The sequence below is a fragment of the Trachinotus anak genome, unplaced genomic scaffold (assembly GCF_046630095.1).
Source record: "Trachinotus anak isolate AG129_WGS33_773 ecotype Australia unplaced genomic scaffold, CSIRO_AGI_Tana_v1 ptg000011l, whole genome shotgun sequence".
Classification (NCBI taxonomy): Eukaryota; Metazoa; Chordata; class Actinopteri; order Carangiformes; family Carangidae; genus Trachinotus; species Trachinotus anak.
In genome coordinates, this window is record NW_027273862.1 from 23,376,291 (window position 1) to 23,446,885 (window position 70,595).

Sequence of the window (70,595 nt, forward strand, 5' to 3'; positions counted from 1 at the left end):
AAACCACAGGGATGATACGGATGTACTGGGCCACGATTGGAGGGTCAAAAAGGTTGGTCTTTGTGCTGTCGTTATCTATGTTGCCAACAAAAACCTGCAGCACACAGAAACAGGACATGAGGCTGAAGAAAAAGAGGCTTTCCGCTGTTACGGTGAAGATTAAACACATGGTAAGTAACCTATATTTAGTACAAGGTAAGGTCTAACCTTGTCCCTCCGTTGGCCGTCCGCTTTATAAGTGGTATAAGTGCTTCCATCAAAGCTGCCTGCCACCTTAAAGGCCTTGATGTACTCAGCCGCGCCCATGCGACTGGCACCCTGAGTGATGATGCCCGTCAGACGCATCGTCTTCTGCATATTAATCTGGTGTCAACAACAAGTGGTCGAGCATTAGTGAACGTCATAGCTCTCACTGCTCGGTTTATATGACCTCAAGGTTTTAATTAAAGTGTTCGGTCCATCACCTCGATCCAGGGGTTCCTGTCGTGGGCAGCTGACGTCCAGGCGTTGACGATGCCTTGGTTGTTGAGCCGAGCCAATTCCGGGCCCCAGCGCTGGAGACCCAGAATGCCGTAGTGCACAGAGGAGGCAGAAATCTGGGACTCCACGATTCCACCTCCCTCCATCCCCAGTAGAGAAATGCACCCTGGGATACATCAATTAGAATTTCACTAAAGGAGTACACATTTTTTCCATTGTTAAATAGTTATGTAATTTAGCTTTAATTTGGTCATATATGTTTATTATGTATTTCCCAATTTTACAAATGTCTTACTAATCTTTTTAAATCAATTGTAAGAAATCAAATTAAATACAGTGATGTTATCTTTACTTAAGATTACCTCAGTAACATTTAATTTATTCTGTAACATAGCTTATACATCATGATTTTTACCTATGCTTGAGTAAACTAACAGTAAAGTACTTAATCAGGAAATAGTGCCACTCCTTGCATGAGTGATTATATACTCTCATATATTATGAGATGATAGTAGATAGTAGAAGTTCATATAGGAGGAGATATGTCTGTCAAAATTGGCCACTTGTACAATGAAAACAGTACATTAAAAGAAAAGTGAATGAACATACGTAGGTGGCACTGCTTTCCAACATATGGTGAGGGGCACTGGCAGGTGTAGTCTCCATCAAGATCTCTGCATACCCCTCCATTCTTACAAGGCTGACTGGCACAGTCATTCACATCTGAAAAACAGAACAACTTATTATTTTCAACTCCTTAAACTTTAGATTAACTGAGAATAAACAATTTCAAAAAAGTTGATGGTCACAGATGTGGTGCACACCTGCTCACTAACACTCAGAGAGAGATCAGGGGTGGGGTTGAGACAGGTGGATGACCACAATAGCCTCACTGTGTCTCCAACATACAGTTGGTGACAAGTAGTTTCTCTTAAATCTAACACGATGACAGAAATGCCCCCGGGACGGGACGGGACACTCTTGGCAACCAGATTAAAGGGCATGGCAGGTTAGGGGTCAAAGGTCATGGTAGATAATTGTGTCACGACTTAATGAATGTGAACAGGCACGGGAGATTTTATGAGTTTCTATCCATGTTTGTCTGACTCCCAGACCATCAGCACTGGCAAGGCTGCGTTCTTTCTCCTCTGCTCTTCTCCCTGTACACCAACACCTGCACCTCCAGCCATCAGTCTGTCAAGCTCCTGAAGTTTGCAGACGACACCACTCTCATTGGACTCATCTCTGATGGCGATGAGTCTGCCTACAGGTGGGAGACTGAGCGTCTGGTGACCTGGTGCAGGCAGAACAACCTAGAGCTAAACGCTCTGAAGACTGTGGAAATGATAGTGGACTTCAGGAAGAGCCCAGCCCCACCCACCCCCATCACCCTGTGTGACTCCCCCGTGGCTACCGTGGAGCATTTTCGCTTCTTGGGAACCACCATCACACAGGATCTCAAATGGGAGCTAAACATCAGCTCCCTCATCAAAAAAGCTCAGCAGAGGATGTATTTCCTGAGGCAATTGAAGAAGTTCAACCTGCCAAGGACTATGATGGTGAACTTCTACACCTCCATCATTGAGTCCATCCTCACCTCCTCCATCACCATCTGGTACGCTGCTGCCACGGAGAGGGACAATAACAGACTGCAGCGTATCATCCACTCTGCTGAGAGGGTGATTGGCTGCAATCTTCCGTCCCTCCAGGACCTGTACGCCTCAAGGACTCTGAGGCGTGCAGGGAAGATTGTAGCTGACTCCTCCCACCCTGGACACAAACTCTTTGAGACACTCCCCTCTGGCAGGAGGCTGCGGTCCTTCAGGACCAAAACCTCTCGCCACAAAAATAGCTTCTTCCCATCTGCTATTAGCCTTATCAACAAGGCTAGAGAGCCCCACTGTTGCTGATCAATTGCACCAATCACCAGAAAAAATTCCTTGTATGTGAAAACATACTTGGCAATAAAACTGATTCTGATTCTGATTCTGATTCTGATTCTGATGTTGTGTCAGCATCAGTCAGCCCACAAACTAACTGTGTGTATTGTGGCAGCTGGATATTGACTTGTTCCAGCAAAGGCCATGAAGCCAGCATTATTTATTTCATTCATTTCAATTGTTATACACTTAATATACTATCAAACAAATGGGGCCTGAAGAGTGCATTTTGGTTTGATTAATAATTCTGACAGACAGCTGAGATATTCCTGGTTGATCAGATGGCAAACTGATTTTTTCTGGAGTCAAAGTAGTGCAGCGTTGTGCAAACCATCATCTCCAGTGTTACTGTTTTATTATTATTTTTTATTATTATTTTTTGATACCAAGCAGCAAATGGCCTTGGGACAGACTTGAATTTAGACCACTGCGTTACATAATCTACCAGGAGAGCCACCAGTGTGCCCAAAGTGATATTGCTTAAACTTGTTGGTGAACTTTCATCAAAATATTCTTTTACAACATTTAATTTATCATTATATTATTCAAAACAGTGGCGCATCAAGGTGCATTATCTGCATCGGCTGACTGATTGTGAGCAGAAAGAATCTTTTCTTACTTTTCGCACTAAAAGGCTTTGTGAATTTCTCTTAGATAAAAATGAAGAGTTGAATGAGTTTTGTGAATACGGCCCCTGATATCCACAAATGTACACATTTTAGAATACATTTTGTATTTCAGTTGATAGTGAGATTAGTCAGTAATGTTGGATGTGAGGTTTTCCTTTTTTTCCCCTTTGACTAAAGAGCCACACTTCTAACACAGCCCATGTAACACTCTCTACGCTCCACAAGGTGGAACACTTGCACTGCATGTTTATCTAGAGCCGAGCGATAAGTACACAACTTTAACTCCACAGCAGCACATTTTGCACTTTTCACTCATCTTCAAAAAGGAGCTAAATGTTTTCACAGAGAAATTCCGAACCAAGTGGTGACAACAACAATAATTCAAACACTATTCAGATGTTAAACCAAACGATATACCATCCAAACAACATAACAGACTCTCTGTCAGTCAGTACCATTTTCTATGTGCAGCTGGGTTCTTGAGGTTTTGAGGGATGCCAGGTGACCGCAGGTGACTAGCTGCTGACACAGAAAACTGCAGGATCTGTATTAAGATCCCTTGGTAATGATAGTCTTTGCGTATATACATTGTAATCTGGTCTATAACAGTGGTCCTTTCAGGAAATTATTGGTTTTAACTGAATGTTAATGTGTGTTTATGTTTCCCTGACCCAAAACATATGCATTGACATAGTCCTCACTGAAGATTTTTAGATTTTTAATATCTGTTATATGTTTGTATCTATTTATATATCTATATGATGGTATAGCTTATGTATGGAAAGTAATATAAAACGCTGAAGTACTTGATGGTGTTAATGTCAATACAAGAGATTCTGAAAAATTATAAATGAAATTTAGTTTTTATCCAGCCTTATTTAACCTTGTCTTACTAACCCTAAGAAACCAGACTTCAGAACTAAAGCATATGACAGGTTGACGTAATGCCACATGGGTCTGTTTAATTCTTATTCCCATTAACACTAAGAGGATTGCTCACAACTCAAAAACACATGCCTGTATGGCAGTGACAACGCTGGCACTGCACAGCTAATAACACCGAAAAACAAGTGATCCTACCAAGGGACAGACTGTGAAATAGCCTTACTGATTTGCTCTTTAAATCCAGTCTGCAATGTACTGGCTCTAACAATTCATTTTTTCAACTGGGACTATTTTTCACATGTTTTGGTAAAAATGCTTACATGACATTCATTGAAAGTAGGCGTTAAAGAAATGTGGCATCCGGAATTTGACAGTGCCAGTCTAAATTGCAAATTTTTCCATTGTTTCTACTGTTGCTTGCAGATGAAACTGCTGCTATAACCTTATTATATTCTGAAATACTATATACCCACTATCATTAGTTTTAACTATGAATATAAGTCTAATGTCTATAATATAAGGCAAGGTTCAACCCCATCCCCGTATCTCCATACCAGTCCAGCCTATGACGTCTGACTGAATCAAAGTTAGAAAATGTCTGGGAGTGGCCGACCACACTACACAAACACTACAATTGGAGCTCAGGCTGTGGGCTTTGAGAGGGTGAGCTGTTAATTCACAAAAGAGGAATGAAAGTTATGTTTTTAGACTGTAAATCTTTTCCTCAGTATGTGTTCTGCTCTCAGCAGTCATACACACAAAGCTTGTGGTGGTTTCAGCTTCCAATAATAGGTGTCAGTCACACATTTTTTTTTATTCCAGAGGATTTTGATGATAACATTCACACTTGTAGAATATAATCCTGTATTTCCGTACTTTTCTCTTTCTTTTAAGTCGCCCTTCTACTAATAACCCAAAACCTCTGCAATAATTCCGAGCCAATTCAGCAATTTATTATATTAAGAGGATATGATGGAGTTCACTATTATCAAATTCTTCATCTGATTTGGTCAAGCCTAAGCACAAACAGACTCAGTGTTGAACCTGTGTGGGAGGCGTCTGCATGCTAAGAGACTTGGAGTGGTCTTTCACTAATTAGCCAAACAGAGTGACCACAGAGGCCCCTGAATGAGAGCCTTTCATGAGACTGCTGAGCTGACTGCACATCTCCTTCCCCACTGATGTGGTGACAGCATGGAAAAACCTCATGTGTTCACACGAACAGAGAAATCTGCTGAGAGTGAAGCCCAGTACCATTTGTAATGCTTTTTCCCAAACTTTGTCTTCTATTAGAATCTATTAGTATTATTATTCATTTTTGTATCTTAATGATTTGCTTTTTATTTAGCCCATAAAATCTTCCCTTCATTATAAATCCTTCATGTCAACACTTATCATCTCTGACAGAAACTGGCAAGTATAAACGTGTGCACTCAACTGAGATATTTATGGGGAGTGTAAATGTGTATAGATGCAGAAAGGGCAGCTCAAGGTTATGAATCACAGCCAGAAGTAACTTACTGATCTGGCAGTGCACTCCCTCAAAGCTGGGCTGGCACTTGCAAATGTACTCGTTGAAAACATCTCCACGTCTGGTCGGAGTGATGACCTCGCACAACCCATCGTTCCTACAGGGGTTAGGACTGCAGGGTCCTGAGACGAGGACGGAGGATGTGTTTTAGTCCATGATTAATTATGCATTTTTTTAATCCAAAAAAAAAAAAAACCTTTTCTCCCTACCTGTCTCTGTCAGGTTGCAGGTGTCTCCGCCAAAACCATCTGCACAGATACAGATGAAGGGATCCTCTCCTACACCCGTCACACATGTTCCTCCATTGTGGCAAAGGTTCACCTCACAGTAGTCACCTGAGTAGATGAAACACAGAAAAACAGGGGGTGTGAGGTATGAAGTCACTTCAACAAATATACAGCTGTACACCTCACATTTGATGTTTCCTGAATATGGAAACTCTTGGTCTCATGTTATTGTTGTGTTACTGATGCTGCTCTCTCCACCTACAAGTTATGAACAGAGCAAGCTCCCGCTCAGTATGTTAAGAAAAAGGAAATTAGGCAAGATGGGGTGAAACAAGGAGCTAGGGTTACAGTGACTCATCATAAAATTATTCCTGCCTTTAAAATGCTCCATAACTTAAGAGGTTGGTTAAGAGTAGATTGATTGGCTATGTAGATAATATTAATAATAATAATAATAGATTAGCTGAAGCAGTATAATCAAGAATGGAGTAATTTTAGTCTATTATTTTCTTTGACTTTTTTACTCTTGGTTGATACTTCAGAGCATTCTCAAGGGTAAGTTTGGTAAATACAAGCCCTGAAAAACATTGGGATAGTTAGAGATACATGTGTGGCACTGTAAGAGCTCTGCTTTGTGCTTATTGAGTTTTAATGCATCAGAATATGTACTGGGAGGGGAAAATGAGGCATCCATTGTGTTGCAGCTTGTTGCTGGAGTGTCTGGCCTGAAGGTGGGTAAAAACAGTGGTGCTGCAGAGCTGAGTCACAGATTCTGGCTGAATCAGGAAAATGATGGCAAAGACCACGAATGGGAGCGGCAGGACACAGATTCATGCGTCACACTAGAGCTGTCATAATTACAAAACCTTTAACTCGGAAATCATAATGTTTCTCTTAACCTGTCTGTTGACTCCCCAGGTGCAACATCAAAGTCATCATTCAAGTACAAACAGGACTTTCATTTTCATTTTTTCGGGCTCTGTGAGGTAAAACCCCAGAGGAAATATATGAATATTGAAGACCTACTCTTTTTGGAAAGTGTGTCACCACATTAATGAGGCATAGGAATGTGAAATTGAGTGTGTGAGCATGATCATTTTGCAGATTTTGTCACCATACTCAAACTGATTTCATGCCACAATACATCTGACAGTTGTTGTCGAACCACTGTCAACTGGGCAGACTGGCTTTGCTGCTGTTTGTTTGATGTTTCAGTAGAGAAGAACAGGTTTTATGTGGATTTAGAAAATTTGTAACAGTGGAGACACTGTGAATAAATGTTCGAATTGAAGTGGTAATAATTTAAAATATTATAAATACTTTTTTTGCTTTTGTCTTTTCAGCTCTATGTTTATGCAATAGTGTGTGAGCATGAAAACATGCTGTGATAACAGTTGTGTGTCCTATTGCATAAATACTGAAAACAGGGCTGCAACTAACAATTACTTTTTATTATCTATTAATCATTTGGTCTATTGAATGTCAGAATATAGAAAAAAAATTACAGTTGCTATTTTTTAAAGTCAACAAATGCCTTGTTTTGTCTGGCCACCAGTCCAAAACTCAAAGATATTTAATGTGCTACCACTTAAAACATCGAAAAGCTGCAAATACTCCGAATTTTGAAACTGGAGCTTTGCATTTATACTTGAAAAATAGTTGTTGATTACTTCTGTATAAATTGACTAATTGATTTATCAGCTTATCATTTCACCTGTAAGCCACTGTAATGGAAAATCTGAAGGTGTAAACAACATTTTAAACAAACAACACTAACAACAGAGCGTGTCTCTGTGCAGGATTAAGAGCTTGCAGGATTAGCCAGGTTGCACAGAAGCGTGCGGCTCTTTCAGGAATGAGCAGTTACACAACATGACAGTGCAGCAGCTCAGGAGTGGCTCAGGACACACAGCACACCTGAATGACAGGTGGGTAATGAGCAAAGCAACAGGCCCTGAACGTAAATAAATATCATGGCAGCAGAAGAACGGCAGCCACATACAGTATAGACAGTCACTCCAAACTTTACTCTGAGCACTTTAGTGCCCTTGGTTGGCAGAACATTTTCCAGGTCAAGTTTAAGTTAGATGAGTGGACAGCTGGTTCATGTTGGCTCCAGACAAGATCGCATATGGTGTTATTTTCCTCTCCATCTGCACCACCTCTCAGTGTGACCAGAAAGGTGTCCACATCGACAACAATACATAACAATAAACCCTAAAAATGCAATTTCAACTAATTGAACAGAATGTGCCCCTTGCAATGCATCGTCTTGTTTTTAAGGCTGTCCAGAAATGTAATTAGGCTAAGTTTGACAAAGCAGTACAGTGGGTGGTGCATGCAAGAAAAGAAAAGAAAAAAAAAACCCTCATAAAACAACAGTTTACTACTGCAAGTAACATTTGTTCCACAAACCTGGTTCTTACTGTATAACCACTGAGTAAAGCAGAACCTTGTAATAACAGAGTAGTTTCTCATTTAATCAGCAATTGTAGCATGACAATAAGCTGGTATGTTGGGATTTAAGACATATAGACATAATGACTGCTCACAGGAAAACACTGCATATGTTCATGACTGAATCCTGAATGTGGAAGTCATTTTTGTTTAATTATTATGTTACAACTGTTTGTAAAATTAAAGACATTTAGCACAGAGCAGTGGCTGATTACTGAGGACAGACGTGTATTTTCGTTTGAATGGCCAACCTGTTGCACGGCTCTCCCTTTGTCATTCATTAAAACCCCTCACCAGGAGTCCTTGACACAGCAGCAATCACAGAACTGGATCTCTGCGAGTCAGTGAAGCAGCAGGCCTATGAACTGGTTTCATTATTTTAGACTGACCTAACCTCGTAAAGGGAAAAGCGTAGGAAAGTGTCATGGAAAAGAGGAGTTGGTGGCATACTTCAGTGCCAAAGTCCCTTTGAGGATTGGATGGAAGAAGTGAATGATGTAGAAACCTTTGAGATACCAGTCGACAACATAAACAAACAGTCCTACATGAATGCGATTAATCTGATCTGATACGTGTCAGTGGTTTAAAAAAAAAAACAGACTTACCTCTGACTGTACAAAGGCAAAGAAGAAGAGTACATGTTGTTAAAAACGATGTTGTTACATTTCCGGGACGTTTCATATTTGTTTACTTTTACTTTGTTTACTCCGCAGATCAGAGCGACGCGTACCGCTGAACTTCCAACCTGTGCTGCCTTAAAGTGCTGTCGGAAATACCGGACTTCGCATCGCAATGTAAAGGAACCTACGACGTGATGAATGAGGGAGCTGGGATTTTTCATAATACCCGAGTTAATGACATGTGACGTTATCTAAGGGGCGGGGCCAAGTCAGATACAGCGAGAGAAACGCCTCCCAGCATATTAAATTGTGGTAGACTTTTGTTGACCTGCATGCAATTCTACCTATTTTTGCTCTTTGATTGATTTATAAGTTTAAAACCCAGTAAAAACCCAGGTTTACTCTATATCATTTGGATCTATTTGATTAACCACTCATTTGTCAGACATTTGCACCACTGAAATACAAAATGACTTGGAGAGGGAACTCTGTGTCAAAACCTAGTTTTAAGACCTTGATTCTTTTAGGATTTGTTATAAAGTTGTGTTTAAGATGGCTTTTTTTCTGTGTGTCAAGTAATTAAAACACGGAAAATAACAGGAAATGTGCTATTGAGAGGCAGGTACCATCATTTTTGCTTAAAAATGATTTAAATGATTAATCACGTATTAAAATTGTTGCCAGTTAATTATATGCAATTGATGAATTTATTCATCAACTGATCATTTCAGATCTACAATACTGACCAGTTTCTGGGTGCATGGAGACATAATGAAGTCTATAGCAGGGGTCCTTAGGGGCCCGCCAATAAATTTTCATCCTGGGGCCCACTAGCAGATTATTCTGTCCACAGGCCTTTATTCTATCTCATCAACATGAACAAACTCCAGTACCTGGTGATCTAAAATTTGTGTTAGTGCAGTCCATTTAACAGTCTGATTAGTTATCATTTCCCAATCATAACATCTTTTGTTAATAAATATCCTGTTGATGATGAGCAAGTGAAGGCACCATTTAACATTTTACACAACTATTGAATTAGATTGACAGACTATTTTATCAAACCCAGGTGAAAATGAAAATATCTGTTGCTCAGAATGACCTTTAATATAAAGATACACATTCCACATTCATTTTCAGGCTTTATTGGTGAGGCCTGGAGCATGGATAAACCCTTTGAGGGGCCCTGGGACAAAAATTTGTTGTTGGGCACCTATTGACCCCCCTGACACAATGTCATTAAACCAACCAGTACTGCAGAACTGAATTTATTAGTAAATTAATCAATTACGTGAATAACAACAATTTTGAAAATGTATTCTCAAAATCATTTTCTCTCTTCTCAAATGTGAATATTTGCAAGTTTTCCATAACAGTAAATTAAGTATCTTTGGATTTTTGACTGTTGGTCAGACAATACAAGCAAACTGTTGGCAATTTGAATGTGAACGTTGTGTTTTTCTTTTCTTTTTTCTGACATTTATACAATAAAAAAAATAATTGCCAAATGTACAGATAATGAAAATGATTATTGTTACATCCTTACAGTTCTTGTATGATGGAATAATACCACCTTAGCTGAAGATTTCTGTCGGCTAATTATATGAAACTTAATGTTATACTAAATAAGCTCAATGTAAATGAAAATAATTCAGCTCTTAAAACTAGATTTTGACAAAGAGGACCCATCATAGTTTATGTTGCACTTAAGTGGTGCGAGCCAAATTTGCAATTGATCAAATTTGTGAGAGATTTGATTAAATGGAGTAAATCCAGGGAGCCCCTGGCTGGTTGCCCGACTTGCCTGGTTGGTAATCCAGCCTTGGTCCAGAATCAGAGAATGATTGTCTCACTTTCAACATCAAACTTGGAGTGATTTAACAATTTACTGCTTTGAATTAATCCCTGTGGGAAAACTCAGTATTTGACCCTTGCCAACTATTTAGGAACACAGTAGCCATAGTGCAGCGCCCAACTAAATCCAGCTCTGAGGCTACTGTTTCATTTGGTCAAGGGCACTGGAAGGACTGTTACAAATACCAAAACATTAGGCTACCATTCATTCACTTTGGATAATTTGCAAAAATTATGATTTGAAAGACAATAAGCAGCCCCAATAAAGATTACACTGTAAAAAAACAGACAGAGGTAGAATTTACCTCAGAGCTCAGAATGGGTGTAAATGGATATATTCTATATTTTGTCTGATGTGGGTAGCCTTTAGGCTCTGAAAAATATGAAAAGTGGTAAAAAATACATTAGAAATCCGTTTTACTAACCAAAGTGTGGGCATTAAAATGTCAAATGAATAGTTTAATTTTGAAATTTCAATTCATTTTCTTTCTTTTTTTTTTTTTTACAGGGAACCTATAATTAAACTTCATTTCTCCATTATATGAATTGTACATCACTGGGGTGAAGAGCCTCATAACACAATCTGTTACACTCTGTCGCCATCAGGTGGATATTATACTGTAACTACAACATGGGCTGTACTCTGTTCCCAGTTGGACTCTACTAACTGCATACTTGAATCAAGGACAGCTCATAACAGGTATGCTGGATTAAAAATCAAACTCACCTCTATCTGTAGTACACAGCTATGAAAAGTTTTTTATTATCATTCAAGGTGGAAAAACTGTAATGGAGTAATGTAATTATATAACATATAGATGAAAGTGGATCAAACATAGCGAATATTTAATGTTGAATAATAACAATCATTTCCCTAAACGTCTCTTTACTTTTTCAGCACTGTACCCTGCAGGTATTTACAAAATACAAATGGCAGGCCTGAAATCTGTTTGTCCTTTATTTAAAACTGTGCAGCTGTAGATGCCTTGTTCCCCACGGTGTTGTTTCTTCCACTGTAGACGACCCACACTGAAGTACAGCAACCGGTGACCATTTTATGATTGCCTTATTCTTTCAATAGCATTAGCCTACTCTGTAAATTGCAGGCTGTGTTAAAAAGTTTTAAGACATGCTGGTACATGCCAGGATACTGTGTGGGGATCCGTGAGGCTGACATGTTATGTAACAGGTTTCAGCTCACGTTTCTCTCGCGTCCTGCAGGGATCCAGTCCAACAGTAGGATATCCGCTGAGGAAATACTATGAAAATATCAATTATTGATTTAGATATTGGCTGCAACTATTTTGTCATAAATGCATGCGACTTGCGGTAAGATAGGCTAGCCTGCTACAAAGAGCACCCGCTGCACTGACTGAACAAGCGAATAGTGAAAAATAATAAATTAAATTAATATGCACAGGGTGTAAATAATGGAAAATAAAAACTAGAATGAACAGATGTGTTCATAAATAAATAAATAAATGCATAAATACATAAACAAACAAACGGACGAACGCACATAAATTGGTCTAAAATGTAGGGGCGCGGAAACTGGCTGACGTAGCGCCGCGTCATAGCCGGTTTTGACCAATGAAAGAGCCGGTATGCAAATATAGGTTCTTGTAGGAAGTGGAATCGGGAGGTTTCAGAGCCGCTGTTGCTAGCGTCGGCGCTGTGAATGAGACGGCGTCCTACACAAAAACAAACAAACTAAAAACAGACAAATGAAATGCCACGAATGTAAATACGGCCTTTTAAGCAGCAAGGAGCTTATTTTTGTTCTCCTAGCTGAGGTAAGTAAGCTGAAGATGCTGTGTGTGTGTGTGTGTGGTTTGGTGTCGGTGCTCTGATGATGCTGCCTCCTAACATCGATAATTAACGGAAGAAATCGGACCGTTAAATGCTCTGCCTCTAAAGATGGGCTGTAAATAAAAAAAACAACAACAACAAAAAAACAATGGTTTAGTAGAATAGAGATGTAACAGGGCTGGGTTTCGTCAGTGTGATGCTTTAATGTGAAAATACTGCGCTAAATATATCAGGGTGGCCAGCAAACTCGTCCGAAAGCCGACATGGTGTTTTATTTTGTGGACCAGCAGGGCGGCTGGCCTTCTCTGACAAGCACTTCATGGATGCACAGGTTAACGTCCTTTCACATTTTTTTGTTTTTCTTCGTCCATAAATCTACCTTTTCACAACCGTTTTCTTTTTCTCGGCCAGCTAACAGTAACTCACCTAAGGACAGCGTGTGCCCTTGTGGTTGTAAACGCCTCTCCTGCTTGTTGTGAGTCGTGACAAAGAAGGAAGAGCTAATAATAACAGCTCATTTTGCATGTTCAGTCGCTAAATGACAGTGTGGCTTTTAATAAACACACCATCTCTTGGCGTCTGTCAGATGTACTCAGTGGATTTGCTTGCAGTGGATGAGACGGGTATTAGCTGTGTACGTGGATGTGGGGCGGGTTATTCAATGAAGCTAATTTTATGCAGCCTGGGGATGTTTCTGAGTTAGAGTTAGTTTGTGACAAGACACTGGAATAACAACTACAGGTACCACAATCAGTTGATTGTCAGAAAAAAGAAAATCGGTAGCAATTTTTAATAATCGAATAATCGTTTGAATTATTTTTAAAGATAAAATTGGAAAAACTGGCTGATTTCCTGCTTTTCTTTGTCACGTGTGTTCAGACAAAACAAGACATCTGCAGGTGTTACCTTGGGCTGTGGGAAATTGCATTATAACGGGCATTTCTCACAGATTTCTGACATTTTCTAGACAAAACAAATAATTGATTAATTGAGAAAATAATCAGCAGGTTGATCGATGATGAAAGTAATCCTTAGTTGCAGCCCTAATAACACTTCGAGAAGGAGTTGGTGTTGAGGCTGCAACACAAATGTTACTATGGTGTAAGGGACATGGAAAGAAGATTACTGCTGAGTTACTATATTTAAGGGGGGTTCGTGGATTTTTTAGTGTCTTATTTTTCTGCTCCTCAGGTTTGACCACATCACTGTGACATATTGTCAGACGTTTGGATCAAGATATTACTGGAGGCGAATTTGAACATAAGATGTAAGTAAAGCCTTTTTTTGAATTAGCATTTTGCTACCTGATCATAATAATACAAAACACTGTCATCTATTTTTGTGAAATCCTGTTCCACAACTTCCCTTTTGTGTTACATACTTTGTCCTTTCTGTACTTTTCACACTTCCTGTTTTTTATGCTGTAATTTCACAGCTGTGAGGACTTTGTTTAATTTTAAAAATATGTGTTAACTTTTCAGTGAAGGCTTGAATGTGTAACTGTATTGGTGCACTGCATTAGAAGCCATGTTACTCACTGTTGAATCACAGTGTGTCAGCAGAGTGTGATGATTTATTTAAAGTAATGGCAGCACCTCTCTTCTATGTAGCAAGGCTTCCTATTGGTACTGTGTAAGCTGGGATGTAATTAAGGTGAGTGTATTAAATAACTGACTGTTTTTTATCTGACTGAGTCGCTCTTTGTATCCCACAGATCTGTTGCTGCAACACCTTTGGCACAGAGAGGAATATTAAGGTCAGTCAGACATCACTGGATATTTATCTTGCCTGTTTTTGTGCTGTATCTTATCTTAAACTTAATCACAGTTAACCATGAACTCAAGAAAATAATTTTGTTACGTATTTCGGTCATATTTAAATACTGAAAGGGATTGCATTTTTGTTTACACAATGCAGTTCTTATTTCATTGGCTGTGTAATTGAGTAAATATATTTGTTTCTGTAATTTGTGTTTCACAAAGGAAAACACTGAAAGAAGTGTGGTGACCTGTTTTTTTTTTTTTTTTTTTCAGAATAATCATCATGAACACCCACGAGTCAGACGTGAACACCATCTCTCCAGAGCTGCCGGCGATGTTCGATGGCATGAAGCTGGCAGCTGTGGCCACAGTGCTCTACATTATTGTCCGCTGCTTGAACCTCAAGAGCCCCACTGCGCCCCCGGACCTCACCTACCAGGACACGGCCCTAAACCGCTTCCTTCTCAAGTCTTGTCCCCAGCTGACCAAAGAGTGAGTTGTATTCTTAGCTCTGTGTCTGTCACTCAAGGCGTTACCATGGACATGGCGCTGCTGCTCAGCCATCTGGGGCTGCAGTGAAGGTAGCAGTTTGTCTGGCGGTATTCCCATCTGTCATCAGTGTTCCTGACTGTGCCACATGTCTCTACCAGAGATGTCTGGCTTTACCCCCAGTTCGAGCATGAATTAAACACCAGGCTGTATTTTTGGGGTTATCCCAAAGGTGGACTGGGTTTATGACACTTGCAATACAAATATAGACTCATTCACTACAGGGCAAGGAGATTTGCATTTATGATGATGCTAGACTCCCCCCCAGAGTAACTCCAATGTCTACTATAATTTGAATATTCCATCTGAGTTTATAATAACTGATGCAAACCATTGGTTCCTGGAATAGGGCAAGTTTTGCCTGTGTAGCATAAACCGAGTTAGCAACAGGGCTCCAACAACCTGTCTTGGGAGGAAAACCTCTCCCTCCCTCCAAACAGTGTAAATTTAATTGTTTTTCTGGACTGAGTATCACTGTCCATGTCCTGTGGACTGCTGTTGATCTAACAACCCAGATGAACTTTCGGCTCTGTAGGGCGACTCTTTCAAAGTCTTCATCACGAGTGTCTGCTTATGTAACCACTTGTTACTGAGCCCTTTGCCTTTCAGCTGCAGTGTCAGTGAATCATAAGGCCACAAAGATGTTTACATTTGTGTCTGGTTTGTTACCATTCCCTCCTGAACGGCCATATTTTGCTCAGAGAAATGTATGTCCCGGTGTGCAGTTTAACTTGAATAACTGGAACCCGTCGACTTTGTTGATGCTGGTGCTGCAGCATCATCTGTGTTATTGAAAAGTCACGTTTGTAATGCATAATGACACCCTGCGGTGTTGCATAACAGAGATCAATTACACAGCAGAAAGCATAGGAGGGGTGTGTGAGGTTAACAGAGTCAACAATGTTCTTGTTTTGGAACATGCACACAGGGGTTTTGGCTAACGTAGAGGACAACATATAACAAAAGATTTTTTTCTCAAAGTGCATCTTGGTATTCTCTTGTCAGTCTGATTTATTTATTTATGTTGTTAAGCAAGTGTTCAACAATGAGATTCTATAACTTGTTTTAATTTTGGCTCTTGATATTAAAGCAGCAGTGATGTTGCAAGTACATATATCAAGGCAGCAGCCAACAGTAAATGATGGTTGAATAGAGTATAGCAATAATATGAGAGAAAGTACTTTTAAAAGTCAAAAGGGAAAGAAAAGATAAATGAGAGTAATAAAGGTCACTACATTGATTTTAGTCAGAATCATGCAGTACTTGTAAGGTGTCCTTAGCCTCAATTTTCTACTTGGTAGAACAAGCCATTTAGACTAAATTCATTGTTACCAGCTTGTTGCTATCAAAAGCCTGTGTGACATCTCTGGACTTTGATCTGGACTTTAGATATTAGCTGCGTCTAACCACACTGATGTCTCAGTTTCCCGTCTCTGTTGCCTAATAGCTATGAAGCACTCATGCACACACTGTATGAGAAGGTGACATTTACTCCTCTAAAATACAGACTCTGTGTTTCAAACTCAAACAAAAGGTTCCCCCCAAAAAATCACCCAAATTCAGAGAGATCAGAACCTGCTCTCCAGGTCTTTTAATACAGAAACTAAGACTTGTTTACAACATGTTTACCTAGAAGTAAAACTCCTCAGTTTCAAAATATGAAATGTGTAATAGGGATTTTTCAAACTATCGATGAGAGGGAAAAATACCAACTGACAAAAAAGGTTTTTTTTCAGGTGTTTTTAAGTTGTCTGTGGCCTCCCATTAATGAACTCAGCTAACCTGGCTATGTGCTTATCCTCCTATCCACATTACACCAATGAGGTCATCCCCTTCCTGTAGTCATCAAGTCATAAGCCTGCAGAGTACCTTCTAGAAAAGTGTGGTTAAGCTTCAGATATCCTTACAGTGCATGCTGGAAGTGATTACATTATCACTAAATGGAAGCAGTCTGCTTTGTGATTGACAATTGTCTTATGTAAGAGTGTATTTTCTAGGTGGAGTAATTGTCGGGGCCACAGTAAGAGATGAGGAAACATAGTTGAAGGGCTTGTGTAACTGTTGTTGATGTAACTGAACCCTTTGGTCTCTGCAGCTACTTACTGTCTCTGTGTTTTGGTCTACGTACTGTATACACGACTAGTGTCAGTCTACAGTTCCTCCAGCATGGCCCATGTTGCATTTCATTCTTAATAAGTCTGACAAGAGCTGAACTGAGACAGAGACGCTTAAATGTTTGCTAATGTGTAATTTTCAAACATTGGGAACAAGTCAGATATGTCCTGTAGGAGCATGTGTTTGCTAATGGAGTTTGTCTTTAACTGAACCTGTAACTAAAATGCTCACAAATTCCCTCGTGCATAGTTTCAAAAACTCTCTATACTGGCAGTGTCACGTGAACTGAACAATCATTTATCACCTATTTATGTCTACAATATACCATACAAAAGCAAACATGTACTTGTTTTGGCTGTTGTACCTATAGTTCTCATTACCAGCCATGATTATAATACTATGACATGGCTTTCTTTTCTATGATATGATCGGCACCCTAATACACAGTATCCAAAACGGGTTTCCTGTCAAGTTATTCACAAGCATTTGGTGTCAGTGTGAAAATAAGATGGTGATTCATGATAATGCACAACACAAGGCATAATATTTCATTATTATTATTTGACTCCTACAGCTAACTCCTACAGAGGTGTCACTGGAACTGGAATTCAAGTACACATGCACAGCATAACTTAGCAAAAGATAGCAACAGACTGGCGTTAAACATTGATGTCTGTTCAGAGCGTGGAGCAATCTTTCAAAAGCTGCATTGTGACTTTGTACGCAAACTATGTGCCAAACTGTTCTTGTCTGTGTCATAAACCAATGCAAACATGTGCTCAGATAATATTGTGTTGATGTTATTTGTGGGAACTAACCTTGTGCTCTTATTGAGGGCATTAGTAGAATAAGCTCATATTTCTACATTAAATTTTATAACAGAGTCCAATTTTGTGTTTTCCAGGTACATTCCTCCCTTACTGTGGGGTAAGAGCGGTCACCTCCAGACGGCCCTGTATGGTAAACTTGGTCGGGTGAGCTCCCCTCACCCCAGTGGAATCAGAAAGTATTTACCCATGCAGGATGGGGCCACTGCGACCTTTGACCTCTTTGAGCCACTGGGGGACCACCGAACAGGAGGTAGTGCATTTGATCAGTATCTCTCGATCAACTTTTTGTACTATTGGTTGCTTCTGTCTGGATAGTACCACACAGAAGCATATACATATATAACACAGAAACCTCATGTACAGTATTTTGTAGTTTGTAGTTGTATTTTGTTTCTTTATATTGTAATTCTACTACTGCTACATTTGTCTTGTGTGTGTCTGTCTGTTCTGGTAGAGGAATATCTGTTTTGTTGATCTTGCTTACGGTTCTCCCATTGTTCTCTCCGAAAGAGTTATTCTTTATTCAATACCAGGGTCAGGGACGGAGAAAGTCGTGAGCTGTAAATCACGCTGAGACAAATTTTGGGCCATATAAATGAGCCCAACTTGAGATATTTGGAAAACAAAATAAAGTAATTTTGCTGTGTCATGTCCAGCTTTGATTATTTTTCACGTTTCCCAGGTCAACTATAATAATACAACTGACTCTTTCTTGACTTATTCATCTTAAATGAGGTGTACCTTGTCTGTAATGCAGTTTGGTGTGGACAGTTTTAAAGATGTATTCCTTTCTCTGGATGTCTCAACTGAACTTTGACCCTACTACCTCAGCTTATATCTCATAGACTTCTCGGAAAGCTTAAGACTCAGTGATATGACTTTTGATTCTCAAAAGTAGCGTTACTGTTTGTTTTGTTAAAGCTATATTTGACAGACAAACAGCCTGATTCTGTGGCTGTAGTGCTTTGTCTCAAGGTGCTATTTAGGAGACTGACATAATCTCCTTCTTATCCGTGTTTACATGTTTCTCATTGGCAAACATCTCTCTGGTCCGTCTGCCTGTTTTTCCAGGTGACATCACCATGGTGATATGCCCTGGTATCGGTAACCACAGTGAGAAGCATTACATCCGAACCTTTGTGGATTACGCCCAGAAGGATGGTTACCGCTGTGCTGTGCTGAACCACCTGGGAGCTCTTCCCAACATCGAGCTTACTTCTCCACGGATGTTCACTTATGGTGAGACCAAGGAGCTGACTTCAGTCACTTTTTCATAGCAGGCGTGTCTAAGAATGATAACCCAGTTTTTAAAATGAAAAAACAACTTGATTTAGTCTGATCACTAATGCTGCTTCATCACTTTTGGCACAGCCTTTTGCTTTCCTTATCCAGTTATTTTGTGTGGTTGAGGCTTAATAAACACTGGACAGAAGCTGCTTTCATAGCAGTGAGCACTGCTGAAATATTAGCTCAAAGGTTTTTTTTTTTTTAATTATAATCTTTGGTAGCACCTTAACTTCATTATGACATAATCTGTTTTAGTCAGATGTGGTTTAATGTCATATTTTGCCTTGATTTAGACAAATGTCAGTAAACCATTATTTCCAGGTAAAGGTTAAAAGGCTATATGAGCTTGTGTGTGATCCTAAAGCTCCCAGAATTAGGGATAACAAGAGATTTAAGTCTTGAGCTTATTTAAAAGGTCTGATAGAGACGTAAATTTAATACTCTGAGCTAGAGGCACCTTCAACTTGAACTGCTGAGCAGAGAAAAATGCTATGTCCTTCAGAGATGTTACCCAGTATTGATTGGTAACTCTACACCGTTTCTCTTTCAGGCTGCACATGGGAGTTTGCCGCCATGGTTGGTTATATTAAGCGGACGTATCCTCAGACCCAGCTGATAGTGGTTGGCTTCAGTCTCGGTGGAAACATTGTATGCAAGTTCCTGGGCGAGAACAGGACGAACCAAGAGCGAGTGCTGTGTTGTGTCAGTGTCTGTCAGGGGTACAGTGCTCTCAGGTGAGTTGCTGTCCTCTCATCTCTTGATTAAATGCATTCTATCATCGAAGCCCCTTTATAACTCTGGCACTTCTAAATATTCTCTTCTAAATATAAATGAAGCTCAGCATTATGTCACATAATGATAAGCTTTCATATATAATCACATGTCAGGAGTTTGCCAAACATCTCTTAACAGCTGTTGAATCATTCAGCTATGCTTACTTTTGTTATCTTAACTGATACTTGTGCACCTGTCTTTTGTCATTTTAAAGAACTTTGGTCAAACACAAACAACAAGACAGACAGGTTGTAATAATTTTCCCTGAAGACATCAGCCTTGGAGTGCTGCTTAATGCTCTGAACTGGTTCATCCAGTCATTTGTGTTAGTACTGTTTCTTCTATATGATGTATATATGAGAAAATCCTTTTTATTTGATTAGACAGGCATGATGCAGAAAGCGTTAGCCCGCTTAATGTGATGAACTGCACTGGCCGTCTAAAAATGTCCAGAGTAAACAATTTGTGTACATAATCACATTTCACAAAGTACAAACCAGTGTATTACAGTGTTGTATTTAAACCACCAGTGCATGTGTGTTTTAGAGTAGACTCTGTAGTCTGTGTACATTTGGTCTGAGCCACACCTTCTGTGTTTTAAATGCAGCCGGCGTCTCTTGGCAGACATGACAGACTGGGTCTGTTGAAGTTTGGGTGTAGGCACTGAGGGAAGGGTGTGTTGTAGAGACTGGGCTTTTATGATCTTGGCTTTGCAGTTTTTTTTTTTCTTTTAATTAATTCATCTTTTAAATCAGTATCCAAGCTTAAGCTGGCCCTTATGTTAGTGTTCCCAATAGTGTGTGATAAATAAATCATGCTATACAAATGGCATTGAAATGTCAAAAGGAAAATTTAATTTCTTTTTTTCCTGTTGGTCAGTTTTTTTGTTGAATATCATTAGCTGTTGTGTTACTTCAGCATGTCTCTGTCTGTGAGCTGCATATTAATGCCTGACACCATTGCTGCTCTCCACCAGAGTGACTCTTTGTCTGGTGGATTACACAGGACATTGAGCGTGTTGTTTGGAATGCAGACAGGCTGCACAAAGCTAACTTCCTGTATGTTTGTCTGTATCCCTCAGAGCTCAGGAAACATTCCTACAGTGGGATCAGTTCAGACGCTTCTATAACTTTCTCATGGCTGACAACATGAAGAAAATCATCCTCTCACACAGGTATCACTGGTGGTTTTGCATATGAAGAACAATTTTTTTTTCTGAGTCAAATAAAATATTGACAACGCTATGGCAGTACTTTGCTTTTTAAAAAGTTAAACATAAGATTCAATTCCAAGCCCCCACCCCAATAATTTGCAAACAGTCGCTTACTGCATATCAATACTGCATTGCATTAGTGGTTCGGAATTTACTTCACACTGACCTGTCATTGATGTCGAGATGTTTTATGAATTTGTGTTTATGTTTTTGTGCGGGTGTGTATTTTTACTTGTTACAGGCACAGCCTTTTTGGAGGAAGCTCAGTTAAAATGATAGATACAGATCTTAGTCGGCTGTACACAGCAACTTCTCTCATGCAGATTGATGACAACATCATGAGGTATGTGGAGAAACTGTCTGAGATTGCCTCTAATGAAAGTCATAGCTCACAGTGTTTTGATGGAATAGATTACAGATCTGAGTTTTGGATGTCCTTATCTGTAATTTGTTACTTACAGAAGTGTTCATCCATTTGTCATTATCAGAGATATTCTTCTCAAACAGGTTTTCATCTCTATGAAATTCTTCTAATGATTCTTCTTTTTCTTTGGATTTCAACAGAAAATTCCACGGCCACAGCTCTCTCAAAGAGTACTATGAGAAGGAGAGTTGTGTTCATTATATCCACAATGTAAGAATGGCTTTTGTATATGTGTCACATCATCTCAAATTTTGTTTTCTTTTTGATATTTTTGTGTATGTGATGTACAAAATGTAAATTTTTTTGTTTTCTTCTTTTCAGGTAAATGTGCCACTGCTGCTGGTGAACTCTGCAGATGATCCTCTGGTTCATGACTCATTGCTCACCATCCCTCGCACACTAGCAGGTAACTAACACCATGTGTCAAGACAACAGCAGCAGCACTTATCCCTAGTGTTAGAAAATGCTTACAAGCTATTTAAACATCTTCACCTTAGCAATCATGAAGTTATTATCTTTTGTTGGCCATTTACCAAGTAACATGAGCACTTTGAATATTTGATATGATTATGCTCACATTTCAGTAAAACAGTGAATGAGGTGGTGGGCTTTAAAACGATGTCTTTGACCGAAATTCTTCTTAGTTTAAAGCCAGCTAAAATTAACAGTACCCAGATGTATTTTTTTGTTTTAACTAGATTTTCACCAATAGAAGAGGTAGCTCTCTTTCCTGTGGCAAAAAATGCTGGTCAGTGCAGTTCAGAGTAAACTGTGTCTTCTTCAGGCAACGTCAGCTCAGAATGACCTTATACCAATAAAGAATTAAGGAAAAGGGGAAGAAAAAAACAGTAAAACTCTTGTACTTAATTTCAAAACTACTGTGGTATTTTTATAATCTGGGTTTGAATATCACTGACAATCTGAAAAAGCAATACTCAACTATACTGAAATTTTAATACTGCAGACAAATGTCCAGATTTCTAAAATCATATAAACCAAAAATAATGGTCTGTAATTGGCACCGTACAGTACAGCTCTGTACCTGCAGATAGATCATGGTACATTTGTAGCTGATTCTCTATTGACACTTGTTTTTTTTTAATACAACAGGCTTGTCCTGTTTGACTAAAGGTGGCAGCTGATGCCTCAGATTTGGTTCTCAAAAAATATGTCTGCAGTCTCTAAAGGCCTTCTGATGTCTTGGCTCTCCACCCTGAACGGGGCAGGGTGTGGCGCAGGGGTCAGGTCTATGAGTAATGTCTTTTTTTTTTACAGCAGCTGTAACACTCACTCACACATACAGCTGAGGGTCCTTCTATCTATCTGTTTAAAGTGAGTTTAACTCCCTCACAGGCTCCCAACAGCAGAGATTTTATCCCCGAAAACCTGTGCAGAAAGTTCAAACCTCATTTTCACAAACATAAAGAGGCAGTCCACTGTTTGACTGCCTGCACATTACATAGTGCTTATTAAGAGCTTTCTTTCTCCTCAGCTTGTGCTATATTTAAACTTACTGACTATTTTGGAAAAGGAAAATCCCTTATTAAAGTGTGTGTGTGTGTGTGTGTGTGAGAGAGAGAAAGTGAGAGTGAGTCCTGACTGTGACTCCACCTGACGTGTGTCTCTAGAGTGCACCACTTACTGAAAAGAGGATCAGCTGCCCCTTTGCTTTAAAATGTGACACAGTGACTGTGACACATGACTACCAGGAAAGGGCTCAACAGAAATACACTCGCACTGTGGGGGCTGTAATTAGCTTAGATTAAAAATGTTTGATAAGAGTTTACAGCTTAAAGTCAGTCAAGTGAATTCGCTGAATGTTTCAGTGATAATGTGTTGGATAAAGTTTCAGTACGACTGCTGCACCAGGAAAAGACGTAATGGGATTTATACTGTGGAACAAAGTAAATTCATTAGTCATAGTTAGTTAGTAAGGTTTGTCTTCAAACCTTGTGCGTCTTGTTTTTTAAGTACGAGCTGTTCTCCAGACTGTTCTGTCCCCACCTGTCACTCAGAGGCTGATGAGATGGTGGCTGTGGGTCAGGACGAGCACTCAGTTGTCCCAGAGCAGATCAACAGCCGTCACGAACAGCGCACTGTGGTGAAAGCCCTGTGGGATCTTAATCACTAGTCAACCGCATCAGGCTCCCCCACTAACCCAGATGAGAGCTAGAGAATAAAGAGATCCAGGCCAGTCCCTTTCAGGAGACCACCCTGCGTAGTTGTCTGCAGCTGCAGCACTACACTCACACAGCAATCACAAAGAGATTAATGCTTCGTCTGCAATGTAGAAATGATCTGCTTTGAATTTCAGGGCTTATTTATTGTGAATGAAATAAAATTGGTATGAATGCATTCACTTCCTCATGCCGTATTTATATACTGAGAAAAAAAACAGATGTAGCATCAGTCATCACCCAAAGGTCTCTTAAGGAGAGTCTCAAAGCTTAGTGTGGAGGAGTAGTACTCAATCCCTTCTTCTAAGTCTTTAATGATTACACTACATGGGCAAAAAATGTTTGGACACCAGAGCATTACAACCATATGATTGTTAAACATCTCATTCCAAAACAATGAGCATGAATGTGCTGCTGTAATGTCCTCCTCTCTTCTGAGAGGCTTTCCACAACATTTTGGAATATGACTGCAGTGGTTTGCTTCCACTCAGCCACAGGAGCATTAATGAGGTTCAGTACTTATGTTGGGCAATAAGTCGGCATCTCAGTTCACCCTAGGGTAAGGCCTATGAGTGGATCAGTCTTGTTCTTCCACAGCAAGCAACATGCCTGTTCATGCCCTTGTACATAAGAGCATGGATGGGCATGTCCACATACTTTTGACCGGCCTGAGAGACCTGTCAGTCAAGGAAAACCTGTTTCAAGTGTTCCTATCCTATGATTTTCAAAATCACCTCCAAATTGCATATTGGAACAACTAAATTAACTATTTTCTATTTAATTCAGAGCCTAATTTTTAATTCAAGAGAGAAGCCGTGTTTTCTTTTCGTTCACTTGAGTCTAAGTTAACCTAATTTAATGACTGGTATGACACTTGATGACGTAGTTACCCTTAATGGTAGCTGCCACATGAACATAGCTGAGTCCTGCTGTTATCTGTTTGACCATGCAAACCCACCCCTACTATCTATAACAGGCATGGAATAAAATCCCTGGCAAGCCCTTATTTGGTCATGTGTCCAGTGTCAGTTTCCAGATACTGATGAGTAAACATTATACAGAGACCTAATTACTGTGTGCTGTGTCACCCTTTAGCAAAGAAGGAGAATGTGATCTTTGCCCTGACGCTACACGGTGGCCACCTGGGCTTCTTCGAGGGTGCGGTGCTCTTCCCCCAGCCACTCACCTGGATGGACAAAGTGATTGTGGGTTATGCCAATGCCATGTGCCAGTGGGAGAAACAGAAACCACCGTGCCAAAGTGGCCACCTGAGTGAAAGCTCCTGTGCGGAGGAAAAAGCTTAATCCTCTGACTTGTGTATCTGTCTCACTCTTCATCTTCCCTCTCACCCTCTCCAACACCACTGTCCCAGCACTGAGGAGACACCTGAACTAAACCTTAAACTGCTCTCTCTTCTCTGCCTTCTCCTCTGGTGCTACTCATCACCACCGACCCACATTTCTCTACGCCTTCACCACAGTTCCCCTTTGTAATCACCATCACCTTACAGTATGTGAAGGGAAAAAAAAACAACTAACTGCCTTTGTGCTCGTTTCCGTTGCGAGAACTTTGACTCTAAACCAGGACCATTTTGTTTCTTTACATGTACACAACAATGATCCTTGGCTAATGGAGGCGTTGACCAAATCAGACGGGAGATGACCCTGAGCTGACATTAAAAGAAAAGTGAGAACACCATTTTAGACTAGTCCAGTGAAAAACAAGAGCACACAAGAAGCCTCTTATAACAGTAAACATGGACTGTGCTGCAGAAGGTGCCCATTTGCTGCACCTGTAAGAAGCTCACTGCTTATCACCGCCAAGGCCATATAGCCTAGTCTGCTGTCTTATCCAACACAGCATCTTTGTAGTATGTATGTAACTCACAGATGTAGTTTGTATGTCTGTGTGTGCCTGTGTAGACTGAGAGTTTAAGACCCGTGACGGAGCATGTGATCTTTGTGTTTGGTTGGTGTGATTCAAATTCCCTGTTCTTGGTCTGTTCATTTGGGTGAACCGTTGCTCTGTTGTTCATAGAAAATATTCAGTAGAAAAATGATTATGGTCAAATTTTACACATTTCCAGCTCATAACATCCTCCTGGCACTTATGTTTGACACTTGAAATGAAAGAGTTCAGTGCTTTCCCGACATGACCAGGGATCAACCCCAGATGGGTTTCATACACATTCCCTCGGTCGCATTCTATCACTTTTCTTCAATGCACTTTAAACCCTGTATGCCACAATCTTTTCTTTCCTTTTTTAACTCATTAATTGAGGCATAGGCATGGAGATTATTGACTTAGTTGAACTCTCCTTGTGACAGAGAGTAAGAACTGGAGGGAGCGAGGATGATAACGAGAAGTTAGATGACTCAAATGTTCCCCGTGCTGTCTGTTGTCAGTGTCTTTGAGCCCTCTTACTCTTTCGTCTGCCTGTGATCAGCTGCATCAATCAATGCGTAGAGGCTACTACTCAACCCTATACACACGTCATTTAATGCAAACATGCACTTTTGCATTTTCCAGCAGATGATCCTGTGTTTTTCAAATGTTGAAAATGCAGTCTTCTGATTGGCTGGTGCGGTGCTGTTAAAGGGAAAGTTCAGCAGATTTTTCTGTTTTTTATAGTCAGAGCTGTGAGGTGTGATGAGTAGGAGGGCTGAGGATACCAAGGCTAAACCAAATGTTTATTTTAGTGGATTGTTTGTAAAGTACTGGTGATCGTTGTATTGTATAATTAGATGGAGAACACTGCATGCAAGAAAGAAGAGACAGATTTTAATGCAAGGGAATATTTTTGTTTCAAAGACTGCAATGAAACACTTTTCCTGTTGTATTGACTAGGTCGAGTGTTAAAGCTGCTGCAACACAGCAGCCTGGACTTAAAAATTGACAGCTACCTTTAATTACAAACCTGTATTGACAACATCTCAGCACTGGGACCTGTGGACTTTCCTAAACCTGAATCTGACTGGGAATCTGTTGCAAACCTTGATGTAAGGGCTTAGGAAGCTGTTTCCGAGAAAAAGTCCAGCCAAGAAAATCTGTAATCTAAAACCTGCAAATGAACACTGTGATGAGACAAATGGGTGGTTTGAGATGACTAACAGATGCACAGTGATTGACAACAGTGCATCATGTAAGGCTACTTAGGCCAAGGTACATGTTTTATAAGACCTGGCAAGAAGTTTTACATTTCAGGGCAATTTGTGCAATAGCACACACTGTTAATCATAAAGTCAGTCATCTACATCAGGGTTAAGTTAGGGAATCTTCCAAACTAAATACTGATCTGACACCCACACTAAAATCTGTATACCTCTCTGTGAGGTGCTGTAAGGTAAAATGAGACCAGAGATCTCTGTTGTTGTAAGTCAGCAGCCCGAATTAATGAAACTGAAAGTGGAAACACTAAAATCTATAATGAGATTGACTTTGAAACTGTATTTGATATGGATCAGTGACATCATGGCCAAGTGACTGTAATCCTGCATTGTTCAAACCACAGATCACTGTTGCCATCTGTCGTCAGGGAGACCTAACTACAACTGTCAGTCATTGATGGCAAACATCCTGTTACACACCCACAATGAGATTATACGCTTCATGAATCATTCTGTTCACAGCTCTCATTTCCACAACAAAATATCGTGTGGTTTAGATTTATTCTGACTTGAAGAAAAATTTATTGATGACACCAGCACAAACCCAGTTTCTGCAGTGAGAGCCATTTGCGTTCTTTTTAAGACTTTTGCCTCCCCCCAACTTTGCACAAAAATGCAGGTTTAGATGTATTATTTAGATGTTTTTTTTCTAGTCAATTATTTTTGGTATTTCATTTTGTATTTTGTATTGTTATTATGACTTGTGTTATTGTGCAAATGCATCGGAGTGTGAGTGTTGATGAGTAAACATGTAAGTGTATACTGTGTCATATCACCACCTCTGATTGACGAAAAACCAAAACTTATTCACTTTAACAATGAAAAAGCAAAAACAAATACATAAAGATAGTGTATATTCACATATTTGAGGGACCACGGATGAAAAATAAAGGCAATAACCAATCAGGAGGGATTCTCTTCTCATGTTAACGCTAATGTGACAGGAGATGGTGTCAAAGTTTATTAGACCAGAACATGTCACATACATTAAGATAATTCTCTCATGGAGTGTGGGATGTGACATGAGTTTGACTGTGCTGATATGAAAATATGGTCCTCTGTATTTATCCTAAACCCAGTGCTTTAAGCATCTTTTTTCAGGCTCGTGGTTAATTGCTTGGAAACTGAGAAAGTTGAACATAAAGCTCTCAAGTGATTTAAAATGTCAGTGGATCCAAAAATAAAATGGATTGGGGTGAGCGTTGTGTTCTTCTAAAATGATTTTTTTCAATGTTATCAGCCTAAGCAAGTGGATGACAGCCCACACTATGTTATAGTAACCATTATACAGCTTTAATTTTGTGTTTACAGACATTTTGATGCTGGAAGATGGTTTAGGGTTGTGGTGACAATGAGAAGGCGCACACATAGTCACACAACATAATGTACTCTGATATTGAACACTGGGTGTTTTTGTTGGAGAAAAGCAGTGGTGTGTGTGATCTAATTATGCGGGGAAATATGGTTATTGTGTTCCAAAATAAATTATTTTCTCAAGAGAAAACCAGTTTGCTTTTTCCTTTGGATGTTTCTTTAAAACCTCTTCATCATAAATGCAGAACCTATTATCTGATTGATATCAAGGTTTATACTTAACATGGCTACTTGGCTATAGGATTTAAGGATGTGTGTTAGCATGAAATGTGCTTAATGTATAATAAAGTAAATCCCTTTGGGGGGATCTGAATTTTTTGCAACTTGGTCACATAAGTGATTTAAGAACCATCAAATGGTCAAATATCGTTCAAATACCTTCAGATTGGCTGTTTCCTTCTTGTATTTTGAATAAACTGTTTATTCAATTTTATGAATGTGACATTTAAAGACAAATAGAAATATGGCTTATTGTGAGGTCACAGCCACGTGTTAAATTTATAGCTTTATTTTAAATGCAGAGCATTTAAATGCTGGATTACACAAAAATATATGAGTTCAGACTTTTAAGAATGCAGTAAGTGCAGCTAATATTAAATAAACTGCACTGCAGCTGTAAAGATCCTTCATCGAGGAAAACATTGTTTCAGCCTGAAAACTAGTCTGACCAGGATGGCAAGTCTGGAGGGACATACTAATTTAATCCTGGTTTATTAAACAGAATTGGCTTGAAATTGAATTGAAAACAGGTCTGACAGATTTATGAGGAAAACCTGGTTTAAACTGTTTTCTGAAACACCCACCAGGTTAGCCACAATAACACGAAGATACAATATAATAATGACAATTCATATAAAACTACAGACGCACACACAAAAAACTATTTTATTGAAAATTTCCCAATCCAATGTACGTTGCAGAATGGATCAGGCATCTGAGTGTAACAACACAAAATAGACAAACAAGGCTGTTGAGACAAAGAACTGTTTCCATGGCACTGCATCAGGAGGCTCCTGCTCCTAAAAGAACAATCAAATGCAGGCGTATCCATTATTAGTTTCCCTTCCTTGTACCTTTGTACAATTCACCCTTGTGACTGTAATACACATCTGTACTCCTTCATCTGACAGGATTGTAGGCACAAGACACTTCTATATGTTGTGAAATTCATTTTTAAGGCAAGGAACACCAAACCAAACTCAGTCTGACCTCATCACATTACCAACTTTCTTACCCTCCCTCTCCTTGGACAGTAACATTCAGAAGAAGAGCATAACTTGTCAGAACTATTAGATCACAAGCATGAACCATCAGTTATTCTCTCTGTAATATCTAAACATCCTTTTTCATTCACGTTTCTATCACCATATACACTATTACTCATTAGCAAACCTTCCCTGCTCCTAACTCTAGATACTTCTTTTTTGCTCATAGGAACTGCCTGAATAACAATAATAAAAAATAAAAATATCAACCTAGCTTCAAAATAGACCACATATCTGATCTGATCACAAAAGAAGCATCTTGGGTGAAGGACACTACAACTCCGGGTTTGAAAAGGAAGGACTGTTCTTTCAGAGAGCAGTGTCTTCAGAGCCAAAAATCTTGGTGGCGATGGCCTGGCAGTCAGCAACAGAGGCTTTTCCATCAAAATCTGCCGGCAGGATGTCTTCATCGAATTCCTTGAAGTAGTTATCCAGCTCGTCGCCATGAACAAAGACCTGAGGAAAGATGCAACATGATCAGAGAGAAAACTGCCAGAAAAAAACCCACACTTAAAGGGTTAACAGCTACTGTCCGTACCCTCTCCAGCAGTTTGCTCTTCATGAAGGGTTTGACCACGTTGTACGTGGTGGTGAAGTACCAGGGCTGGTGAGTGACGTGGACCGCCTTGAAACGGGCAGGGAAGGAGTCCTGCGGGAGAACACACACAAAAGACAGCGGAAGATTTGAGAGCTCACAGTTCTGAGGTTCCACGCCAAGAAATTCTCAGCTTTCCTTTCGAGTCTGATCTGACCTGCAGCATGTCCACCATCTTCTTCAGCTCAGCCGGCTTGATTCCTGAGGCATGCTGCATGGTGAAGCCCTTGAAATTCTCAATCAGGACAAAGCCGTTGATCTGGGTCTCTTCATTCTCTAGCAACTTCTCCAGGATCACACAGTATGCCCTCAAGATCTGTGACAAACATACACACTTAGTGACTTGTTTTTTTTTGTTTTGTTTAAGAGTAAGAAAGAGTAACAGCACTAAAATTTCCAACCCCATGCTTAACAGTTGGCAAATTGGAGTTATAAGTACTAACTTGGTAAAGGGCCCAAATTGAACTGAAATTGAATAAACATAGGCAATTTTTTTAAATGTCTGTTTATATTCTCTTCTTTTTGCTTTTGCATCCATCTGAATATCAAAGACGGTTGCTTTACAGCTACCTCGTCGAATGTGATCTCCTCCAGGTCCCAGTTCTCGATGTTGAAGAGCAGGACCACGCGGCCGTACTTGTCTCTGCTGGGCAGAACCACAGGGTAGCCCGCCTCAATGGTGCTGCGGACCGCCTCAGGGGTCAGGTTCTCAAACAGCTCAGGATACTCCTTCCTGAAGCGCACATAACCTAGAACAAGGGTCTGCGGTTAGGATCAGTATTTTTTTTTCAGCATTGTTCAATGAGGGGGGCCGACGCAGTTCTACATCCAAGGTTGAAATGCAATGCAATTTTATTTTGGACAATTATATTCCTTTTAAAAATATAAAAAGTTATATATGTTAAAAGTTAAAAAGTTAAATATGAAAACCTGTACATCACCACTGAAAGATTAACTCTTACAGCTCTCTTAATGGTTCACAAAGTGCATAACTGCTCAGTGCAGGTTGTTGATGTGCCAAACACAATGACTCCACTGTCTTGGTGCATCTACAGTGCTGCGCTGAGCCTGTTCATACTGAGGGGCCAATTACCCCACAGTAAATGTGTGTGCATGTGAGAAAGCCTATCTGCATGTGCACGTTGTGTGTCTGTGTGTGTGCGTGTGTGTGCGTGCATGCATGTATTGAGCAAGTGCCAATTAACCCTACAGAACAAGTTCACATTTCCATCACATTCCCCTCTCACACTAATAGGTTCTCCTACTATATTCATAAATGTGTGTGAGGACCAAATATTCAAATAACAGTAGAAAGCTTTCGTGGTTCAGGGCAGGGATGCATTTGAGTTATGGCTGAGCTTATGTCCAGTATCGGGTTTTAGAGTGTTAGATCACAGCTTGAGATTATTGACTTTATTCAGTATAAATATGACTGTGTGTGGTTACAGTGGGGATAATACTTTAGGCTAGATTTTGTGGTTGGGAAAATAGCATTTCACTCTACATTTTTGGTCACTGAGAAGATTGAAAAATAAAGTAAAGAAGGATAAAAATGTTTGTGCACACACAAACATTAAGCAAGTCAAATTCATGGCCTCTTCTCACAGGAGTGTCAGGACTGCTCTGCTTTTTCATCTCCTCTCCTCTCCCAGATCAACACAATCAGCCGAGGCGTTGTGAAGTTCCCAGCAGAGCACTGTGGGTTCACAAGAAAAAGTAAATTTGCTGTCCCATTTGGACACAAAGGAGGGCTTTGTCAGGGGAAACTCAGAAGCATCTCAAAGCCCCCAATTAATGAACATATGCCTCCCTGTCTCAGGATTCATGCAAACGAGGGGCACAAAAGGGGTCTCACGCTCCATTACCGAAGGTATTGGAAAATTTCTGCAGAGACTGAACCAAAAACAAACGGATGCCAAAATAATATGAGCAAAAAAAAAAATTACTTTTGATAATATATACAATGGGGGTCTACAAGTCTGAGACCACTTTCCCGTTCTGAATGTCAGAACTGAAACAGAGGTCACTGGTATGCAGCTGCATGGATTAACAGGTGGTTACTTACCTTTCATGAGCTCGTGGGCTCTGACCACATCAAACTTGCGGGCTCTGAGGAAGCGCAGCAGCAGAGAGTCAGGTTTGTCCCCGAAGCGCTCCAGCACCAGTTTGGCCAGGTCGTCTCCCTCGGCTGCCCTCTCCTTCATCATGGCCTGCAGGTCCTTCAGCGATGATGCCCGCCTCTCATCCGTCTCATTCAGCTCATCCTTCGCCTTGACGAAAACAGAAATACGTGAAAAGCAGATGCTCTGTGTCAAAATGATGCCATTAAACAGGGCCAAACGCAATAGGTGGATATTGATTTAATATTCAGATATGCAACTCATCTGTACATGCTACTATCCAGTTATTATTTTCTTTACCTTTTGCACAGTGTGGCCTGGTAGTTTCTGGCACAGCCCAAACACCGGTCCATGGTCCCTCACTGTCAAATGCTCCAGCTTGGACCGCATGGCCTGCTCCTCCTCTGACACCATACGGAAAGATCCAGTCTGCACAAAGATAAATGTAAAAGATTTTGAAAAGAAAAAGTTCAAACTGGCATATACAGGATTATCTATCACCAGATTTTCCACTAGTTTTTTGGGGTCTCTCTTTAAAATCTATTTTACATGCTTTACTGCTTGATTACTTGCATGGCAGCTCAACACAGTGACTTTTAAGTGTTTTTGTATCGCAAATGCTCACACAGATCCACCACACACGCATCTGAGAACCTACAACCAATCTGAGCCAGAGCAGACCCCAAACGATGCACACCAGTGAACGGCTGGTTAATCTGCTTCACATGATTACAGAAAGAACTTCTAAAGCCACTTCTTAAAAACAGCTTAAGGGTCCATCCCAGCGTCCAGCATCTAGTGGCAATAACAACAGCATTAAGCAGCATCACGCACTGACAGTCAAACCTCCAAGAGCTGATGCTTTAAACCCAGGCCCAAGGTATTTAACCACCAAACTAAGGCCAGACAAAGTGACACTTGAGTACTTTCTTTGAATTGTTGCAAAGTAATTAAACTTACAGCAGCCATGGTTGCAGCGTCTCTCAGCAGCTTCACCAACACTGTGAAGAAAGACGGATTGGTACAAACAAGACATGAACACATCAAACCGTGAAGACTTTCTTTCAAAATCGTCAGCTGGTGTTGCAGGATGTTTGGCTCAGTGAAGTCCAAATGTTGAGAATGGAGAAAGGTTTCTTTAGTCATCAGCGGAGCAGACATCATCTCATATAACAGGTAACAAAAACAGCTCTACACTCCCAGAAAACTGGATCAGCCTAATCTGTATTCCCTTTATAGCTTTAAAGAATAAATGCCTGGTGATACATAGATAGATAGTTAAAAAACATTTGCTGCTGCTCTGAAGATATTTCCAGAAACGACTCTGTTAATCATGTGGATGAAAATAAATTTTGCTTTTGCTATTTGCTGCAAACTTTTTTAACCTGTTTCTCAAGTTGTGACTCTATTTCCTTAAACAGGCAGCAAGAAATGACATGTCATTGCTATTTTTGTGGAACTAATATAATGTGCATTTCTATGAATATGCAAAAACATCAATAACAGGCGCAACTTTAGTTAAAATCTTTTTACTGTGAGGAAACAGATTGTATTTAGGTTCAGATAGACTATGAGCACTTTGAAATAACTTTCACTTTCACTGAATGGAATCATACTGTAATCAAAAAACAGACCTACATTAACAGGACATGGTTTATTGAAAGTACACACAGTATTACTGATAAAGAAATCTCAAGCATTCTTCAACCAAAATTAAAACATTTAAAAAACAGATATAATCAAATAATGCTAGTTTAGTATGATATGAAGTCATATACTCATGCAGATATTAGTTGATTTAGAGTCATTCCTAGTAAGTAGTATTCCTGTAACCAAGAATCATGACACAGAGGCCCCACAGCTCCACTATAGCAAAACTGTTAGTTAGTGAGTAAGACTTGACACCAATTACATATGAAAGCTCAAATACAGAACATTAACACAATGAACAAAACACACAGTGTATGGGCACTGAACTCACACACTTAACAACACATTCATTCATTAGAGTGAATATCAGGTATTATCTGGTATTCAGCATCCAATGAAAATCTCACCTGTTTTATTTTAGTAATGACTTGTATCATCTTTATTTCCAGATCTATCTAGGGATTATTTTAACTGAAGATCTGAGCAGTCTTACCTTAAGCAGACGGGATGAGAGAAGTAGACGGAGTGGCAGAGGAGACAACAGGAGGAGAGAGGACCGAGAGGGGAGGAGTTACTGAAAACGTCACTCAGAGTAGGATTAAAATGACACAGTGGATTACAACGAGTGGCTAATCTACATAATGCAAACTGTGAAGTTGGGGGAGCTGGGATGGAGGAAGAGAGGTGTATGGCACCTGGACTATCACTCTGGTCCTTTCTGAAAACACAAGAAAATTAGATAAAATAAATTGACAGAAATATTAATTGAAAACAAAAACATTTTCGAAAACACATCAACACATCAGAAAACACAAAATTTCAGAAAATGCATTAACAAACCAGAAGACAGCAACATTTAAGCAAACACTTTAACAAAGCTGAAACTACTTTGTTCATGTGTTTCATCCAGTGTTGTTTTGTTTTGTGCCTCTGGGCTACCGTACTTTGGACTGATGGTCAATCGTGAACGCCACTGCTGAAGATTTGTCCACATTATATAATTGCAACATCAACAGCAGAGAACTGAGCAATCCACAACATATAAACACATAATAAACACAAAAATGTGTATTTTAATTGCACTTTCATCTCTCATAAGTTTATTTTGAATGTAAACAAACACAACTGCATCTGGAGGAGAAACTAAGGTATAAGAGGATAGGTTTTTATGTAATTTTTTTCATTTTTTATTTCAGCTCCACTCACAGTATGTTTGGTATTTACCTCTTAAACCTCACATATTGTATGAAATTGAAGAATTAATCACTGCAGTCTCTTGCATCCCTCTCTTCTCCTGTGTCCTGCCTGGCATGGCTGCTGTTCAGACTGGATGTTAACCCAGCACACGTGACATAAAAGGTTGGATTTGCCTGTGAAAATGTCATGAGAGAGACGACCACCTGTGAAGGAGAACACTTACACTTTCAGCTCCACATTACACATTCCTCACCTCACATTCTTTAAAATCCTCATGTGAGGGAACCTCTTGTTTTGGGTCCCAGATTATGGATTACTTATCCATGATCGCACGACATCAGACAACTTGCCTCTTACGTCTTATTTCCCTTTAGTTTTTGAAGCTTGATGGAGATTTTATCATGTATTTATTTCCATCTTCCTTGACTTCCTTGAATAGTCTTACATGTCAGTCACTTGCAGAAACGTACATTTTAAGCCACACTTATGTCCTGGGTCTATGGATGGCAATGTCAGTTGTTCAGTTCATATTTAATCATCAGTTGGATGGACTGCAATTATTTTCAGAGAGTCATGGTCCCCAGAGGATGAATCATACTGACTTTGCAGAGTCACTGACTTTTCTTCTTGCAACTCTTGAGGGTTTACATTTATGGTTTTGAGTGAAATATCTCATCACAGATTGCCAGACATTGGTCCAGACATTCATGTTCACTTCAGGATGAATTGTAACAACACTGACGATCCCTTGAATTTTCATCTTGTACCATCATCAGGTCAAAACTTAAGTTTGTCCAGCACTTTGATTTATGACATTTTCATCAGCCTCAGCTATCAGCTACTTTATATTTAGTGTTAATTAGCAAATGTTAGCATGCTAACACTCCAAAGATGGTGAACATGGTAAACATCAGTAAGTTACAGCTGACGTTAGCAGTTAGCACAAAGAACCACTTTCAGTCTGATTTCACATTTTCTGTATTGTCCTGTTCCTCTTTTTATACTTAATCTCACTTTGGCTTTACCTATTAGCACTTGTCTATGTCCAATTGGATTTCTACTTTTGATTAGTTCAATTCAATTCTATTCAATTTTATTTGTGTAGCGCCAAATCATAATATAAATTATCTCATGGCACTCTGTATTAGTTTAGATATGGACATGTTTTCATTGAGATTTGCACATTTTATTTTTCTTCTGCATATTGATATTTCTAGTTTTTTAACCACATCTTCCTTATATTAGGAAACCTCTTGCAAAACTGATGGCATGAGGCTTCTCAGCCATCGTTTATCATAAAGTATTTAGTCAAAGGTAACAGAATATGCTGTTATATTCTTGAGGATGTTGTCATTCATCCAAGACTGATGACGACAGGCATTTTAAGAGAATGGTTCAACATCAATGTGTATATTAACTTTCTTGTTTAGAGGTAGATGAAATTGATGCCACTTTCATATTTGTCATTTAACTGTGAAGCTACAGACAGGAGACAGTTACCTCAGCATAAAGACTGGAATCAGGGGAAACAGGTAAAAAAACAAAAAAGCTACTGACAACCTGCAGTTTATAGAGGGAGCTTTCAAGAGAATTCTTTACGCTATAATAGAAAAATCAACTCAGCTGAATTCTACATTAGTCAAACAATTGTTTATGCAGTTGAACATTTTTAAATGATCAACCATGGCTTGAATATTTTCCTCTTCCCTCACGACATTGTGCACCCCCAGAATAAGGCAAGCCACTGCAGCATAAAAAAGCAGGCCTTATGTAGGCTTACAACAGAGCAAAGAGCGCTGATAGAAGAGGTTAATGAGCTGCGGCTGAACAGAGGAAGCGTCCATCCCACACTAAAGCCCGATGCTCTGCTGGGTCTCCCTTCTCCACACACTGAGGCCTCTGTCATCCAGAACTGGCAGACTTACTGTACTCTGCTATTGTTCCTTTATCAGTTCCTCTCATTAGTGGATGCTTATGAATAACCTCCTATTCCCTTGCAGACACAACCAGGGGTTAACAATGCCTCCATGTACCACATCAGACATGGCTATACAAGTGGTTTTGTCTTTGGTATCAAGTTAATTTCTTTGATGTGAAGGCATTCCTGCCAGTTATGTCACCCTGCGAGCCAACAAATAGGCCTGTATGAAATTCCTCCACATTACTGTTGTGCTGTTTGGACGTATACATCAGTTATTACAGTATTACAACTGCTGTTTTTAACTTGTGTCAGACAATTTCAAGTCTGAAGACAACAACGACTAATAGAGACTTAAAATCACAGGAATGTTTTACAAGACAAATAGGTTTTTTTTTCACAGTGGACATTTTGACTTGTCTCAGTGGGAAAAGCACAGATGTTACTGATTAACTTTAACAGAGATTTTTCCCCAGTTCCCAGTGTCCCAGTACAACATGTAAGTATGAAACTGAATTATCATGCACAATAGCAGCACCCTGAAACTGAAGTCACTAAACAAACTTTAGAAATCACTGATTTTATCATTTAGACACCTGCATTTTCTCTACAGTGATATATCAAAATGTCCTCTCTGCCAAAGGATAATTAATCCAAAGGCTTTTAATCATTAAGAAACCTTGTGAAATGGCTTTATTTGTAATTCTAAACCTGCATCACTGGAGAATAGTCTTAAAACCAACAAACTATCAATCAGAGGATCAATGCTCCCATCTAGTGGCTCCAGTAATCTGCTGCCTCTTTGCCCAAATGGCATCAAAACCTCCAGAAACCTGGCAAATTCAGCAAACATTCAGTTCCAGTTAATATTGTATTTAATTTAATTCAATTCAATTTAATTCTTTGGACTAGAATTGGAGGAAGAGAAAGTAAAATCTGTCAAATATGGTGTACTAAAACTAACAATAAGCTTTCTGGCACCAACACATTGGCATCAATATGTTTTAACAAAGGAGGATGACACCACATTTTATTCTCAGTGTGCCTTTGTAAATGACACTAAAATAAATAAATAAATAAATAGAAAAATAAAATCCAAAATTTCATTTGCTTTCATTTGATTTTGTACAGTATATTTCCATTCAGGATTGATTTATCCATTAAGTAAGTTGTAATTAAGCAAGTTAAAGTAATTTTTGTAACATGTACTTTGTTTATATTCAAATTATATCACTTAGTATCTTTTAAACACCTATTAATATACAGTATGTTTATTATTAAATAAACATTTGTTTAACATAAATGAAAGGGTAAGAGTAATTTGAGTAAATTGAAGTTAAAGTATGTCAACATTAAGTATAAGAAAGTGTATTCTATTTTTATTATTATTATTACTATATGTTCTCTTCAGGTTCAAAAATTCTTTATTATTCCACCGTTTTTTGATTTGTGTCTCCTTCAACATAAAAACTATCAACATAAAAAACTAACACCAAACGTCACCATGTATGTCTGCAGCATTATTATTATTATTATTATTATTATTCTATAAATCCTGACGATGATTATAGGCTTGGAAACTTTTGCACACAATGAACATGTGGCCAGAAAACTCCTTTGTTCTTTATTATTATCAAGTTTACACAACAGACAACAAAGTTGCCTCTCGCATGAGATAAATGATCATAAGGCACAAAATAACAAGTGTAGGTCTACTTGCAAAATGACAGTTAATGTTTTTGTACGTAAATGACTTATACACATTACAATGCACAGTTTGGTAGCGGTAGTGAAAGAAATTCAGTTCCTTTTTTGGGGTAAATTGTACCATCAGTCTTTGTCAGATACCCTTTAATGAAAATAAAAAAAAATGGCAATAATGCGCACATCTGCATAAAATATGATGGCATGTTTGAATTGGCATTAGTAAAACTGTTTTTCATGACTAAAAAAACCCACACATGCCAACTTCCTGCTATTTGTTCTACTCAGGAAACAATCTGACCATCACATGACAGATTTAAACAGGACGTGTGACTAAACAGAGACTATAATTACACACAGACACTCGATGAGCTTTTGTGGATTCAATGCAAATACTATATATTATTATTATTATTATTACACTTTTTTTTAAATTGTGTGCATCGTGAAAAATAGTTTTGGACCTCGCCCCACCCTGTGGTTCAAAATACACTGAATTAATGTAACCAATGTGCTGGAGGGTTTGATTATTGGACACAAATACAGGTTTGTGCAGGAGTAATATACTATAAAGGTTTACAGAATCAGTTCTTTATCTTGCACATCTCTCTGACCTGATACTTAAAGCTATTCTTGTATCTTGTATTTGTCCCAATTTAAAATAGAGGAACACAAAGTACTTTACATAAACAAGAAGCATTTTTTTCTATCAATGGACAAACAGTCTAGTCCAGTCAGACTGAAGTGAAAAACAGACTGGACTAAACTAGGACAAAGGTCAGCACAGTGTAAATAACAGTGATCAGCTTTTTTAAATAGTAAGTTGTTAAAACTCAATTACATTTTGTCCAAGCTCATATCCTAGCTCATTTGTTGAGATGGTTCTTTTCTGGAAAAATACAAAAAGAATAAAAAGAAATCCCATGTATTTTCTCATCATTGCCACTCTTTTTTTTTTTTTTTGTACATACACCCTTTTGAGGCATCAGGGAGTCTATTTGCATTTACATTACTTTGATGGACCATGTATAACATGTTGATTGTTTAAAAGCATACTGGAAACTACATTTAAAAGCGTTGCACTAAAATGCCAGTATTTATAAGAACATACCATATGAGATACCTCAACAAAAGTGAAGGCACAAACAGTGTTTTTTGGAAACAAGAGGCTGTTGCATTCCCAGTTTGAATTTGCTTAAGAAAATGTAAACATTAAATATCTGGAGGTACTGATATACTGTCATGTTTGGATTAATTACAAGGTATCATATACATACAACATGGCCCTTTGTTTCCAGGGGTTTCCTCAATAGTGTCAAAGGTCAGAGACGGTGGTTTTGTTTGCAGGTCCTAACCATGTTTCAAAACATGGGCAGTGATAAAGGAGGGCACTCTTTTCCATGTGTAACAAACTTAGCAGTAAGTGGTTCCTCTTTACATAAAATCCTCTTTAAAAGAAATTATATATACATAAATCAGCCAGACACCTATATTGTATATTGAAAGCAATAAAACACCAACATCTGTTGTCATGCACCCTTTGAAAATAAAAACTCCAGAGTTGGATTTAACAGTGCATCAGTAAACCTACCTCTTCTTTTCTAGTATAGACAATTTATCTCTCTGTACAGAGGTCACTCATGAAATTGTGGGAGCTGCAGTAGTTGGCACAAAGTGTCCAGACCACGTTCTGACAGCGCTCAGCCCAAAAACGTCAGAGCTGCCATGATGCTGAAGCCCAGCAGGATGAAGATCACCTTGAGAAGCTGCTTCCCGGGGGAGTTCAGCTCGTGTGGGAGGATCTCCAGGAAGGTGATGTAAACAAACGTCCCTGCAGCGAGCCCCTCCAGGACGGCCTGAATTAGTGCTCCGGCTTCTAGCTGAGCCTCCATCACACTGATGCCGATAGCGATGCCTAAAGGCGACATCAAGGCGAACACTCCGATGTAAGCAGCCAACCATAATGGACGAACTGCGCTCTGGACCAGCTTGACAGACAGGCTGAACACTATGATGCTCTTGTGGACAAGTATGGCGATGCAGATCTCTAATACCTGAAGACCAGAAAGAGATTTTACGGTTATTTCTTCCTCTTATAAATAACAACAAGAACAATAGTAAATGTTGATGACTTTGTAGATAAAGCTTGGTTGAGTTTTAGTGGGTAAATAAGACAAAGTCCTGATTTCTCAGGTGTCCTGAATTAACCAAAAGCAGATATTCATGACTGGTTATTTTATCCATTAACAGTCTCATCTTATATATTGATATTAAAATATGAAATATTCTTAGATTTAATTGAGGAATTATCATATGTGACATGAGGGTTTACACTATATGGGCAACTTCCACAGTTTTGGCAATTAACATGGACTCACAGACTGACGTTGTGGATTTAATTAACACCAAACAGATCCTGTGTGGTCAGATGTTCTATGTTGGTTACAGCTCTGTCCAGCAGGGTGCTCCTCACCACCTCAAACTTCATCCAACAATGAGTGTGCATTAACCACATCCTGAGCACACTTCTGCATCACTGTGGCTGGGTGAGAAGTTTAAACACAGCAGCTCAGCAAAACCAAGCTGGCGTTAAGTTACTCTATAAGGTGACTCCTCTTTGTCTAATTCATCATTCGTTCCTTTTTTCTAATGCATATTACTCTTCTCTGACACCTTGTATTGTAATTTTGAATAATGTAGTTAAAATACTTCACCTAATTTGATGCCCCTTTGAAATTAGATCTTAATTACAAGAGGATTAATCCAATTTCTTTTTTTTATGTCATAATCAATTTATTCATTAAATCTAAAGCTTATATTTCTGAATAGTGAAGTAAATTTCCAGCTGAACACACACATAACACACAACTATATGTAGATGAAAAGTCCTGAGGGTTGAGCCTGCTTAGGCTGTCTTGTGACCAGCAGAAACAGATCTGACTTGTGTGGCAGTGAGATTCCTTTCCTGTCAAAGCGTCCTGCAGCTATAAACCTAAACCCCGCTTTCTTCTAGATATATGAGACTGCGGGGAATATGACTCCAACTTCCACTGAACAGCATTTTCCTGAGACACATGTTTACAAACTGCGTGACCTGCAAGAAACCATGAAGAGTCAGGGAGGTAACGTTAAATAAGAGTAGAGAGCTGAAGTGAAACCAGAATTTCCAGGTTCTGGCTCGCTTCATATATTCAGATAAGCCAGCAGTTTTTTGAAAAATGATCGTTATTTATCAAACATTTATGTTTTTAGCCACTTTCAATGAGCACCGTTTCCCATGAGCCCTTGATGGTCTCGGACTAAACATAACGGCTTGACAGATGAGTCCATGAACAAGTTGCAGTTACCTCAGACATGTCTGAAATGACAGCAGAGGACTCAACTCTGTAGTCGTTATTAGTCGCTATTAGATTAGAACTAAAAGACTGAAAAATAACTGAAGATGATGAGTGTTGGTGAGTTTTAGTGATATGGACAAAACCAAGTTACAATGGATAATTATCTGCGCTGCTTCGCTTGTAGTGTACATCAGTACTTCCTCTCTTCTTACCTTTGACTCAGTGTTCTGTAGTCCAATAGCAAGACCCTCAAAAACAGAATGGAGCGAAAGTGAGAGGAAGAGCATGAAGGAACGAAAGGGGGAGTGAGCCTGGAAGTCAACATGGACGTGGTGGCCGCTGCTCTCCAAATCAGGGCTTGTTCCATGGCCATGCCCGGGCCCGTTTCTGCTGTCCGGTATAAGAGGTGCTCTCTCCTCCTGAGCCCCTCCCATCTCCCGGCAGCTCAGGACAAGTTTCTCCAGTATGAGGACTGTGAAGAAGCCTGTAGCCATGATGAACTCTGGGAGAGGGAAGCTGGTCTGTTTAAGACCGATGTTGAGATTAAACAGTTTAGTAAAGTCAAGAATTAGTGAACAGAGACGATGAGATGTGCATGTTCCCCTGCTTTCTGACAATTCATACACCGAATGATTAAAAAAATACTGACAGATACATTTCCAATAAAATCAATTGTTAATTGCATCAAATTTTTCAGACCCTGACTTTGTCCAAATCAGTCCATATTTGGACGTACCTCTATCTTTCGAGCATCCAGCTCAGTGTTGATGTCAGACAGATAATCTGGAATGATGTCGAGCAGGCATGCCGCAAGGAAAACCCCGCCGGCAAAACAGCTGATCAGACTCAGAACGGTGCGGTGGGTTTCTGTGAGTGGAAAGATAAAATATGTCTTATGTTTCAACAATGGTAAAATTACAGATAAAATGCATTAACTGCAGAGTAAATAGAGCTTATTTTCCTCTTGTAGCCTCAGTAATGTGTTACTCTGATTTTGTGCAAAATCTATTAGTACATTATGATTCTCTGTGAATTAATAGACCATTTTACAAATTCATATTTGTTATTATCAGCTGGTTAAACAAAAGCCATTACTACTTAATTAGCCTGTCATTGAAGGCATTGATGGTGCATCTCAAACATGGCAAATCACTGCCTTTCCTGCCTTCCAAAGTTAAAATAATTTTGAGAGATCATGTGACACATCACGAGATGTCAAAATGACTCAACAGAGCACTCAAACACACACTGGTGTAATGGAGAGAGATGATACTTTCACTTCCATTTAAAAAAAAAAAAGGTCACTATCCTGACAGCCTGTGTTAAGAAGGCTTTAGGCTCCAGGCTTCATCCCCATCAGGTGACTCCAGTCAAGGGGCGAGAGGAGGGTTTAATAATGGTAGTAAAGAACTTACATTTCTAGGTTAACATAAATTACAGTAACAATGTAATTGTGCAAGATTAATTAACAGTGTCAGACATCAGACACCATGTGGAAATGTTCTATGAAAATGCAACATTTACGGAACAATTCTTAGTTTTTGATCATAATGGTGGTTGCCTTATTTAAAGATTAAAGATTGAAACCAACCCCATTACTAACCACTGTAATCACAGCAACTGTTATCACATCGTTAATAGTTTCTAAGTCACATGTGATAAAATCAGAGGATGTTTATTTCCTCTACACAGTTATCTACACCTAAATGAGATCATGTGATTCAGACAGACGGCTGGTGAAACCCCTGTCTGGTACCCGGTACAAAGACAGAATGTTCAACCAAACTTCATTTAAAATTCTGACAATTTAAGGGTGGCTTGTTCATCTGGAAAAGGGTAACACATCGTAGACTCGGCATGACAACTGTAAATTAATCAGTGACTTTCCTTTGTTTGTTCGGCACTGGTGCAATAAAGAAACAAGTAATCAAAACGAAGAAAATGTGTAATTTGTTCGCCATAATCCTCATTGTTAATCTAAAATCAGAGGCAACTTCAATGCCCACTAGTTTTAGAGACATGAATGTAACAGTGATATAAGCTATCTTTATAAACACCAACACTGTTATATAAGCGTTTACCAACCTGTCCCGTTTGTGTGTCTGAAGTATTTGATTCGAGCAGGGATAAATCCAAAGAGAAGAGTTAGGAGCAATAACCCGACCAGAGCTCCTATCTTCACCTGGAGGATGTATTCCATTTTGTAGCATAAACTGTCAGTTCGAGAGTGAGATTAAATGTCTAACTGTGCTATCATTACATTAACAATGAAGCTTAAAGAGGCTTGATAGCCGACACAAGACAAGAGTTTCACTGAGACTCACAGCCACCGTCATGTTGTTATTAGGAAAATAGGGTCTGCCTTTCATTACGGCGGCCGTGAAGGGTCAAACATAGTCTCTCGGTACCTCCGTACTAGCCCAATTATAATAGCAAAACATAAACAAATCGCCTTTTCATTAAGAAATGCATGGAAAAGGAAGTATAGTCTGTAATGCACTCTTAAATATGAGAATGATTTTATGATGTTATGTAAAGAGGTAGAGAGGAAGATGATGCTTAATTGATACTTTATAAGTATTTGATAAGAACAATTTTTGGGCTGCCAAGATGTAATAAAAATCCCTGTTTGTTAATAATATTATTCCACCGGCGGTTTTTGACAGTTTAATGGCAGTGTGAATAAAATTAGACACTTAATTGTATTTATACTTTATTTAGATACATTTTAAATTACCAGCAGATGGCACCCTTTCCACAAATTTATCGAGCCACTTTCGCTACTACATGAGGACGATGACGAGTTGATGACGACACTTTCATGCGCCGGATATGCTGTCCCCCAGAAGTACCCAAATGCTGATGTGTTACAAGAAATTTCAGCACTGGTAGACCCCCCTCCGAGTTTGTTCTTTTTGTTTCTGATGCAGAAACACATTATCAGAGAGCAGCGGCAGTGGGTCGGATTGAGGTCGATGTGAAAGAAGTCGCAGTGGAAGAGAGAAGAGCAGCACCGGGTCAGAGAGCGAATGGCGGTGAGAGAACCACACTCATGCAGCTGCAGCAGCGACAGATACAACAACACCGGACACATTCACTTGTACATCCACTTCACCTGTTTACTGTGGGTGAAACCACCTCAGCTACAGTGAGACCACCATGAGCTGCAGGAGGAGCTTTGTTCCTCCACAGACGGAATATTTCACAAAGCTGAATCACAGTTACAACAACCAAAAGCAGGTGTAATCACCTTCAGGAGCATTTTTGTAAATCTGTTCACATGTGGTCTCATCTGATTGAAATTCAGGTTGTGTGCAGAACTTGAAAAGTCTTGAAAAGTTCACTTCCCTCCAAAAAAGGCCATAGAAGGTATTAAGAAGTCTTAAATTTCACATAAAAGTGTCATGAACGTTTTATCCTGCCCGCCATAGACAGTAGCATTAGTTATGAAGATCACTGACTCATAATTGGCAGGTGTTGCTTTTAGAAAAAAAATAACTTTATTATTTTTCAATTGGTTAATCCCTTCATTCATTTTTTCACCCCTATCTGTGTCCCTGTCTTATTAATTGATTCATATTATCACTAGGAATTGTTTTTATACTCAGTATATACTAAATTAATGTTTGTTTCTAGGTTTCAATTGTTATTCTATGTGTTCTTGAAGGTTTTTAAATTGAGTTCGTAAACCCTGCAGGTTTTTTGCACCACTTAATGTCAGACATCATAGTTAAAGCCTTAACACTGTTTGAAACCCACTTTGAGATTTGTCAAACTTATATTCTATTCGTCAAAACAAGAAAAAGGTACTTAGACTACTCTTGAATCTACATTTTGTTTTGTTTTCACAAATAGAACAGCTGGCATCAATACCCTTAATCAACTAAAGAAGTGACTCTGCTGGGGTAGTTGACATGTTACATGTGTAAATGCCTGAAATTAGACAGGGACAACGAAGAAACAGTTCATTCAAGTTCATGTGAATGCCCCAAAATTATTTAGGTTTTAGTTCTTTTTAATAAATCTTTAGGTGTGTAGATACATAAAATTCACAAATCTTCAGGTTTGCAGATTAAATGATGTCTTAGTTATAATGCATACTGTGTATGCTGTACAGAGAGCTCAATGAATGTATATAGTATTCTCTTGTTGATAGTGTTTTGTATTTATACGAATGTCTTTTTGCTGCTCTTATTTCTGCGCTCTTTACTCCTGTGTTTTGGCTGCTGTAACGCACAAATTTCCCCGTGGTAGGATCAATAAAGTCCTATCTTATCTTATCTTATCTTATCTTATTGTCATAGAGCAGAAACTCTAAAATTAACATCAGATATTGAATTAGATTTGCTGCCTTCAGAAAGCAGGAGGTCTGACCTGCCATAAGAAAAGCACATCTGAAAAGTGTAGCCTGCTTTGCACCTGCATTGGTTGGTTGATATGGTTGAAAAACAGCTTGTTATTGCTGAAACTTACTTCTCTCTGTGTTTTGCTCAACAGCCCAAAGGTAAAGTTGGCACAAAGGGAAAGAAGCAGATCTATGAGGAGAATGAAGCGACTCTGAAATTCTACACAAGAGTCATTCTAGGAGCTAATGTAAGAACCACAATGTTGTTTTTGATCTGTGTTTTGTTTGTGTTTGCATGTTCAGTTGAAAGAAATGCCTATATGTCAGTGAGACACTTACTTACTTATTTAATTGACTGATAACTGGATCAAGGCTCATTCATTACTTTGTCAAACTTCACTTCAGTCCTCACTTGTGCCAGATGCCAGATGCACCTAGGGCTGCAGGCATATTGTTTTCACATTGTCCGTCCGTCTGTCCCATTCTCGTGGACACAACATCTCAGTAACACCTTGACAGGACTTCTTCAAATTCTGCAGTAACGTTCACTTGGAGTCAAGGATGAACTGATTGGATTTTGCAGGTCAAAGGTCAAAGGTCAAAGGTCAAGGTCGTGGTGACCTCACAAATCCCGGTTTTGGCCTTGTAAATATGATACTTCAGTAACACCTTGAAGGAACTTCTTCAAATTTGGCACATATGTCCACTTGGACTCAAGGACGAAGTAATTAGACTTTGGTGGTCAAAGGTCAATTTGAAAAGCTGGAACCAGATAAGGTTTTTGTTTGAAAAATGACGGAAACGATTGATTGATTATCAAAATAGCTGCCACTTAATATTCCATTTCAATTATTCTGTTCATCCCCACAGGCAATATATGCTGCCATTAATCTTTTGGTTTTCTACAGTTCATCCACATTTTGGACATGGGTGAGTGTATTTAATTAAGATTATTTAAAATCTTCATATTCACACATATAATGTGATTTCTTGTCACACTGCTCCCTTCCTGACCCTAAACATTGTATGGCTCCTAGCTGCTGCTTGCATTTGCATTAGCAGTGTATGTTGGGAGTTACCGCTCCATGTCTGCCATGGCCAAGCCAGTGTTTGCTGAAGATGGAAGTCTCCTGGATGGAGGAATCGACTTGAACATGGAGCAGGGAATGGCAGAGTAAGTAATGCCCATATTATTAATAGGATGCAAACATATTGGCAAGCGAAATTCTATCTTTGTCATCTGCATACACTATGACAACAACATGAATTTGTGGGGAAAAAAAAAAAGAATTTTTTTGCACATGATTTTACACCCGGGGGCTCAAGTGTGAGGTAACTTAAAAATAGAATCAGGCATCAGGATTTTTCTGGATACTGAGGCAAAAGGCTCGCAGCACATTAAGGTGGTTTGTTTGGGAAAATGCATTTTCAGTGTGCACATATAGCAGATGTATTATTGAGGTTTCCTTCAAATGTTACTTTCCTCTCATAGCAAAGATACATCTTGTAAACAATGGTGAGTGATTGGTGGGGCACTGCTTTTGCCCTGGGTCTCACCTATCAGGCTAAACTGAGCCTCTCCTAACCTTCTGATTGATGGAGCATACTGGGACAGGAAGCTTTGCAGACAGTACTCACGACTGTGAATCCTGCACACCCTCCTGCACTGTGTACGTGATTGAATCTTTGTTTCGATGTTACAATGTTGAATTTAAAATTCAAAGAAAAACACTTCTACATCAGTCTGTGTTAAGGAAATTATGGGCAGTGTTCCTGAGACAAGAATTTACGTTTTTGATTAATAAAATTATATTTTAGTCTTTGTATTCTGTATTCTTTATGTAAGTGTGGCTGGAGATAGCATTACAGTATCATTTTAATTTATTAATTTAGTCATTTTCATCAGGGATTGTGAATTAATAAAATAGAAATTCTGGCTATATTTCTATTCTTCAGCTGGTCTTATGGGAGGAACAAAGGCCATTTTAACTATAATATATTACTTTATTGGTTAATATCAAAGTGTGTAAAAAAAAAAAAAAATAAAAATAAAAAATATAGCAGTCATATATTTTTAAAATAAAAAGATCCCCTGAAATGAATGTGTCCCCCAAGTAATACAACTTGTGTGTGCACCGAAATGCCTTTTTTCAGTCATGACTTATTGTCTGTGTGTTCTGGTTTCAGGCACCTGAAGGACGTCATCCTGCTCACAGCCATAGTACAAGTGCTCAGCACAATTTCCTCGTATTTCTGGTATCTTTGGCTGCTGGTAAGAGCTTTTGTAGATGATGATCTGTGCCCATTTTCCCTGATAAATCCTATGAGATAGCTGCTATTTTTCCTGCCTGATTCTTTTCTTGCTTATCTTCTGTGTGTGTCAGGCCCCAGCCCGTGCCCTGCACCTTCTGTGGGTGAATTTTTTGGGCCCCTGGTTTATGGCAGAAAGCCCATCAGCACCAGAGGAGGTGAATGAGAAGAAGCAGAGAAGACAAGAGCGCAGACAGATGAAGAGATTCTGATGCTGCAGAGCAGACGGAGCAGTATTTTTATAATCTAATATACAGATGGCGAGGAGCTCATAAGTTATTTAGGAAGAAATTTTGTTATTAAGTTAAACTCGATCCAAATCTGATACTGTGGAATCTTGTTTCCCATGTTTTCTTCCTGCTTTTTCTTGTAATCCAATTTTCCCCCCAAATTATGAAATGAAATGTTCCCTACTTAGATAATGTCACGGTCCAAATATCATTTGTCCTCAAGCAGAGTTTTAAGAGCAGATTTACTTTCAGTTATACCCCATATACCCACCCCACAAAAACGAAAATGAGTCCAAACTGAATTTGTTCCATTAGTGCCACGTTTTTCATGGAATGTCTTTTATTTTATTTTATTTTTCAGAAATGCCTCTGATGTAACACAATTCATCAATGATCTTTCGTTGCAGAGCTAAGAAATTTTGTTTGTGAGCTATTAAGTCTTATAAAATCAGCTGGTTATGAATCAAGTTTTAATAGGAAGATGTGAACATTTTTGCAATAAAATGTGGAGTTTATCATAATAGGTGTTTCCAGATGATATTTTTTTTTTCAGTTGTCAGGTTCTGTGTGTCTCTTCTCTTCTAAACATTATGCCTTCAGTCATGACAAGTACTGAATAATTATTTTCAGTTTTCCAAGGAGGCTAAAATTTGCTTTTGGTGCCTTAATAAATATATTTGGGCATAAATGGTTGGGTCTAACTGAAAGGTTTTCCAACATATTTTAAATGGCTATAATGTCATTTCCATAGAGAAATGAGAAATCTTAGCCTCCTCAGTCAAAAGTAGGAATGTTTGGCCAAAGTTAAAGTCATTAGTACCATAATGATTATTGCAGTTCACAGCCTAGGTATCCATACTTCCATTTCATAGTATATAGTTAATTTCTGTTGTTCACTATATCGATCTGAATTCATACTTTCAGTGATCATTTTTACTTTTGTCATTCTCTCTCTATTAAAGTGTGACTAATTGTACAGAAACGTCCATCAGGGCCGTCTTTTTTGGTTTGGCAATATCCGAATGGTCCACTTATCCAAATAGAAGCGAAAACCTTTTCAACAGACATTTGAGTTGGTTTATGCAGTAAATGGGAGGAAATAAAAAAAGAACCTTCCTGACGTCTGTGTGTCCTGTCATTACTTCTCAGACTTTATGAAGAGCAGGCAGGATTAACTGTGATCTCAGGATAGTCTGCTCAGAGTTCTTAGTGGTGTAAACCTGTAAGCCACTTTAATCAAAAAGTCTTTTTTGTGTGTTATAGCCATTTTAGGGCTGCAACTGACAATTATTTGCATTACCGATTAATGTATTGGTCATTTTTTAAAAACAATTCCTTGTTTGGTCTATGACCATCGCAGTTGCTTATTTTGTTTGAGTAACAGTCCAATCCCAAAAACATTCCCTTTATTTTGCTTGATAAATGACTTAAACAATTATCAGTCATGTTCTACTGTATCTAACAATGAAAAGTCACCAGTAGTTTGACTGAAACAACACAGTTTAATCTTCTAAAAGAATTCGTCTCGATTTCCTGTCAATATTTGAATTTACATTTAATTCCCAGCTGCCATAAATATGTGAGCACTCCAGGCTTTAGAGGACAGCAAGTTGACAGCATAATTTTAAATACATTGTGACATGTAGACAGATTTTGTTAGACTAATTAATGAAGTTGCTTTAAAGTTGCTGGCTGAAGCACTTCAAACACCATCACTGGTCTTTTTCCAATGAATCCTGAAACTGCACACATATTTGAGATTAGAGATTTAAGATTGGAGCTGACAAATCAATGCACAGACGACAGTTTAATCCCCAAATACTGAAGAAACATCAACTACTTGGCGTGCAGCTACATTTAACATGACTGTTTCCATCCGGTGAGTTGAGCCTTATCCTCAGGCAAAAAATGTTGTTTATTATCAAGTCTACTAAGTGACTTTATACAGTCTATCCAAGTGTTGACAAAATGTATCCAGTGATTATGTTCATGCTCAGACTCCAAAGAGAGTGAGTGGGCTGGCAAAGCCCAGATCTGCTCCCGACATAATTACAGATTTCTCATTATTGTTCCATCCATGCTTACCCAATTCGACAAGCTACAACCTGCGTTCTTCTTCAGGTTTGAAGGGGAATCACTGCGATGGTGTGAATCCTGTTAAAAGGAAACAAAACAGCAAGGTTACTTTAAAGTTTGCTTTAATACAATACAGAAATTTAAACAGCTTGTTCTACCCAGCTTTATACTTTTCCTGAAACGTCAACATCCCCACAACCTTTTTCAAAATGACTGCTTTTACTTTGCCTGTCCTCCTTCATTCCAGCCCTGTGGTCCTATACTGTCTCTATTATAGGGTTATAAACAAAGTAACCAAAATTAGAGCAGCACGGCATCCAGTTGTCAGGGCCAATCCCAGATGTGGGCTTTGAGAGGGACCATGCTGCAGTGTAATTTAGCACTGGGGCCACTCACTTGCACGTAACCCCACCCCCTCAAAACTCACATATGTACTTTGTGTCTCCTGACTGTTGTGTTTTCTCAAAGAAGATGTGCAGAGTCCTCTGTGAAAGCTCTGAAATGTTTACCTGACACACAAAACTTTCTTTCAAAGCCTTTTCATATGCAAACCCTTTTTCTTTTTTCTTCGTAACATGAAATTGTCTTGTTTTGGAGAAGTCTCTCTCTGAAAATAGCTTGCTGCATGTGAGAGTCCCCGTCCTGGCTGCTGATTTAAGATGCAGAGAAAGGAAAAGAGTGGGAGAGCGAGGCTCTTGTTTACCATGGCAGTAAAAACGGGTTCATCCTGACAAGATGAAATAGGGGAGTTGAGGCTGCATTCCATTTTCCAGGCTTTGTGAGTAATTTGCATGCTATAACCTAAAAAAACCTCAACAGATTAAACCCATTATGATTGTGAGAGTAAAATAATAAAACAAAAATAATCTAAGCAGAGATAAAAAGCAACGAGTCAGAGTGATAAGCAGACAGGAGTGGAGCCTTTTGTCTCTGAGTGGCTCCGACAGAACATGGCCTTCATATTTTAGATCCCTTTGGACTCTGAGCCAGACAAAACAGGAAATTGGGGGGCATTTGGGCAACGGTCGAGCCTTTGACCCTTGAACTGCAGCACTCCCTGGCTTTGAAGTCAAGAGGGTGAATCACAAGCAATTACATGTGATGCAAAGTGTGTTCCCTTGAACATCCAGCCTCCACTGTGTAAACAGAATCAGAGCTCTCTGAGTGTGTTTGGCAGAGCTGTGGGTGTAGTCCCCTTCAAGTTCATCATCTCTGCTCTGTTTCGACCTTGTTTTGACTCTGGACTGAACTGACCCAAACACTGCGCACAGTTTGGGTTTTAGTGAAGGAGTGGCCAGTATTGCTGCAGTGCATCAGTTTTTCATTGACTTTCTTTAAAAAAAAAAAAGAAAGAAAGAAAAAAGCAACTCTGGGTTTCTTTCTCTCATGATACAAATGCTTTCTTTTGCTACTAACAAATAAGCTTCGCTATTTCCAGCATCATCCTTTAGCTTGAAGACGACACTGGCCAGGGAGCATTCACAGCTCCCACCATAGCCTTAAAAGGAAGCTGTCAAGAATTACTGCTGCATTTCACTTGTGTGTGTGTGTGCGTGTATGTGTGTGCACGCGCGTGTGTGTCTTAAAGCATCTTAAGTATCAGACTTGGTGGCAAATTCTCCACCTTCCTCAGAGATTGTCACCTCTGTTTAACATCTCGCTCTGTCCCCAGGCAGCTTGTCATCTGCTCCTGTTTGTCACCAACTGCAAACTGAAGACAGATATGACGAATCAATAAAACCACGGATGCAATATATCATCTGTTAACGTGTCACAGCTATTAGCAGATTAATTGAAGGCATCAGAATATTTCAAAGTGTTTAGTGATGCTCGTGAGGTTTTCTTTTTATGGAACATGTGCTGCTTTTGAAATACTGGAAAACAACATATTTAATGATGAAGAAGGTATCTGCACATAAATGCCTCCCTAAAGATGAGCTATCCTGCTGTCTGCCTGTTACATAAATCAAAAACAATACTGTGCAAAAATTGTAGTTCATGAATGGATTACCAACTGGGCAAAGCATGCAACTGCCCAGGAGCCCCATGTTTATTCATATCATTTGACTCTACCATTGAGTTGCATCTTTGTGGAAATTTGCACGCCTGTACAGTACAATATCTATTATGATGGGTGCAGAAAATAGTGATAGTAAAAAATTAATTCACTTATCATTATGTGCCTGAGGAAATAATGAAACTGACATGTACAGTGAGGGTCAGCAGGGGCCCAACCTCATCTTTAGCCCAAGGTTAATCCAGCAATGTTGTTGCTGATGCTTCCAATCATGAGCTATGAACTATGACAACACAAAGTCACTTTACTATCACATAGCATACAAACATTACAGTTTTAGAGGCTAAGAAGATTTTACTTTGTAAATTACTTTATTTATTATGCTAAACTGAAACTGTAGACTCAGTTAGTGTAATCTTATTCACACAGTATTTCCTAATGTGTTATTTTTGTGAAATACAAGTCTTCAGCATTTACCTCTTCACATCATTAAACATCATTTATCATGTTTCAGATCAGACATGGCGACTAAGCGAATGTCAGTTTTGTCAGATGCTTCAGTTATCCACCAAATCAGTTACACCTTTCAGTTAGTGGGTGTAAATGTTTAACTGATCACTGCAAAAGAACTAGTTTGTGTGGTGCAACCAGTTTCAATTTGGTCATGCATGAAACTCTACTTAGTAAACACTTTTAGAACTAAGCCAAGTTTGAACTTACAAAGAGCTGGTTTCGACTGGCTCCAGGGTTTGACATGAAGAAGAATGCTCTCACATATTTTCACCTGTGTAATGAATGGATTGGATGTTTATGTTTGATTAGTGAAGTCTAATGATGACACTGGGATGTCAAAAATTGTGATTACCAAGAATTCAACATATAGCAGACCTGGAGATTAGATATAATAATATTAAAATTAAAAATTAATTACTGATTATATTATTATAATAAACTCTTATGTCTTAAAATAACACAAATAAGCAAAATAATTTCAAGAATAAGTTGAATAAAATGCAAGGGCAACACAAGGTACCATAAAAATAAATAAATAAATAATGTATAGTATACAATAATGTAGGCTATAGTATGTAAACCAGAGCCAACTGACAAAATGGTATCATTAAGTGGTGAGACTATCATGTAAGAAAAGGACAGATATTTGTCAGTCAGGCAGTTCCCCAAAGATGGCTTTATGTTGGGACTTCAAAACAAAGGCAGTGCCAGCAGAACTGATGGTAAATAGAAATTTCTCCAGAGCTCAGGCAACAGTACAGCAAAGATAACCTCTTGATTTCAGCCTGGCGTCTGATACTGGGAAAATCATGAACATGATGACTAAAATAGCCTGAGGATCTCAAGGTTTGTTTTACTGTTCAATCTGAGTTCAGCCTTGTTAGGACGTCCAGATTAAGTTACTAACCATAGGCTGCCAAATCCTTGCTGTGAAGGTTATGAACTTGAAGGCATAAAAGTCCTGTTTTGTACATTTAAATGCGCTGGCTAAAACAACCCCATGCAGCTGCCTCTCATGATGAAATACTTCACTGTCAGAGATTGCGAAAATTAGCCTCACGTTATTCTTGATTTAGAGAAACATGTGCATGAAATGCTTCATTTGTGGATACGTGAATTTGAGGTGATTCAAGGACAAACAAAAAAAATGAGGAGGGAAGCAGAAATGTCAAGTTAATGATGAACATTTTGCTCTGGAGCTGAATCGATTATTAATAATTCATGGTACACCTAAGAATGTGTTGCATTCTTACACACTCTGAGTTTGTAATAACCTGTACACACAGTATGAAGTTTCTCTCCAAAGTGAATTCTGTGAATCTACATATTTCATTAATGTGTACTCACACCTTGAATCCTGCTTTCTTTGGTTCCTTGTCCTCTATCTCTGTGAAGAAGTGGAACCTTGACCTAAAACGTATTTAATTTAAGATGAATCTGAGCAGTGGCAAAGAGTCATTGGTCCTCACAGAGCACAAAGCTTCAAACCTCTGAGGGCCCAACGTTGAACATGAAGCAGTTCTGTCAAGAAGATAGTGTGAAAGCAAGGTCACTTCATAAAATAAATAAATATATAAATAAAAAACTTGTGAAAAAACATTTCAAAATACAAAACCCTGGGATGAAATAAAAGTGACATGCAGCAGGATAAGAAGCATGATGAAATAATATTTCATAATATTAATCTGAGTTTTAAAAATATATAGATTTCTTTTTCACAGCTTCATTGTTATAAGATACAGTTTGTCTGTATTTAATCATATAATCAATTCTGTCAAAGTGTCTGTATTTATATATTTCACACTGAGGACTTTGGTCTCCATTACATCCTGCGTTTGTTTTTTTTTAACATTTGATATTCTCGTCAGTAAGAGCAGTAAGAGTCTGACACTCCTGCCCCCTCACTTTCAATTCTCTAATGGCATCAGTCACTATATTTCCCCCACACCCACCTTTTTGCCCAAAAAACACACTCACACACACTCACACACACACACACAACAGGGGAAAACCCTGGTAGCATTGGGTTAAGGCGCCAATGCTGAAACACAAAGTCCCTATTTGGCTGATGACCTTTGTGGCAGCATGTCTTTCCCCATCGGTCTCTTCTCATTTCCTGTCATGTCTTGATTGTAATCTCACTAATGAATGCATAAAATTCCACAAAAATACAAAAAGAAGCACTCAACCAAACATTTTATATCAATCGTATGATCCAGCGAAGTGATGCATCCTCTCGGCTGTCAAGTTTCCAACACATATTCTTCCTCTGCACTTTGATCTCGGTGAGGATCAGTGACTGATTAAGTTGTGATAACAATGAAAACAGACCACATCAATTCTCCCTCCATTCATTATTTTGTCTGGATATTTGTGCTTTCATTAAAAAAAAAAAAGAAATTAAATTAAAGGTCCTCCATGAGTGACCACAGCAATTAGTTGTGGCAGTGGCGCCACTGTCCGCATGACTCCGGCTGAACCAGGATCAGTGAGGGACAGGCTCCATCACACTGGTTTCCCTTCCTCTTCCTTTGTTTTCATCCTGTTTCCTTCCTTGTTTTCTTAAATACTGTTCCCCCCTGATGGAAGTCTAAACAAAATACAATACTGTGAAAGTAAACAAATGTACAAACATGTCCTACAACCTTGGCCCTTGCTAAAACCTGACCCAGTTTTATGAGGATCAAAGGACAAGGATTTGGTGTATGATTCTGGTACTTGCCTAAGGAGCTAAAATGTGGATTGACTGGAATGATATGTAGGAATGTGGTTTGTGACTCAGCTACAGAAGCAAATTTATTTGGCATATATGTACAAAAGTAAAGTTAACATGCTGATTCAGAAAGGAACAACATGATAAGAGAGGTAGATTCTGCTGCAGGGAAACTGAAAACATGAATAGTTATCTTAGAAACATCTGTTTAATTTCTGTAGATGTTTGATTATTTTTGCATTTACCTTAATATTAGAGAAACATATTTACATCAGATCTTAGGTATTCTTAGGTATTCAAAAGGTATTCTTAATTGTAATGTTGTGCCCTGAGAGCAACAGATTGATGGGCAATAGTCAAACCTCAAGTGTCCTTTGAATGCAGTCGAATTTAAAATTGAGGCGAATGTAAGCTGAACAATCTCCAGCGACTCTGTTAGTCATGTAGAAAAATGATGCATCTGATGATGATCATAATTGACCTGATGGGCAAATGGTCTGTGGCACATACCATTTATTTACAATGTTCTGTGTGTGTGTTCTGACCGGGACCTGTACTGCATGCTATCCCAGCTTCTCTTTAGGTATAATGACCCAAAATAGCTGACATGTGAGTCTGCATTAGTGCGCATAAACACAACAAGCCGTCATAAGATTGCACCTAGATATTCTAACAGTTTTTCTTTGAACATACAGCTGTTGATGCAGCATCCATCAACGTACACAGCTGGTTATCTTACCTAATGCCTGCAGGAACATTCACAAGGTTTTACATGCTTTTTTATGCAGCTCTTGTTTCTAGCATTGTGTTTCTTCCATCACCCTTTTCCACCATTTCAAACCCATCCATCCCCGCCCACCTCATGCTATTAGACATATATAATGGAAGTCTAGATTAATGGTTAATTTCCAGGAAACCCCTGTGTTCTGTCATAAAGTGCTTTCCATTAATTAGTGACTCTGTTTCTCAGAAAGGAGGGGGAGAGGAGAAGAGTGATTAATGAGCTAACTAGTGCAGTCAGCGGCTCGCCTAGCCCCAGTGGTGAGCGTGAGAGTCAGACCCGCAAAGAGAGAGAAAGAAAATAAATATGTGCCCCTTGAAGAAAAAAAAGAAAAAGTGCATGGAAATTCATTGAATGGGTAGCTGAGTGCAGTTTCAAAGGGATGGTGTAGCATTAGAGCTGAACTGTGAGTGAGAGGGCAGAGCGAGGCTTGATTATGCTCTCTCTGGAGCCAGAAGTCCAGCAGACAGGGGATGGGTGTGTGCTGAGCTGAGAGCTGTTAACAAGGAAGGCAGTTCGGGCGGCTTCTTGACTCCTTTCCCTCTCTTAACATGTCAGGTTCATTCTAGTTGAAGGTTAATATGAGATACAGCAGCAAGATTTGGCGCTAGGGAACATGCTGACTGGATACTTTGGGATGACCCTGAATACAGATCAAAATTTGCTTCCTCAAAAAACACATGTCTCACAATGAACTTTTTGTGCATGTGTTATGCGAACATGCTCACCTCAGTTCGGACGTCGTTCACATCTTTAAAGAAATAGTTTGACATTTCGGGAATTATGCTTATTTGCCGAGTGAAGATTGATACCACTCCCATGTTATTATGGTAAATATAAAGCTACAGCCAGTAGCAACCAGTTGGCTAGCTTAGCTTAGCATAAAGACTGGAAACCGCTAGCAGGCGCTGTTCAATAATTGATTAAGAGTTTGGAGGGGTTTTATTGGTAACCTTTGGACAGAGCCAGGCTGCTTGTTTCTCCATTTCCAGAATTTATGCTAAGCTAAGATAAGCTAAGCTAACCTCCTAGTAGCTGTAACTTGATATCTTAAGATATGGTTTGGCATCTCGAGACATTTGGTTAGGTTACCTGTTCTCTTGCAGAGAATTAGATTAGAAAATTGATACTTAAATATAAAGCTTTAGCCAGGTGAGAGTTAGCTTAGCTTAACCTAGACTGGAAAGTGTCTGGTGGTAGAACTCACTAATTAAGATTATATTTTGCTTGTTTATAATATACAGTAGAGTAGAGCCGGGCCACTTATTTCCCCCTGTTCCTCATGCTAAGCTAAGCTAACCAACTGCTGGCTGTCATTTCATATTCAACAAACACATGTGAGAGTGTTATTGAGCTTGTCATCTAACCCTCTGCAAGAAAAGCAAATAAGTTTTTGAACTATTTCTTTAAGTCAGGTCAAAGCAGATAAATATTTTAGCTGGCTAATGTTACCAACCCTTGGCAATGTTTCTGTGCAGAGATTCCTATGGACCTCAGATTAAAAAGGCAGCCTGGCGTGAGTCCAGAGGTCTGGCTAGACATTATCTCCAGCACCCCTGCATGTTTTCATAAGGGGGCCTCCTAGTCTCTCCAGTGCTGGCCTGTAAGTGGCTGGGAGTGGGCAGCAGGAGTGTTTGTGTGTGCATGAGTGTTTATGTATGTGTGTGTGTGTGTGTGTGTGCAGAGTAAACTGCCGCTTTGGTGGGGCAACAGACTGTCTGCCATGTCTCTGCTCTGGTCTAGAGGAGAGCCATTAGGGGAGCAATGAAGCTGATGACATGTTGTTCCTGTGACAGGCCGCCTGGCCCCAGACTCCTCTCTGCTGCTGCTGCTGGAGCTGTGGGAGCCCACGGGTCTGCCGCTGGACAGACACAGAGACGCAGGGACAGCGTTTATTTTGGGAGGTGGTTTGGTGCCGGACACCCTGTCTACTCTCCCACCAACCTTTGTACACCACCACCCTCCTCTTCCCACTCTCATAACACACACACACATGCGCACACACACACACACATTATTAACAACACACACAATCAGAACAATTATTTGGCAACAGCCGCAACTGATAGAATGACACAGATTCTGTTAAAGGATTATTTCACACGAAATAAAACAACAAAATTAAAAAACAAAAAAACAAAAAAACAAAACAAAACAAAATAAAAAAAACATCTAGCTTGTAATTAATTTCTTTGAGATTTCTGCCTTCACTTCACAATACAATGAAATAATCCAGAAATAATGTCCCAGTTAGTCTGGATGGTCCACAGAGCAGACAACAGTTTTATGGAGACTATTGCTCTGGTAGAAGGTGAATCTAATAAAAACTGTTCACAGCAAGGTCTGTGGACAGTTTTATGTTTACAGATGTAATAAGCCTTTTCCACTGGTATGTATATATAAATGTAGAGATAAAATACTTCTAACTATACAAAGAGCAGTACTGTATGACTATCAGCTGGCAAATGCTTTTATCAGAGTGATGCTCATGTGGCCTTGGGGTTTAAGGACCATGAACAGCAGCATCCCTGGTTTAAATCCACCTGGTGATCCTTGCAGGTTATTTCCTATGTCTCTCTCTCTCTCTCTCTCTCTCTCTCTCTCTCTCTCTCTCTCTCTCTCTCCCCTCATTTGTTCTCATCTCTCTACTGTAACTAATAAAGGCTATTCTATTGAATACAGCGTGCATTCAAAAAAACTCTCAGTTTTATTGAATGAAAGCTTCTTCTTCATTATCTTCTATTTTTGTTTAGGGAATCAATGCACACTGTACAGAAAAAAAAATTACCATGAAATTCATTGACTGTGTGGCTACACAGGCTATGGCTGTATTTTTGTCAAGTGTCCAATAACCAGTTTCTCTCAGGTCAGCCAGTCAGTTTGTCCTCTTTGAATTTTACTCATGCAGACTCAGTAGTTCGCTGACTATTGATTCAAGATTCACGTTATTGTCATTGTCTCCAACAAAGTTGCAGTTTCATATCCAATCAGGTGCTGAACCATACAGAAATTTGAATATAACCGTAATACAGTACCAAAATATAATATAACAATTGACTTTGTGCTATACAATATCACAGTTAACAATAAAGGCATTGAATACAGAGAAGGCAATACTGAGGTATCAATATTTATTCTAAATATCAAACTGCTGTAGTAGACAATGATAAAGAATATGATAATAAGAAAAGTTTTTGCTATTGTTCTCTGTACATATTAGCCTTCACATACACAGTCATTTTATTGCACATAGTTCTTGTATTGCCCTATCCGGGAATAACACTTACTGGCCTCCACTCACTATGTACACTGTGTTATGTTGCACACAGTGGGAACTCTATTTGTCCACGAATACATACTGGATATACCAGAGGAGTGGGAAGTGATAGGGAGGGAATATTATTCAGATTAATGGCAGCCTGTCTGACTCACTGTAATTGGCACTTGATGGGACACTGGGTTGGGCTTTTTGATTTCATTGCTGCTGTTATTTTTGAATAGTGTTGTTCAATTTACATCATATATTATGCTTCTATGTCAAACCACAGGACACTACCACCAAAAGTAGATCCCAAAGAAACTGAGTACTTTTACTTATGTTCTGTACTTAAGTGCAGTTTTGAGGTAGCCTACTTTACTTCAGTATCTTCATTTGGTGTCACTTTATACTTCTACTCAATTTCATTCCAGAAGGAAATATTGTACTTTTTACCCCATTACATTTAGTAGACTACATGTATCTGGCAGCTATAGTTACTGGTTACTTTACAGATTCAGATTTTACAAACAAAACAAATGACAAGCTCATAAACTACATTATTAAAGATTTAACCAGTGGCTCCAAACCTCTTTGGCTTGTGACCCTTTAGCATCCAACAGTTTGCTCTCCTTTTCACATATTTCAAATCTCAGCCCTGTCAGCGCTTCAACCAAAGACAAATTCTCCTCAAAACTTTCCACAAGGTTTTGTCACCTCCGCCAAGAGGATTATGTTTTCACCTCTGTCTGTTCATTTGTCAGCAGTGTTACAGAAAAAGTACAGAACTGATTTCCACTGAACTTGCTGGAGGGATGGATCAAGAGTCAGGGAAATTCCCATTAAATTTTGGGATAGATCTGGATCATCTACTAACAATTATGCTAGAATACTTTAAGACCCTCATATCTATCTTGTTATACTCAAGAGGGGCAGATTACTAAGTAAGGAACCACCGGATTAAACTAGCTAAACAGTTTAAACTAGCTCCATCTTGAGCAGCTGCTTATACATTAAAGTGATAGCTCGGGTTATTTGGCGCTTCATTTAGAATATTTTCAGCGTGAAAACAGCACTTTCGTTTAGTACTACCCTTTTTCTTCAACTGCTTGACTACTGTATTCCTGCACACATGCACACCTACAGGGCTCACTGTATTATGCAGCAGCTGCAGGTCAGCTGAGTGAATCAGAAAGAGTTAAACTTCAATTTGTTTTGCCGAGAAGATAAAGCTCGTACATTTAAATGGATATTGGATTGTTCAGGTGGCCGTCTTTTTAAAGTGTCTAAAGCACCTTTTTTCTGCTGACCCCGTGCACAGCAGCGCATCGCTCAGCTTCTGTGCTGGTGCTCCGGGCTGCCTCTCTAAATTGACAGCGTGCCGATCTGGGTCTATTGCGGGGAACAAACTGATCACTGATAAGCATGACCACCTCACACAACCCCACATCAAAAATTCCCCTTACTACACCTTTAACGCATCAGTATTACCAATCCATCATGTAATATATAATGATATAGGAACCATTTTTCTGCAGAACGATTACTTTTACTTAAATACATTTTCCTGATAATACTTTTATACTTTTACTTGTGGAATGCAGGACTTTTACTTGTAATACAGTATTTTAACAGTAACATTGGTACTTTTACTGAAACAAAGAATCTGAAACACTTCTTCCACTTCTGACCTTAACAACATGATGTGTTGACTGCTAGGAATGTGTGTCGCACCCCCTTTGATTTATGCGTTTGATTCAGCTGAGGTAATAACCCATGTCTGACTTTTCATAAGCTCTAATGATGATGATCAATAGCTAATAAAACCAGAATATAGAGTGTAGAAAACAACACCAGAGCTGACAGTGGATGACATTGGCTGATGTTGGATGATTAATGCTCATGAATGAGTCTGGGATCTATTTGAAATTATATATGGTTATTTGTTGTTTTAAAGATCAATAAATCAAGTTTGCCGCAGCTGTGAATCCCAGTGGTGTTTTTGTGGCCAATGAAACATCATTCAACCCTGGACAAAGCTCGCCCAAAACACCTCTCTCTCCTCACTCTGCATCTCTGCATCTGATTGAGTTACTCGGGGGAACACATTTTGAACAGGTGCCCAGTGAACCCCTCCACACACACACACACTGCTCTCCTCGTCTTCCTCGACTCTCTCCTTCTGTCATTGTAACTTGACTCCCGCTTCTTCAGCCAGCCCTGTCGTCCCTCACATACTCCAGTAGAGTTTGGGCACACTGGTTCTGGACCAGCACCCATATCTGGGCATGCCACTGACACCCAGGATTACCTCTTCTGATATGAGGTGTGAACGGTCATCCACCAGGAGCACCGTGCTAATCTTACCACTGTAACATCCACTTGAACCGACGCTTATGGAGTTGTTAAAATGCCAGACTCAAGCAGCGGTGTAGGTGGTCACGTTGGCACAGAGACAAGATGTTACTGGGGGATACCCTAACCCCCTGCTTACCCCCTTTTGTACCCACCACCCCCCATCCATCTACTTCCTGTTCTCTTTGCTACTAATTTTCCCTCAACTCTCACTCTTTTGACAGGTGACAGCCAGTTTTGGCAGGCATCTGTAAATGGTGAATGGCTGCAATTAAGTAGTGCCTCTCTGGGGTTCAGCGTCTTTGCCTAAGGACACTTTGACATGTGGACAGGAGGAGCGGGGGGGGATTGAACCACCAACTCTGTGACCAACCAGCTGTACCTGCTGTCCATTCAGCAATGCATGTGTGTGGGTAAAGACACACGTTTATTTTCCTCTAGAGATACTGTGAAGTATATCTTCAAGTCCTTCACAGTTGTCACTCTACATGCTTGAATACACATTACACAGGACAGATGACAAATATGCCTACCCACTGAAAGGGCAAATACATCAAGAAAAAGTGACATGAATATTTTAGATTCACTTGAAAAATAAAAGTGCATTTTAAATTTAAATTTAAATTCAAATTAAATGTAATAATGAGTTTTGAGACACTTGTTATTGTGTATTTCCATTTAAGTATAAGTATAGGTAAATATATTATCTATATAGGCTATGCCCTTGCACATTACAAACCATGAAGGTACTTATAATTTTCTATGTATGTATTTATAGCTTTCTATTTATGTATCTGTCATTTCTCTATTTACCTGTGATCAATGTGATTTTCACTATGATCCCCACGCCGCGTAACATTCCCAGTCTGAGCGGAGCAGAGCAGGATGTTGCGTCTTTAAGAGTTAAGAAACTTGAAACCGTGTTTGCGCAACAATCAGTGCGGCTCCCAGCCGCCAAAGTGTCTAGACTGGCACATGATGGCGGGAATCAACCAATGGCTCCAGAGCTTTCCTCTGGGGCCCCGAGAGAGAGAGAGAGAGAGAGAGAGAGAGAGTGAGGGAGGAGGAGGAGAGAGAGAGAGAGAGAGAGAGAGAGAGGAGGAGGAGGGGTGGTGGTGGTGGTGGCAAGCCAGATTGAATAACATGGGATGCTGAATGATTTGGGTTTCAAAATAAAAGCCTTGCGTTTACGTTTGCGACGTGTCCTCTAATGTTTTCTGGAAAGAACCGATTGAACATTGAATTAATGGCCAGGTTATCTTATGCAGAGTCGTTTAGTCAGTTATAGCAGGTCAGCTGAACATAAAAACATGAGGAGGTTGTCCACATGCAAGCAAACACTCCACATATAGGCAACTAATAGGCCTAATATAATCTGATATACGATGAAGACAGTTTCAGATAATAAGTGAATGATGGATGAATATTTACTTGGGATTTAAAAATGTTTTGATTTTCAATGAAAAACATTTTTCCAATATAATAAGCGACAAAAATAGCTGTTAATACCATATAGAAATAAAGGCTTAGCCAACAGGCTTCATATGTAGTGAGATATCGGCTCTTATCGGGTGCAACCACCTTTAAAGGAGCCCATTCTTCAATACTTGAATGGGATTCATTTCTCTTCAGTAACAAGAGCGAAATATTTTATCCGTTAAGGTTTTTATTTTGAAAATAAATTGACTCTGTTTTGTTCTGTCTGCCTTGACTCTAGTGTTTCTGTGTGTGTGTGTGTGTGTGTGTGTGTGTGTGTGTGTGTGTGTGTGTGTGTGTGTGTGTGTGTGTGTGTGTGTGTGTGTAGAGGACTTGCAGGGTAGTGGAGAGTGGAGTAACTCCAGCTCTCTTTAAAACAACTTCTCAGCGCGGAATCCGTCCCGGAGTTTGGCACCGGAGTCCCCGACCATCTCTGCTTTACCCCGGGACTCTGCAGCGGGATCGTTGCCTCCACCACAGCGACAGAAACCACCGGGATATCAGTGTAGTGAGGATTTATTTTGGATTTATTTCGGGGTGAGGGAAGGATTTTACAGATCGAGGGGTTCACGAAGCTCAAGGAGAAACTCTGGAAACGTTTTGGAGTTATGTTTCCGATGCTGATTCTGTTCATGTAAACTGATACGGTTCCTGAGTGGTCTGACTATGGTTTGTGGATCATGTGCGGGATCTCCACAGTGTTGGGGAATTGACGGCTTTGTAAAAAGCCTGGCAAGAGTTGTGGCTTAATTGAGTTGGCGACAGCAGGTCACTGAGCAGTGACTGTGTGTAGCCTTCTCCCTCTTCAGACGCTTAGTGATGTTTCACGCAATGCATGACTGAATATTACTTTCTAATGCTGCGGGAGAGCCAGAAAACGGTGACCACCGGCTGCGCATGTTGTGCGCACCGTGCACAAACCCCCGGTCTTGCGCGACTAGTGTAAATCGATGTGGCATCTTCCGAGACCCGGACGGGACCGACAGGACACATCCAAAACTGTCTAGGCTGTCGTATGTTCAAGTCGAAACGCTCAGGTCTTGTACGGCGACTCTGGAGAAGCCGTCTGGTCACCGAGAGCGACGGGCGGGATGGAAGCAGAAGAGGTGAGGGAGGACGGACCGGTCCGTGTGGCAGACACTCAGGAAAGCTCCACAGACATGAGCAGCGGTCGGTGACACACACTGACCCGGCTCCGGGACTCACTGGGGAGGCTGGAGACCTGACGGAGGGCGCGGAGAGGGAGGAAGAGGAGCAGCCTGACGATGACCGGGGTGCCATGTGCGTCCCGGACCACAGAGGCTCTCTGCCGGGACAGGAGGGCGACAGTCGGACGGTGACGTGCTGTTTGTTTGGGGAATGGGATCTGAGACCTCGGAGCCCTTATTGGGCCCCGAGAAAAGACGGAGGGGGCCCGTGTCTGTGCGCACCAAGGCATGCGGGGCTGGAGGATGAACTCGCAAGCACTGCTCATGGTTTTTTGAAAAGACTTAAGGAGAGATCTCTTGACGCCTTGGCGAAGGCTGTAGAGGCCAAAGGGGGGCTACCCAGCGAGTGCGTCATGGTGCCGAGCACTGAGCTGCGGCTCGGGGCCCACCACATCTCTCCACAGTATCTCCTGTGTAAGCTGTACCGCTGGAGCGACCTGCCGCTCTCAGCCCGACTCAAGGCGCTGTGCCACTGCCAGAGCTCCGGCGCAGTGGACAGCGCAAAGGTGTGCTGCAACCCGCACCACTACAGCCGCTTATGTGGGCCAGGTAAGGACACCGAGGGGCGGGGATGGGGGGTGTACATCAGGAGGGGTCTTGACTGGATCTGAGGTCTATCTCCCTCAGAAAAGACTTTTCAACTTTCAAATGATCAAATGTAGTATGAGTAACAAGGGGAGGTTCCAACAAACGCGCCATTCAGCCCAACTAATGTCCACCAAATTAAGCATCACTGAAATGAAACCATCAACTCCCCCAAAGACCCCTGGAGGTCCAACGTCAGGTGAAGACCCTGTCAGAGACAAACTTCATCTCATAAAAGGGAAGTCTGTCTCGATTTGGGTTAGACTTCATGCGACCTAAATGTGGCCCCTATAGGGCCACAGCAAACGTCGGCATGAAATTATTGAGACTTTCCAGTAAATCAGAGAGCAGTGTGCCTGAGGCCTGCAGCAGAGGAAGAATGTTGTTATTGTTGATTGACGTGTCAAACTATGTCACAGCGAAGAGTGGGGGGGGGGGGGGGGGGGTGGGGGGGGGGGGGCACCACTTAAGCTGTTTCTTTTCCATTAATAATCCATATCTTCAATTATCACCGATGAAGTCATCTAACATTTGCGGACGCGTTAACCGATAACAAGTTATATTAAAACTTAAAAAATGCAACACTGAACCTCCTGTGAATACATGTCACCGATACTCTTCTCATATTTTATTGCCTGCCCTATAATTTTATAATCTTTTCATAACTCAGCTTTTTACTATAGTCAGCCATTACTTTGATTTCCTCTCGACATTCCTGACACATTACACACCTATTTAAATTTGCACAAAAAACATCCCGCATCGTCCAATTGAAGGTCGCTCTCAAGTTGCACTTAGCCTCTTTTTTCTCTGACAAGGAGGTCCTCCTCTTGTTATTTAGGTGAAGGAGTGCCGATAATATACAGTTTGCGTAGCGCTGGCGCCAGACTGACTCGCTGGGTATCTGACTGACTGTGGACTCCGGCAATTACTGGCTCTGCTCTTAAAGGGGCCGCAGCCACAAACCCGTGTCCACTTTGGACTGGAGGGACTATCCCAGCAGCAGCAGCAGCAGCAGCAGTAGCAGAGGCATTGCTCAGCTTTCAGTGCTGCTTGCTGACACACAGAAGTCAACCTGTGGGTCTGTGTGAGTGAAAACGTCCCAGCTGACACAGAGCTGAACACACTGACAATCGAGTAGGCCTACAGGTTCTCTTTTAAAAAGAAACATTCAATGAATTGTTCATTTTTGAAGTTCAAAAGAAAGGCTAGACCTGTTTACAGCTGCGCAGTCATGTTCTCAGTGCAAATTGTGGTAAGGTAAGGAAAGGCAAATATAACATCTAGTGAAAAAACAACTACCATATTGTCTTATGTGAAGGAGAATGTAACCACAGTCAGATTTACATAGTCTCTACATTAGCACTGGAAACAGGCAGGTTTAATGGTCTGTCTGAAGAGGAGAGACTCTGTTTGTTATGTAATTTAGGTGAGAAGGAACATTTTATGATTCATTACGTGATGATTTAATGGCCACAGTTTTTACTAGATGTCATTTAGTTCCTCTTGATGGATGAAGATAAGAAACCTGAGCTGGAAATGTCTAGGATGGAAATGTTTTTGTAGCAGATTTTATTTTGGGACAGAAGACAAAGTTAGTTGTTTGCAGTGTAATGTTACATATAAAAAGTCATATTCTTGTCAGCATTTTCACCACTGCAGTGGCAGCCCACTTTTGGTGTCTTGTATATCCATGGGGGCTGGGAACCTGTATGGACAACATAGCTAACTGACTATGCAACTCTAAGCTTCTCATGTAGTAAAATCTGCAGCTGGTAGCACTATTGTGTAAGCCTGTGAGTTTTTTTGTTAGTTTCATCCAGCAACTAATAATATGTGAGGTGTGATTAGCTCAGCTGATGATTTTGTGCTAAGACCACGCAGCCTTTCATTTAACCTTCATTTTTGTTGTATTTCCAGAATCACCTCCTCCCCCGTACTCTCTGTCCCGTTCAGATGAACACAAGCCACTGGGTGAGTTTGGAAAAAAGGCAACCACATTACAAACCAGTAAATGACACAGAGGGTGGTGTCACTATTGTATTTTTAGACTGGAAACACAGATTATCTGTGAAAAGCTGCTTGTTCTGAAAGTGATACAGAGTTAGTCGCACTTTATCTGTGCTCATCTTCCCTTCTGATGAGCATGACATCTAGAGTTTAGAACAGAGAGGCTCTGTTTGAGCAAACAAGCAATCTGCTCCACAGTCTGAGGGACTGCATCACGGCTGCAACCAATGCTTATTCTCTTTATTGATTAATCTGAAAAAAATGTTTTTAATTCATCGATTAATGTCTCAGTCGATAAAATGTTCAAAGGCGTTGAAGGTGATGTCTTCAAAGAGCTTTTTTTCCAACAGTCCAAAACCCAAAAACATTTATAGCCATGTAAAACGTAAATTATTATTTTGCCAAATAACAATCTGGACCTCACTGTTCTTCTGTATGTTTGTGTTTTTTCCACATTTACTAGACTCAACTCTGTCTTACACTGAAACTGTGCCCCCGCCCTTCTCCAGTCCGCCTCACATCATGCCAAGAGACTACACAGGTAAGTTGCGTCATGAGCACACCAACATTGTGACCAGGCTGATGTTAGTTGCAGAGGGGTATGATGCTCAAAGCTGATTTGGCGTTTCCCACATACAGCTTTGGAATCTCAAGTGAAAAAAGTTGTGTGAGTGTGTATTTGTGCACTTACAGACGCACACGCTCCCAAACATGCAAACACACAACATGCATCCTCTTTGAATGTTTATGTAAAAGGGTAAATTACATTTGCTGGTGTTATTAGGTTGTGCTTTCCTTCCTATTTTCAAAGGCTGCTAAGATAAGCAAAAACTCCACTGCATAAAGCTTCTATTGTCAGAGAGGCTTGGAGGGCTCGGTGGGGGTCTGGGGTCTCTCACTATCTAGATGGCACAGCAGTGTAGCCTTTCTGTCTCTCCTTCCCCGTCTCTCTCTCTCTCTCTCTCTCTCTCTCCCTATGCATTCTCCACTGCAAAATATTTCACTGGGATGAAGCTGCAATAAGATCCCTGTGCATACTCCCAATCCCCTTTGCCTCTCAAACCACCCATCCCCCTCTTCCCCTCTTTCTTCCCTCAAATCCCTCCATTCCTCTCGGCAATTGAGCAGTGGAAAGAGCCTGGCATTTTGGGGGCGGGGGAGCCGAGCGGCTCTGATGAGGCGGAGGTGTAGAGTTTTGTGTGCGTGTGTATATGTGGACAGGGTCGGGAGGGGGGGCGCTGAGGGCTGCATTTGGACAGGAAACAGCCCCCTCTAGATGATGAAACTGGAGCTTTATTTGTTTACGTGCTGGGGTCGGATGGAGAGGTCCTTGTAGCGTTAGAAGAAACCCACAAACCCACTCGATCAAGCCTCCCAGGGCTCACTTGTGGACGGTGTTGAAAGGTGAATGGGCACCTATGAAGTCTGTATAGTGTAGTCATGGTATCACAGACCTGTCAGAGTCCTCAGAGAGAGAGAGAGAGAGAGAGAGAGAGACTGGGGTAATCCCGATGAGACGTTCTTGGGTTTGTTTGCCTTTTGTGTCCAGAAATTAACATTAGACTTTTTGTGAAAGTCGGTGTTCAAAGGCGAAGTCATTTCATGAGCTGCTATGTGGGCAGGACTGTCAGCAACATTTTAGAAATAACTGAGGTCACAAGTCATCCCAATGCACACCTCACCATTATCAGAAGATTTTCCATGTTTTACTTATTCAATGAACTGCTCAGGTATAATTTCGAGGTATTTTTCTTCCCAACATGAACATCTAAACGCTGTTTCAAAGCCTTCTTCATGCTGCCAAGAATACAATTCTCATGGATGAACACTAAAATCTCTATTTATCTTTAATTTTTGAAGAGAAGCAGTCAAATTCAATACATTACATCTTAAAATCAGCTCATAAAATACCCACAATTTGTATGTTTTTGAGTGTAGAATGTATGTATGAAAACTTACAAACTCACAAAAAACGAAACATACAGACAACAGCACCTCCATGTCTACAATGGAAACTATATAATCCTGTTTAGAGGGTTTCCGAGCCGACCAGAGGCGCTGACAAAATAAGGACTTTTGGAAGCCGCATTTAAAAATCATGCAAGTTTTAGGTTGTAAGCTGTCACCAAGCTGAGGCGCGAGAGAGGATACCCTCTGTTGTTTTCCTGGTGAAATGATCAGTTTTCTTACAAGATGTGGTGTGTGTAGTGTTTGAGTGAGTCTGTGTGTGTGTGTGTGTGTGTGTGTGGTCTCTGATCCCCCCCACCCACCCACCCTGCACCGCAACACTGGAGCTGAGAATGGAGTTCAGGCCAAGAGCGTGAGTAGGAACAAGACTTGGCTGAACAGAGGTAGCCAAGAAATCTGCAAGTAGCTTTTGTTGTAAACTTTGACAGGTTATAAAACTCCTGTTTTAAGCTACAGCTGGTAAAATAACAGGAAATAGACTGAACCCGAAGCTTATTCCAACATGTATCAAAGAATTGACTGTGGCTTAAAAACCCCTTGATGCTTGTTAGACCTTTCAAGGGTGTAAATGAATCTTTTTTGTGCAGGTGATCCTGTGGCGTAGCCTGTGATGTTTTCTTTAGAACAAATACAAGCATTGAACATGTGCTGCAGCACTTTAGCATCTTTTTTTTTTTTGTTCTTTTAAAGCCAGTTGTGTACCCTAGCTGTGAGAAAAAAAGGGCTGCAGCAGGGTGTGGTCCATACATACCTTTGCCCTGGCCTCTTTTATCATTCAATCAGTTAACGTTCCCTTTAAACTGCAGAAAACAGCCCTGCTTTGAAGAGGGAAACGTCTACTGGAAGTTTAGAAGGCTTATATC

General features: G+C 39.9%; 6 protein-coding genes across 10 annotated transcripts in view; 3 read left to right on the forward strand and 3 right to left on the reverse strand.

The window, feature by feature from the left end:
• The window catches only part of LOC139627918 (lactadherin-like), a 12,043-nt gene extending 3,078 nt beyond the window's left edge, over positions 1-8,965 (reverse strand). For both annotated transcript variants that reach the window (XM_071489115.1, XM_071489114.1), the window contains exons 1-7: positions 8,755-8,965; positions 5,675-5,800; positions 5,456-5,587; positions 1,090-1,203; positions 465-646; positions 208-363; positions 1-94 (exon numbers count right to left, since the gene is read on the reverse strand). The exon at positions 1-94 is cut by the window's left edge and continues 51 nt beyond it. In XM_071489115.1, the coding sequence (XP_071345216.1) occupies positions 1-94; positions 208-363; positions 465-646; positions 1,090-1,203; positions 5,456-5,587; positions 5,675-5,800; positions 8,755-8,830 (880 nt within the window). In that variant the 5' untranslated portion in view covers positions 8,831-8,965. The remainder of the gene's footprint in view (positions 95-207; positions 364-464; positions 647-1,089; positions 1,204-5,455; positions 5,588-5,674; positions 5,801-8,754) is intronic.
• A 2,334-nt stretch (positions 8,966-11,299) lies between these two features.
• Positions 11,300-28,232, forward strand: LOC139627919 (monoacylglycerol lipase ABHD2). 3 transcript variants are annotated; one of them, XM_071489118.1, is made up of 12 exons: positions 11,300-11,323; positions 13,624-13,699; positions 14,147-14,188; positions 14,466-14,684; positions 17,761-17,936; positions 18,758-18,925; positions 19,524-19,707; positions 20,829-20,921; positions 21,202-21,303; positions 21,525-21,594; positions 21,706-21,790; positions 24,657-28,232. In XM_071489118.1, the coding sequence occupies exons 4-12, from the start codon at positions 14,476-14,478 to the stop codon at positions 24,863-24,865; spliced, it is 1,296 nt and encodes a 431-aa protein (XP_071345219.1). In that variant the 5' UTR covers positions 11,300-11,323; positions 13,624-13,699; positions 14,147-14,188; positions 14,466-14,475; the 3' UTR covers positions 24,866-28,232. The 3 variants fall into 3 exon arrangements, with proteins under 3 accessions (XP_071345219.1, XP_071345218.1, XP_071345220.1); XM_071489117.1 differs by lacking the exon at positions 11,300-11,323 and adding an exon at positions 12,247-12,416; XM_071489119.1 differs by lacking the exons at positions 11,300-11,323; positions 24,657-28,232 and adding exons at positions 12,276-12,416; positions 23,400-23,647.
• A 737-nt stretch (positions 28,233-28,969) lies between these two features.
• Positions 28,970-34,329, reverse strand: rlbp1a (retinaldehyde binding protein 1a). Of its 2 annotated transcripts, none has more exons than XM_071489120.1 (8): positions 34,226-34,329; positions 33,043-33,083; positions 32,383-32,511; positions 32,028-32,232; positions 30,533-30,711; positions 30,120-30,278; positions 29,906-30,016; positions 28,970-29,823 (listed from the first exon to the last, which is right to left on the reverse strand). In XM_071489120.1, exons 2-8 carry the CDS (start codon positions 33,049-33,051, stop codon positions 29,677-29,679), a joined length of 939 nt encoding a protein of 312 aa, XP_071345221.1. In that variant the 5' UTR covers positions 33,052-33,083; positions 34,226-34,329; the 3' UTR covers positions 28,970-29,676. The 2 variants fall into 2 exon arrangements, with proteins under 2 accessions (XP_071345221.1, XP_071345222.1); XM_071489121.1 differs by lacking the exon at positions 34,226-34,329 and adding an exon at positions 34,140-34,159.
• A 4,119-nt stretch (positions 34,330-38,448) lies between these two features.
• On the reverse strand, positions 38,449-44,258 carry slc39a1 (solute carrier family 39 member 1). The gene is made up of 4 exons (XM_071489375.1): positions 43,975-44,258; positions 42,626-42,756; positions 42,102-42,410; positions 38,449-40,605 (listed from the first exon to the last, which is right to left on the reverse strand). Exons 1-4 carry the CDS (start codon positions 44,087-44,089, stop codon positions 40,252-40,254), a joined length of 909 nt encoding a protein of 302 aa, XP_071345476.1. The 5' UTR covers positions 44,090-44,258; the 3' UTR covers positions 38,449-40,251.
• A 452-nt stretch (positions 44,259-44,710) lies between these two features.
• Positions 44,711-49,894, forward strand: tmem208 (transmembrane protein 208). Its single transcript, XM_071489489.1, has 6 exons — positions 44,711-44,924; positions 46,387-46,482; positions 47,105-47,164; positions 47,272-47,408; positions 48,422-48,506; positions 48,619-49,894. Exons 1-6 carry the CDS (start codon positions 44,919-44,921, stop codon positions 48,754-48,756), a joined length of 522 nt encoding a protein of 173 aa, XP_071345590.1. The 5' UTR covers positions 44,711-44,918; the 3' UTR covers positions 48,757-49,894.
• A 14,385-nt stretch (positions 49,895-64,279) lies between these two features.
• Positions 64,280-70,595, forward strand: part of LOC139628071 (mothers against decapentaplegic homolog 6-like) — a 19,431-nt gene continuing 13,115 nt past the window's right edge. Inside the window, exons 1-3 of the mRNA XM_071489417.1 lie at positions 64,280-65,718; positions 67,675-67,728; positions 68,228-68,305. Coding sequence (XP_071345518.1) covers positions 64,977-65,718; positions 67,675-67,728; positions 68,228-68,305 — 874 coding nt within the window. The 5' untranslated portion in view covers positions 64,280-64,976. The remainder of the gene's footprint in view (positions 65,719-67,674; positions 67,729-68,227; positions 68,306-70,595) is intronic.

What these genes read in the sequence shown, in the direction of transcription:
- LOC139627919 (XM_071489118.1), top strand. Translation starts at nt 14,476, where the DNA reads ATGAACACCCACGAGTCAGACGTGAACACCATCTCTCCAGAGCTGCCG. An exon ending in GTGTTCATTATATCCACAAT is followed by an intron (nt 21,595 to 21,705) that starts GTAAGAATGGCT and finishes TCTTCTTTTCAG; the next exon opens with GTAAATGTGCCACTGCTGCT. An exon ending in CATCCCTCGCACACTAGCAG is followed by an intron (nt 21,791 to 24,656) that starts GTAACTAACACC and finishes GTCACCCTTTAG; the next exon opens with CAAAGAAGGAGAATGTGATC.
- rlbp1a (XM_071489120.1), bottom strand. An exon ending in AGGAGATCACATTCGACGAG is followed by an intron (nt 30,279 to 30,532) that starts GTAGCTGTAAAG and finishes TGTTTGTCACAG; the next exon opens with ATCTTGAGGGCATACTGTGT. An exon ending in AGAGCAAACTGCTGGAGAGG is followed by an intron (nt 29,824 to 29,905) that starts GTACGGACAGTA and finishes ATCTTTCCTCAG; the next exon opens with GTCTTTGTTCATGGCGACGA.
- slc39a1 (XM_071489375.1), bottom strand. Translation starts at nt 44,089, where the DNA reads ATGGAATACATCCTCCAGGTGAAGATAGGAGCTCTGGTCGGGTTATTG. An exon ending in CAGACACACAAACGGGACAG is followed by an intron (nt 42,757 to 43,974) that starts GTTGGTAAACGC and finishes TTCCACTCACAG; the next exon opens with AAACCCACCGCACCGTTCTG. An exon ending in TACAGAACACTGAGTCAAAG is followed by an intron (nt 40,606 to 42,101) that starts GTAAGAAGAGAG and finishes TCTGGTCTTCAG; the next exon opens with GTATTAGAGATCTGCATCGC.
- tmem208 (XM_071489489.1), top strand. An exon ending in ATGGAGCAGGGAATGGCAGA is followed by an intron (nt 47,409 to 48,421) that starts GTAAGTAATGCC and finishes TTCTGGTTTCAG; the next exon opens with GCACCTGAAGGACGTCATCC. An exon ending in TCTGGTATCTTTGGCTGCTG is followed by an intron (nt 48,507 to 48,618) that starts GTAAGAGCTTTT and finishes TGTGTGTGTCAG; the next exon opens with GCCCCAGCCCGTGCCCTGCA.